This window comes from Spinacia oleracea, chromosome 6 (genome assembly GCF_020520425.1).
Source record: "Spinacia oleracea cultivar Varoflay chromosome 6, BTI_SOV_V1, whole genome shotgun sequence".
Lineage (NCBI taxonomy): Eukaryota > Viridiplantae > Streptophyta > Magnoliopsida > Caryophyllales > Amaranthaceae > Spinacia > Spinacia oleracea.
Window position 1 is genome coordinate 130,150,705 of NC_079492.1, and position 72,089 is coordinate 130,222,793.

Below are 72,089 nucleotides of genomic sequence, written 5' to 3' on the forward strand. Positions count from 1 at the left end.
TGGTGGCGACTCCATCGAAAGTACAAACAAAACCCCAACACTACCCAGCCGACAATGGTTTCGTTTGTAGTACTAACCCTAACTCTCAATTGACGCTTGGATTCAAATTATTGTAGACCGACCATCAAATCTAGAAGATAAGACGGTTATGAAGTTGGATGGATGTTAGTTCTGGGTGGCAGCTAAGCCATAGAAATTTCCCGGGGTTTCTAGTGAGAGAAGTTGAAGAATTCAGTTTGCCTTATGTAATATGTATGACTACTATTACTAGAAAATGGGTAAAGTGAAGTTGGGATAGGGAGGTGGGGGAAAAAAAGGTGCTTGGATATTGGGCTTGTACTGTAATGCCCCAATATTTTATGATTTCGTAAAATATTTTTATAGCAAAAACTGAAGTTATAAGTATTATTAAATGATTTTCCGTTTTTATTTAGTCTCTTTTAATATTTTCGGAAAGTTAAATTGACAGTTTTAAACCTAGTAGGTGTCCTATAGTGAACACCTATAAATAATCCTTCAACCCTAAAAAGAATTTCTCAGATATTATGAAATAACTTTCATTCAGCTATGTCGTTCGCCGTTTTCTATTTTCTATTGGTTTTGTGTGTGATTAACTGGAGCAAATTTCTTTTTGATCATTTGATTACATTTCTTGTTTTACCCATTGTTTCCTAGTAATCAAGTCAACCATTGGTTACTTTCAATTATTTTCATAACATCAAGTTATCGTCTAAAGCGGGATGCATTTTCAAGACTACTTTCTTGATCGAGATTTGATTTCCGGGAAGGTAATCACACACGCTTAATTAGTCCCTCGAGTTGTTTGTATAGTTATTGTAATCACGTGCACTCGTTACTTTGGAGTCGTTTGATTATATTACTTATTATGTATAATCACACACGTTTTCTTTGGAAGTTGTATGCTATTAGGAGACTATTACTCCGTATTTTTATTATATGATTGAGACTAACTGTTTATTTTGTGAATCGTATCTTGTTTTCATTAACGAGAATTCTACAAATATATTAATGGTTGGATTTATGCTATGATTCGTGAATTTTTATAGAGTTGAAGAGTTCCTACAATAATATATATTAGGATTTGATAAACTTTCGTAATATAACTATGCAAGTAGTATACAAGTTTCAAGTTGTTATCCTTTAGTTTAGTGAGATGAAGTTTGGGAGTTAGGTCCATCACCATGTAATTGGGATCGTTAAGAGTAATTATTGGGTACAAGAATTAAGCAAACAAAGAGTAAAGTTGGAGAATTAGATAAACAAACGCTTTCGTAATATTTTGAGAACATGTGCCATCATTGTAATACCTCGTATTTTTATATATTTATAAATATATTTTATTATATTTATAAAGTATTTTACGACTTATTAGCATTTAAATAATATTTAAATGTATTTAATGTATTTAATTAATTAGAATATTTATTATTTTAATTAATTCCGAAACGAATTTAATTCTTGAGTCGGGAAATTAAATGAGTTGCAAATGATTTTTAAAGCTTCGGGTTTTAAATAAAAAGTCCAATTCGTTTTATTAAACGAGCCCAATCAAAAGTATTTAATTCAAGTCCTAAGCTAGCCCAATTCATTTAATTCCTAAGCCCAACCTAAATATCCTAAGCCTAGCCCATCAAGGGATTAGGGAGCCTATAAATAGGACTCCCCATCATTAAATAAACCCCTAAAATTTCATAAAGCCCCTTTTTGATTTCTTGCCCAACACTCCTCTCCTCTTTTTGCTCGGCACACCGCACGCACGCACACAGCCCCGTGCTCGTGCAGCTGTGCTCTCGTGCTGCTCGGCCTCACGCCCAGCTCGCACTCCCTCACTCTCTCGCTCGTGCCCTCGCGCACAGCGCTCGCACTCCCTCGCTCTCCCGCTCGTGCCCGCGCGCACAGCGCCCAGCCACACGCCCACCTTCTCTCGCTCTCTCCTCGCGCACAGCGCGCCCCTGCTGCCCTCGTCCTTGCGCACATCGCGCGCCCCTGCTGCCCTCATCCTCGTGCACAGCGCGCCCCGTGCCTCGTCCCTTCGCTGCTGCGCGCACACACACGATTGCGTGTGTGTGTGTGTTGTTGTGTGTGTGTTCGTATTCGATTTCTTTTTCGCCCAATCACATTATTTCGTGGTTGTTCCGTGCTATAGGCCGGATTGGTATAATTCTCTTCATCCTTACCTATTCTATTTAAATTCCGTATTTTAAATTATTATATTAATATTGTTTTGAGTAATTAAAATGCTGGGAACCGGTTATGAATACCGTGGTTTGAGGATTTGTGTGTTGTGATTCATTAGGTATGTTTTAAGTATTAAAGAATGAATTTTCAGATTTGTTTAGTTAATAAAGCATGGATTTTTATGATATTAAACTAGTGTTATTGGGATTTTCAAGTTAGGGTTTTAACCTAGACCTAATGTGTCAATTGATTAGCATAATTAGGTGATGATTTTAATTATGATAATCAATTATATTTTCAGATTTGAATAAAGGTTTAAAGTGTCGATTTTTATTGATTTTAAAGGCGGAAAAAGTATGTTTTTGTACTAGGGATTGATTTCGCAAAATTGAGACGACTTTATTAATGAAAAACGATTGAATTCTAAAGTCTAAAGGAAGTTTTAATTTTTATAAAGTTGCTGGAAATTTAATGAACATGGAAATAATTTAAGTTTTATTATTTTGATGATAGGAGGTGATTTCTAGTTGAGTGCTCGTTATTGCAAAGTGGCCCCTACGCTTAGGTATTCAAGGTACGTACAAGTCTAGGGCGACCACACCTTTTTGTCAGTGACATTACATGATTGTTGATGATGTGAATTACATTATGTGAAGTCATGTTTATTTTGGTGAACGAGCATGTGTTTTGTGATGTTGGATTTATTGAATTAATTGTTGAACAAGCATGTTGAAATTATTATGAGTATGGATTTCATTGTCAATCATGTTGTTCAATATTTATGCATGTATGGTTCAATTCAAATGCAAGGGATGGATTAATTATTTGTATGCTATTGTACGGGATGTCTAGCATACTTTGAGCCATTTATTCGTACCTCGTTGTACTATTTATTTTACCACATGTGAAGGGTTAGCTCATGTAAGCCACCGCTCATGTAGGGTTCAGTTGGGAATATTATGTATGAAATGAATTAGGATTTGTCGTGCAAGGGCACAACCCTCATGTTAATATGCATGATGTGGAGACTCACTTTGGTGAGGAGGAACATGGTAGTAATATCACAAGTGTCTTGCTTGGTTGATCACAAGTCTTAAAGCATTAAAATAAGATTGTTTTGGTTGTCGTTTATTAATTGTATGTGTACGTGTTGTCGAGTCTTGAGTTCGCCTTTATTAAAATATTAATAAACGTAAAGTGCAACCGGAACAAGCTTCAAAACTCTTGGAACGTATATACCTTGAGTATGAACAATGGGGGGAGTCTTGCTGGAAAGCTCGTACTCCTACTAATGTACAAGACGTTGTTTCATTTATATTATGCGCAGGAATTCCGTCGGTATGGCCCGACACTCGGTATGGCCCGATTTTATTATTATTATATTTGGTGTTTGGTTGGCTCCCATCACCTTTTTCCCTTTGTGGATTATTCTTTTGGCCCGTTCGAAGCTTATTCTAATTAAATTGTGAGTCAAGAGTCGAGTCTTGTATCTCATGATTGTTTGATTTGTTATTATAAGGCTTTTGCATGATGATTAGTATTTAGTGAGTGATGCATGCTTAGTTTCATTACTCTATGCTTGTAAGTACTCAGCTTTTGCTGACTACGTGCTTTGTGTGTTTCCGGTCATGGCCTTTGCCTTAATGACCCTATGATGATCCATCATTTGCACTTGCATTGTTGGGGAGTAGAATAATATAGCAAGTTGGTAGATCAAGTACGATCGAAATCATGTGGCTTGGGATGATTGAGAGAGTTGCATGTTTCCGTCTTTTGAAAATACTTTATTTAACTTTATTTAATTATGTTTGAAATGTTTGGATTACTTATACTTTGGGTTTTGGGCCATTATGGTTCCAAATTGTAGGAGGCCTCGATATTTTATTAATTATGGTTTTTAAAAGTTAGTTGGCATTTAATTCCGCTGCGTAATTCTGGTAATAGCCTTAACCGTTATCACGGTGGCGGTAATACTTTAGTAATTCCTTTATTTTAAGTTGGAAAATGGATTTATAAAAGCAAGGAATTATTAGGGTGTTACAAAGTGGTATTTGCAGAGCTCTAGTTTGAGAGTTGCTTTGCATTAATTAATAGTGCAAAGTGGTAAATCCTTAAACTACGATTGCGGAACTTTAGGATTTTCGGAAATTATTTTCCTAAAGTTAAAACGTATTATTTTGAGTACTCAATGTTTTAAAGGTCAAATATCAATTATTTTGGGTCGTTTGAAATTAGTGGAAAAGTCGGATTATTATTTAATATTAATTAAATTTTTAGAATTTTATTTTTATTTTTATTTTTTCGAATTAATTTCAAATTTATCTTCTTAATTTCGGAAATTATCTTATTTAATTATCCGAATTATTTTAATCATTTATTTATTTATTTATTTTATTCGAATAGTATTTCGAATTTATGTTTAAAATTTTCGGAATTTTTCTTTTAATTATTTATCCGAAATTTATTTATTTATTTATTTAATCAATAATTCTTATTAATTTTCGATTTTAATTTAAATAATTTCAACAAAGTTAGGAGTTATTTCTTAATTAATTTCGAAAATTAATATTATTTTCAAGTGAGAAATGGGTAGACTAAGAAGGGCATATTAGTCTAAGAATGCATATTATGTGACAATGTGATTATTAAGTGCCATGTATATGTTTTAACCATGTTTTATCTTGCTTTATGTGATTAATTGCATCATATTTCATGTTGAGCATATATTTGTGCATTGAAATTGTATGGCTCCACGAACTATTTATTGTATCCTTTTGGGGTTGGAATTTCTATGGAAACGCGTTAGTAAGACTTTTGAGTTGTGAATTTTCAGGAATTAAGGATGCTACCTTCTAAGTTCACCAGTTTAGGATACTTAGAGAAGATGGATAATGAGAATCCTCGCACGTATGTTCAGAAGATCGTGTTTGCTTGTGACTATTTGGCTTCGACCAAGAATATGCCCCACCTTAGGCACAAAGATATGATGGCTAGTATGATTATACATTGTTTACCCAATAAGAACCCCTACATAGACCTCAAGAATAGGTTCAGTGACATGCATTATAGTGATGGTACCCCTAATAGGTACAAATATGGGACTAGTGATGGTAGGTGGAAGTATGATTCTGAGGTTCTTGCTACGATCCTAGAGGTTGCAGAAATTAGCTGTGAGGATGGAAAGTATTCTGCGGGTCTAGGTATGGGCTATGGAGGAATAGAAAGTGATGGTGAGGATGATATGATCCATGATGAGCAAGCTAGTGATGTTGAGGAGGATAGTGATGATGATGTGGTAGAGATTGAGAATCCTAACCCTATAGTTCCTGAACCAACCATTGAGATATCCAGTGGATCTGAAGATGAGCTTGAAGAGAATAATGTGGTTGATAGTGAGCCACAACAAAATAATGAGGCTATGGATGAAGACTCAGATCCGGAAGAAGACTTGGATGATCCTAATGATCAAGACTTTACTCCAGAGCAATACAAGGAAAGAAATGATCGTCGTGATGACGTTAGTCTCTAGAGAAATGTAATCCTTAGTTTTATTTCTTTTGTTTCTTTCTTTTCGTTGAAGTAATAAAGTGGCAAAGCTACTATTTATGGTTTTAGTCTATTATAGTTGGAGAATAAATGTTATGGCATTAGTGGATGTAAGACTTATTCATTGGAGTTTTAATAAAAGAATAGAATTTCCTTTTCGTTATCCTTTAAGTTTAATTCTCAATTCTAAGTCGTGTGGGTATCGCAAAGGGATTATTTTTTATTTCTTCAATGAAATTTTATGTGCACGGTGGTTTAGTAGCAACCATCTAAATTTACTTGCATCGAATAGTGGGGTGAGAAGGCCCGAAAGTGGCGCCAACTCTTCCCCTAGGTGGCGCCTAAGTGTGTGTTCTTCTTGTTGTGAGTAGGTTCGTTGTAGAACCAGTACCTTAGTAATGTCGTGTCCAACCAATATTGAAGTTAGCCTTTTTATTTATTCAGGAGAAGGGATATGGCTAACCAAGAGATTTCTGAAGTGGTTAGACAACTAGCTGAGGTAGTTCGTGACCTAGCTCAAACCAGAGCAAACCCAATGCATGACCCGGCTGGGGAAATTTTTAAGAAAATAGCTCAAAGCAAGCCTCCACTCTATAGCGGAGAGATTGAACCAAGTGTGTTGGAGAACTGGTTGAGAGAGTTTGATAAACTCATTGTAGCTGTGAATTGCCCCGAAAACCTTAGGGTGAATAGTGATGTGTACTACCTGAGAGGTGAAGCTGATCTGTGGTGGCAACGATGTGAAAATACCCTTAGAGCCACACCTAACTTTGGATGGGAAGCATTCAAAACTGCACTAAGGAACAAGTTTTACCCACCCTACCTGAAGAAGCAAAAGGCGCAAGAGTTCATTGAACTCAAAATGGGAGGTCTGTCTGTGACGGAATACTATTCTAAGTTTATAGAGCTGTCTAGGTTTGTACCTGAAGTGGTGGCAACGGAAGAGCTCAGGGCTCAAAGATTTGAGAATGGTTTGACCATGGACTTACAACTGTTGTTGTCTGGAGAGACCTTTACCTCATTAGACACCCTGTACGGAAAAGCTGCTCGCCTGTATGGGCTACAGCAAAGGAAGAATGGTAGTGCTGAAAGGAGAAAGGATGGTGGAAACTCGAATCAAGGAAATAACCATCAGAATCAGGGAAATTTTAAGAAGCACAAAGGAAATGGGAATTTCCAGTTTAGGGCTAACAATGGTGGTAATCGCAACAACCAAGGTGGTGGAAATCATTCTGGAAGGAATGCAGTACGGACCTACGAATGTAGGCGCTGTAACATGAATCACCCTGGAAAGGATTGTGATGGGAACTTGGTGACTTGTAGATTCTGTCAGAAGTTAGGCCATAGGGAGTATGAATGCTATTCAAAGAATGGAAAGCCTAACCAAGGTAACCACCAAGGCAATAACCGGAATAATCAGAACCGGAATGGGGGAAATTGAGGTGGAAATCAAAGGAACTACCAAAATGGTAACAATGGCAATAGTAATGGCAATCACCAGAACCATGGAAAGCCTGGAGGGAACCAACAGCAGAATGGGAATCGAAACAACAATGGGAACACCAATGGAGGTGGCTATAACAAAGGAGTTGCCCAAGGAAAGTTGAATGTGATATCTAGGCAAGAAGCGGAGACTTCCTCTAACGTCATAGCGGGTACTTTTTCTATTAATTCCGTTTCAGTCAAAGTTCTATTTGATTCTGGTGCGACTTATTCTTTCATATCAGTAGATGCTTTGGGGAAATTAGGGTTGAAAGAGCCTGAATCGATTGAAGTACCTATAGTCATACCTACTGGTAGCATAGTGAAGTGTACCAAAATCCATAGAGATGTGCCTATGACCATAGCCAAGACCGTATTCTTATCTAACCTAATCGAATTCGAGTTAGGAGAGCTAGATGTAATTCTAGGAATGGATTGGTTGGCCAAGTTCAAAGCCAAAATAGATTGTGAGAAGCAGAAGGTTCACTTGAGGTCTAGACTAGGCAAAGTAGTGTCATATCGTCGTTTTGGTAAGCCTAAGAACATAGGAATCATCACGGCAATGGAACTCGTGAAGCTAGTCAGTAAAGGGAACCCAGCCTTCTTATGTAATGTGAGGAACCTATAGCATGTGACCAAGGATCAGCCTGAGGATATTGCAGTAGTCAATGAATTCCTTGATGTATTTCCAGAAGAGATCCCGGGGATGCCTCCTAATCGACCTATTGACTTTACCATAGATTTAGTGCCTGGAACCGCCCCTATTTCAAAAGCACCTTATAGAATGGCTCCAGCAGAAATGAATGAGTTAAAAGGCCAACTAGAGGATCTATTGGAGAAAGGTTATATTAGGCCAAGTGCATCGCCTTGGGGAGCACCAGTGTTGTTTGTGAAGAAAAAGGATGGAAGTATGAGGCTCTGTATAGACTACAGGGAGCTCAATAAGGTCACAATCAAGAACAAATATCCATTACCTAGGATAGAAGACCTATTTGACCAACTAAAAGGAGCAGGAATCTTTTCGAAGATCGATTTGCGTTCGGGTTATCATCAATGGAGGATCACTGACCATGACATACCAAAGACCGCATTCAGAACTAGATACGGACATTATGAGTTCACTGTTATGCCTTTTGGGTTAACCAATGCCCCTGCAATATTTATGGACTTAATGAACCGTGTATTCCATTCCTATTTGGACAAGTTCGTAGTGGTTTTCATAGATGACATCCTAGTGTATTCAAAGAGTGAAGAAGATCACGCGGAACACTTGAGATCGGTGTTGAGTACCTTGAGAGATAACCAGTTATATGCCAAATTCTCAAAGTGTGAGTTTTGGTTAGAAAGAGTTGCATTTTTGGTACATTTTGTGTCAAAAGAAGGAGTGGCAGTTGACCCTGCTAAGATCAAAGCTGTTAGTGAATGGCCTACACCCAAGAGTGTGACTGACATTCGTAGTTTTCTGGGATTAGCTGGCTATTATAGACGATTTGTTCAAGACTTCTCTAGGATAGCCAAGCCCATGACTACCTTGATGAAGAAGGAAACCAAGTTTGAATGGAGTGACCAGTGTGAGGAAGCATTCCAAGCCTTAAAGACGCGATTGACAACCGCGCCAGTGTTAACCTTACCAGATGAGAGTAGTGCATACGATGTGTATAGTGATGCCTCTAAGAATGGTTTGGGGTGTGTATTGATGCAAAACGGGAAAGTTATTGCGTATGCGTCAAGGCAATTGAAGCCATATGAATCCAATTACCCTACCCATGATTTAGAGCTAGCGGCTATAGTGTTTGCATTGAAGATATGGAGACACTATCTGTATGGTGTAAAGTGTAGGATATTTAAGGACCACAAGAGTTTGAAGTACATCTTCACACAGAAGGATTTGAATATGCGCCAACGAAGGTGGTTGGAGTTAATTAAGGACTATGATTTGGATATCCAGTACCATGAGGGAAAAGCCAATGTAGTTGCGGATGCCTTGAGTAGGAAATAAAGTCATAGTGTCAATGCGTTAGTAGTTGCTAACGAGCTGTGTAAGGACATGCAACGTTTGAACCTCGAAATAGTAAGTGGTGAAAGCCTTGTGGGAATAATGAATGTCTTAACCATCCAACCGTCAATATTTGATGAGATTAGAGAGAACCAAGCTGGTGATGTAAAGTTGGAGCGAATCAAGGAAAAGATTTCGCAAGGTAAGGAGTTAGAATTCCGAATCCATGATGATGGAAGTTTGAGGTACAAAGGCAGGTGGTGCGTGCCTCAAAAGTGTGGAGAACTGAAAAAGAGATTGATGAAAGAAGGGCATAATACGCCATATTCTGTGCACCCAGGGGGTGACAAGTTGTATAAGGACTTGAAAAAGGTCTATTGGTGGCCAAGGATGAAGAACGAAGTGGCTGAATTTGTGGCTAGATGTTTGACTTGTCAGAAGGTTAAAATTGAGCATAGGAGACCTCAAGGGAAGGTCCAACCTTTAGAGATTCCAAGCTGGAAATGGGACTGTATTTTTATGGACTTTGTCACTTGTTTACCTAAGTCAAAGACTAGGAATGATACAATTTGGGTTGTGGTAGATAGGTTGACCAAGTCAGCAGTGTTTATACCAATGAAGGAAACCTGGAAAATGGAACAACTTGCTAAAGCCTACATTAAGAATGTTGTGAGGTTACATGGAGTTCCTAAGGATATCGTATCAGATAGAGATTCAAGGTTTCTTTCGAATTTCTGGAAAAGTGTGCAGAAGAGCTTTGGTACGACATTGAAAATGAGTACAGCCTTCCACCCAGCCACGGATGGCAAAACTGAAAGGACTATCCAAACCCTGGAGGACATGCTTCGGGCATGCGTTATTGATTTCCAAGGAAGTTGGGAAGATAGCCTAGATCTGATTGAGTTTTCCTATAACAATAGCTATCATGCTAGCATTGGAATGGCACCATTTGAGGCTTTGTATGGACGAAAGTGTAAAAGTCCACTTTGTTGGAACGATATTAGTGAAACCGTAGTATTGGGACCTCAAATGATAGAGGACACCATGAACCAAATCAGAACCATCCAATCAAAGATTCAAGCGGCGCAGGATCGCCAAAAGAGTTATGCAGACTTGAAACGTAGGGATGAAGAGTTCAACATAGGTGATAAAGTGTTGCTCAAAGTGTCACCAATGAAAGGTGTCATGAGATTTGGGAAGAAAGGGAAGTTAAGCCCTAAGTACATAGGCCCATATGAGATCTTAGAAAGAATCGGAAAGGTAGCTTATAGACTAGCCTTGCCTATGGACTTGCATAGAGTGCATAATGTGTTCCACATATCTCAATTAAGGAAATATATCCCGGATAAATCGCATGTGTTGCAATCGGAGACCATAGAATTAGACCAAAGTCTAACCTTTGAGGAAAGACCTGTTAAAATCCTTGATAGCAAAGTGCGTAGTACGCGTACTAAAGATGTGAAAATTGTCAAAGTGTTATGGTCTAATCAAGAATCTGAGGAAGCCACTTGGGAAGCAGAGGACGAAATGAGAAAGAAATATCCCGAGCTTTTTTTTCCCGAGGTTAGTTGAGTTACGGGGTCGTAACTTGTGTCTTTTAAGGGGGGTAGAGTGCGGTAGAATTTCGCGCTTTTTACCTTGTTTTCCCCTATTTTATACTTAATTTAGTGCTTTCTATTGAATTTTCACTTATTATTGTCCTGTTTAATCATGTAAAGAGTACAGCAACTTAAAACTTTTGTAAAGGAACGTATTAAAAAGTCTCAGAAAGTCACAAGTTGAGTTAAATTTTGTATTTTCGAACCCAAGTTTCGGGACGAAACTCCTTTTAAGGAGGGTAGCCTATAATACCTCGTATTTTTATAAAATTTATAAATATATTTTATTATATTTATAAAGCATTTTACGACTTATTAGCATTTAAATGATATTTAAATGTATTAAATGTATTTAATTAATTAGAATATTTATTATTTTAATTAATTCCGAAACGAATTTAATTCTTGAGTCGGGAAATTAAATGAGTTGCAAATGATTTTTAAAGCTTCGGGTTTTAAATAAAAAGTCCAATTCGTTTTATTAAACGAGCCCAATCAAAAGTATTTAATTCAAGTCCTAAGCTAGCCCAATTCATTTAATTCCTTAGCCCAACCTAAATATCCTAAGCCTAGCCCATCAAGGGATTAGGGAGCCTATAAATAGGACTCCCCATCATTAAATAAACCCCTAAAATTTCATAAAGCCCCTTTTTGATTTCTTGCCCAACACTCCTCTCCTCTCTTTGCTCGGCACACCACACGCACGCACACAGCCCTGTGCTCGTGCTGCTGTGCTCTCGTGCTGCTCGGCCTCACGCCCAGCTCGCACTCCCTCACTCTCTCGCTCGTGCCCTCGCGCACAGCGCTCGCACTCCCTCACTCTCTCGCTCGTGCCCTCGCGCACAGCGTTCGCACTCCCTCACTCTCTCGCTCGTGCCCTCGCGCACAGCGCTCTCACTCCCTCGCTCTCCCGCTCGTGCCCGCGCGCACAGCGCCCAACCACACGCCCACCTTCTCTCGCTCTCTCCTCGCGCACAGCGCGCCCCTGCTGCCCTCGTCCTTGCGCACATCGCGCGCCCCTGCTGCCCTCATCCTCGCGCACAGCGCGCCCCGTGCCTCGTCCCTTCGCTGCTGCGCGCACACACACGATTGCGTGTGTGTGTGTGTGTTGTTGTGTGTGTTCGTATTCGATTTCTTTTTCGCCCAATCACATTATTTCGTGGTTGTTCCGTGCTATAGGCCGGATTGGTATAATTCTCTTCTTCCTTACCTATTCTATTTAAATTCCGTATTTTAAAGTATTATATTAATATTGTTTTGAGTAATTAAAATGCTGGGAACCGGTTATGAATACCGTTGTTTGAGGATTTGTGTGTTGTGATTCATTAGATTTGTTTTAAGTATTAAAGAATGAATTTTCAGATTTGTTTATTTAATAAAGCATGGATTTTTATGATATTAAACTAGTGTTATTGGGATTTTCAAGTTAGGGTTTTAACCTAGACCTAATGTGTCAATTGATTAGCATAATTAGGTGATGATTTTAATTATGATAATCAATTATATTTTCAGATTTGAATAAAGGTTTAAAGTGTCGATTTTTATTGATTTTAAAGGCGGAAAAAGTATGTTTTTGTACTAGGGATTGATTTCGCAAAATTGAGACGACTTTATTAATGAAAAACGATTGAATTCTAAAGTCTAAAGGAAGTTTTAATTTTTATAAAGTTGCTGGAAATTTAATGAACATGGAAATAATTTAAGTTTTATTATTTTGATGATAGGAGGTGATTTCTAGTTGAGTGCTCGTTATTGCAAAGTGGCCCCTACGCTTAGGTATTCAAGGTACGTACAAGTCTAGGGCGACCACACCTTTTTGTCAGTGACATTACATGATTGTTGATGATGTGAATTACATTATGTGAAATCATATTTATTTTGGTGAACGAGCATGTGTTTTGTGATGTTGGATTTATTGAATTAATTGTTGAACAAGCATGTTGAAATTATTATGAGTATGGATTTCATTGTCAATCATGTTGTTCAATATTTATGCATGTATGGTTCAATTCACATGCAAGGGATGGATTAATTATTTGTATGCTATTGTACGGGATGTCTAGCATACTTTGAGCCATTTATTCGTACCTCGTTGTACTATTTATTTTACCACATGTGAAGGGTTAGTTCATGTAAGCCACCGCACATGTAGGGTTCAGTTGGGAATATTATGTATGAAATGAATTAGGATTTGTCGTGCAAGGGCACAACCCTCATGTTAATATGCATGATGTGGAGACTCACTTTGGTGAGGAGGAATATGGTAGTAATATCACAAGTGTCTTGCTTGGTTGATCACAAGTCTTAAAGCATTAAAATAAGATTGTTTTGGTTGTCGTTTATTAATTGTATGTGTACGTGTTGTCGAGTCTTGAGTTCGCCTTTATTAAAATATTAATAAACGTAAAGTGCAACCGGAACAAGCTTCAAAACTCTTGGAACGTATATACCTTGAGTATGAACAATGGGGGGAGTCTTGCTGGAAAGCTCGTACTCCTACTAATGATACAAGACGTTGTTTCATTTATATTATGCGCAGGAATTCCGTCGGTATGGCCCGACACTCGGTATGGCCCGATTTTATTATTATTATATTTGGTGTTTGGTTGGCTCCCATCACCTTTTTCCCTTTGTGGATTATTCTTTTGGCCCGTTCGAAGCTTATTCTAATTAAATTGTGAGTCAAGAGTCGAGTCTTGTATCTCATGATTGTTTGATTTGTTATTATAAGGCTTTTGCATGATGATTAGTATTTAGTGAGTGATGCATGCTTAGTTTCATTACTCTATGCTTGTAAGTACTCAGCTTTTGCTGACTACGTGCTTTGTGTGTTTCCGGTCATGGCCTTTGCCTTAATGACCCTATGATGATCCATCATTTGCACTTGCATTGTTGGGGAGTAGAATAATATAGCAGGTTGGTAGATCAAGTACGATCGAAATCATGTGGCTTGGGATGATTGAGAGAGTTGCATGTTTCCGTCTTTTGAAAATACTTTATTTAACTTTATTTTAATTATGTTTGAAATGTTTGGATTACTTATACTTTGGGTTTTGGGCCATTATGGTTCCAAATTGTAGGAGGCCTCGATATTTTATTAATTATGGTTTTTAAAAGTTAGTTGGCATTTAATTCCGCTGCGTAATTCTGGTAATAGCCTTAACCGTTATCACGGTGGCGGTAATACTTTAGTAATTCCTTTATTTTAAGTTGGAAAATGGTTTTATAAAAGCGATGAATTATTAGGGTGTTACAATTATTGAGAAGTATATCATGAGGTTTGATCATAGTATGAGATCACGAGATCAAGGTTTGAGAATGATTATTATATTATTGGTTTAAGGCTCAGCGTTATAAACCTTAGTCCTTGGCATGTTGGTAAGGAGATGATAACCATTAGTAGAGGAGCAAGATACAATCTTGATTTTTCTTAATGTCCCCAAAAGTGGGATTTGGTCCAAAAGTGGCCTTAACTCAGAGAGTCTTTCTAGTAGCTTTTGAGAGTTTCAAGTTTTTATACTTGTTGGTTTATTTATTCAAATTACCCATGTCCAAGGCTAGGTGTAAAACAAAGAGCAAACATGGCACCTGTTGGTTTGAGTACGTTTAGTAAAGGAAAGGATCTTATCAATATATTTGAGGTTCATATGAAGAGAAGATTTATAGTTTCCATAGAGTATGTAGTTAGTTTTATCGTTGGGATCATACTTGAAATGTAGTTTCATACTACATTGTTTACATGAGCATTTATTATTCTATATTTTATGTTTCTGTTTGTCACAGGTGATTACTCAGCTTTTTGCTGACGTGTGTGTTTATTTGCTATGTGTGTTTGCGGCCATGTCTTTTTCTTATGGTGGCCCTGCGACGATCCTTTTGGAATTTGTCCTCTATGGTGAGCAGTCAAGATGACTGGAACAGATTGATCGTGAAGGATTGCAGTTAGAAGTTAAAGGAGCTCAAGTGTTACCGTCTAGTCTTTTATAACAGTTGTATAGTTGTAAATAGATCACCTAGTAATTGAGTTGTAATGTTTTGAGTTTTGTAAGCCTTAGCACTTGACAATGTGGTCAAGTGTGGCGGTGATACCTCCGATTTAGGTGTAAGCTTCCGCAATATTTTTATAAAGTATATAATATTCTTATTTATTTATAGTCAGTATATCGGGGGTGTTACATGTACATTGTGGGCTATGATGATATTTTGATATTTTCTCAAAAATTCGGATAATATTTCGGATATCAGATACCCGAAAATGATAAATTTAATATCCGAAATGGTATCCTATATCCGATTTTTTGGATCGAAATCTGATCTGAAATTATTTTCAGATCGGATACGGATCTGATTTTTGGATTTTCAAATAGTTTTTCTCATCCCTACCCTTATCCCTCCAATCTTGTACCTGATGGGGGAAGGTACAAAGTTGGGGATTTCTCATTAAAATGTAAATTAACAGCTCCACCCTTAGAAAATGGCATCCTCATTCCAAATTTCATTTATACCGATTAAGAAAACTAAAACCACGCCCCTTTTTTCACATGGCTACTTGTACCAGATTTTTCCATTTCCTCTTTGCTTTATACAACACCATCATCCCTATCATATTTCTTCCAATTTCCAATAATCAAACTGTGTGAAATTTGGAAAATCTAGAACTTGTAAGTTCATGTAATTTTTTTTTTAAATATAATTAAATAGTCACTCCATATTTTATTGAAAGATATACTTTCCATAAACGACCATATTTTATAAAAAGATACACTTTCCTCTTCTTGGCATGTCATGGTTCCCACTTCCAATCTATACTACTATTCAATAGCAGGCAAGTTTGCAACAAATATAGAGTGCCACATGTCCATTCTTGAAAGCATCTACTTTATTTTATTTAAATTTCACGTCCCTTCCTTCTCCAATTTCATGTCTCTTCATCACCAAAAATAATTCATGCTCTTTCACCTCCACTAAATTCATGTCCCTTTCTCTTTAATTTTTCTATTAATTTCAAGTAACGTTGTAGTTTATATTTCTATCTTCATTATTTTCTTAGTGAAACACAAATTGAATACATTTACTCTTTTTTGATGATTTGAAAACTTAAACTCACCTTTAAAACATAATAAAAGTCGTGCATGGCACGGGGTCAATACTAGTTATATTAATATTTCTCTCCTTCTTGTGATCCTCACACTTATTCACATCATCTTTTTTTACTACAATAAATTAAATAATTCACCCACTACCCCACTTTCATCTTATTTTAATAAATTCAACCCACTCTCCTAAAACTACGTGTTGGTTAAAATGTATCTTTTAATAAAATATGGAGGGGGTATGAGGGATGGAGAATGTTATAGGACAAAAGAAATTACATGGACATAAAAGCTGAACAGTGAGATTTTGCAGAAAATGTAGGGAGAAATAAAGATCTAAAAATAGATAGTTGAAGATAGAGGAAATTTGAAGAAGAAAAAGAAGGGTATTGTAATCCCAAAAATGGGGAATTGAAAAGGAAAAGCTGATTTTTTTTATAATAAATATTAAAAGGGCAATATAGTAAATTTTTGTTTTATCCCTAATATATATCCACCACCTTGCCAAACAAATTAAGGATAGGGATAAAATTAAGGAATTCCCTATGATAAATTCCCTATTCCCGTCCCAATTTATATCCTTATCCATATCCCCTTCTCATACCAAATGAGCCGTATTAAGATACAATCTCTTTTAATTTTGAAAAAATGAAAATACATAACTTTTTTTCCCGTAATCCTAAATCTACTTATATACTACTACTCTGTATAATTTGTTTTTATTATAGTCGGAGACTTGAAATTATAGAAGTACGGATTTACAAAAATCAAAGGTGATAACTTCTTGGCATTTAAAATTCTCTTTTGTTATATCTATCCCACTGAGTAATTTATTCTTGTGACCTAATTCGCGGTTTTTTAATTATTTTAATATTATGATCATTTAACTTTTTCCTAATAACATTATAAATTTCCATTTCAAATTACTTGTTAAAGCAAGTAAATAATTTTCTATAATTTTCTTTCAAAATTGAAAGAATATCTATGCTTAGAGTTTCGTGCTATTTAGTGTTGAAATTTAATTGTATATATCAATATTAAATATGCACTGAATTTATGTTAATACCAAGTTTTGTATTGTAATATACTAAAATCTGATTATTTTTATGCCCCGTACTAATTTTCCACCAACAAAACTCTTATTGTTCGTAAAATTTTAGCGCGATTATGAGTTGTTCGTAAAATTTTAGCACGACTAATTCATGAGAAACTTTTCTGTAGGACCTCCTTACGGTGCATGTAAGAAAGAACGAGTTAGACAACCACACAAGTTCAAGCTAAATCAAGTTCCTTTTCTCACTTAAGCGGATACTCAAAGTCAAATCAAACCAGCGCTTCTACTCTTCCACTGCACCGCCTCACACGCAGTATACAAAAAGTTTCTCTCTCCTCCCATTTTCTGCAAACGCGGTACCTCATCCTTCTCTCATGTCATCCTTCTCTTTGCAACCCGAACCTCTCCTTTTCCTCAAAATATCCTTCACCATGAAGATCGAATCGCCAAACCATCTAACACCATGACCGTCACCTGACACAGCCGAAACGCCCGTCGATCTCTCTCCTCTCCTCTCAGCGTGCAAATCTTCCTTCCTCGCCGGAGAGGACAACCATCATACTTGTCGCCACCACCGACCTTTCTCCCTCTTCGAACGGTCGAACTCACCGACGATCTCCATCGTCCAAGTGTCTGAATAACTATGCTAGAGTTTTTAATTTGGATTATGATTTTTGATTTTAGGTTTTCGATTTAGGTTATTTTAATTTTGATTGAATGTTTTACAATTGTGCTGAATTAATAATTTGCATTTTGGATAGATCGTGTTCTTGGAACTAATCAATTGTACTGAATTTAGGTTTTTTTATTTTAGATTTTTTATTTGCCTCTGATTCGTTGCGGTGGTTGTGGTTTTTAATTTTAATTTATTGACGAGTTGAATTTGATGTTGCCATTGTTTCTTCAGTCTCGCCACCCATCACCCGTGGATTCGCTTCCACCGTGCTGTCAAATAGACTGTGATGCTGCCACCAGCGAGCATATGGTGGAGAATTTGGTGGTGGCGGCGTGGAAGTCGGAGTGAGGAATGGAGTTACAAGCCTCGATGTAGATGTATTTCAATGGATTGCATGTAATATGAAGTACTCCTGTAGTTTTTTGTATAGATTTTTGTTTTAGTTATAATAATTTTATTTTTAGTTTTGAAATAGAGTGCTTTAGTTACCTTTTCGCATTTTACTTTTGGTTATAAGAAACAAAGTATTAGTGTATTTTGATGTCAGTTTTCTGAATATGTGATATTTGGTTTAATAGATGAAGTTATACACTTATACGTACCCTTGAAGAGGCGAGGAGGTGCTCGCCTCTCAATTAATTAAACAATTGATGTAAAGATCGCACACTTGTCATTCACATATTAGAGTAATTTTAATAATACTCAAAAAATCCTATGTAACTAAGACTTCAAAAATCTTAACTAAAACTTCAAAAATCTTAACTAAAACTCAAAAAAAAAAAAAAAAAACTAAAACGCAAAATAACGAAAGTAAAACCGCTTAGATTTTAACTTAAGCTCAAAAAAATTAACTAATACTAAAAAAAAATTAACTAAAAATATGTAACTAGAACTCAATTTTTTCTGAAATCCTAACTAAAACTTCCAAAACCATAACTAAAACTCGAAAAATCTTAACTTAAAATAAAAAAAATCCAATAATCAAAAAAATTAACTAAAACTCAAAAAATCTTCACTAAATTCAATAAATTATGATGGAAAGAAAAAAAATTCACTTTAACAAAATAGGAACAACATGAGTCAAAACCCTTTTCCAAGTAAAAGATGGGTCAAAGCTTACAAAATATTGAACAAAGTTGATGCCTAAAAGAAAATCAATTTCTTTTGGCTTACTAATTCTTAACTAAACCTAAGAAAATCATAACTAAAACTTACAAAATTTAACTAAACTTAAAAACTCGTATCTAAGACTTCTGAAATCATAACTAGAACTTCTGTAATCATAACTAAAACTAAGAAAATCTTAACTAAAACTTCTGAAATCATAACAAAACTCATAAGTTCTTAACTAATTGATTATAGTGCTTAACTAATTGGTTCGATTGCTTAAATGGTTGGTTTCAGTTCTTAGCTAATTGGTTCCATTGCTCAAGTAATAGAATTTTAGGATTAACTAATTGAATTTCAGACTTAACTAATTAGTTATAGTGTTTAACTAATTGGTTCTAGTACGTGCTTAACTAATTGGTTCCATTGTTCAACTAATTGATTCCATTGCTTAACTAATTAGTTTCAATGTTTAACTAATTGGTTACATTGCTTAACTAATTGAATTTCGGACTTAACAATGAAATAGGGAAAGTCCATCAATCGTGCTCATTACACTAGTCTCCCATTTTCGGGTGTAAGGCCTAATATTTTCACATTGGAACTCGAATTCCTCGACAATTTCATCCTCGTATTCCAACATGTGTGAAAAATCTCTAGGACCATTGCTTAACTAATTAGTTATAATGCTAAACTAATTGAATTTCAAGCGTAACTAATTGGTTTCATTTCCTTAACTAATTGGTTTCATAGCCTAGCTAATTGGTTTATATTGCTTTTTTGTTTGCAAGCTGAGCGATTAGATTGACACAAAAAGAAGTCAGGGAGGTTTGTCCTCCATAATTACAGACATAGCAAAGTTGGGGACTTGCTCAAGCACAAGTCTATTAAAATTTTGGTTATATTGCTTAACTAATTGAAATTCATACTTAACTAATTGAATGTCAGACTTAACTAAGGTTCCATTGCCTTAACTTTTCGTTCAGTTGCTTTTGAAATCTTAACTAAAACTCAAAATATGAAACTAAAACTTCTAAAATCTTAACTAAAACTGATTATTTTTTTAACTAAAGCTCAAAAACCCTTAAATTTCCCAAATCATTACTAAACTCACAAAATATTAACTTGCAACCCAAATTTTTTTATCTAAAACTAAAAAACATGTAACTAAATTTCTAAAATAATAACTAAAGCTCGGAAAATCATAACTAAAACTTCTAAAATCATAACTGAAACCCAGAAAATCTTAACTAAAACTTTCGAAATCATAACTAAACCTCGAAAAACCTTAAATAAAACTTCTGAAATCATAACTAAAAATTATAAAATCTTAACTAAAACATAATAAAATCTTAACTAAAACATGGAAACACTTAATCAAAGTTTATGAAACCTTAACTATATCTCAAAACATATATCTAAAGTTTCCCAATTCATAACAAAAACTTCTGAAAATCATAACTAAAACTTCTAGAATCACAACAAAAACTTCTAAAATCTTAACTAAAACAAAATATACTGAAACTTGTAAACACGTAACTAAAAGTAGGAAGTTCTTAACTAAAAACTAAACCTTAACTAAAACTTAAAAAAATCATTACTACACCTTAGAATTTTAATCTTAACTAAAATAAATTTAATCGTAACTAAAACTTCTAAAATTATAATTAAAACTCAAAAAATCATAATTAAACCTCAAAAATATATTCTTAACTAAAACAAAACTATTCTTAAAAAAAACAAATGTAATATTAACTAAAACAAGAAGGGACTTTAATGCAAAAAAATGTAACTAAATCACTTTATTTCATAACTAAATATGCCAAAAGTATAACTAAAATGGTATAATTATTTACTAACCAATTTATTCATTACTAAAATAATTAAAACAAAATTGAATAATATTTACTATACATATCGAAAATCATATTAGAAGCGAGTAAAAAATGAATTGGAGTTGCCATCATCGACTGCCGGCCGCAACTGTTCTCCCTTCGATTGCAGCCACCGCCACCAGCGCAACCATAGGCCACCACAATTCCTTCTTGTGCAATAACCGATGGCGAATTTGTTGCCTTTGTTCCTTAGTGGAGCATGATCTACATCTCTTCTTGTGCAAACATATGACAACGACAACCACGAACACCCGAATCGCATAGCCACCAGCAAAGCCATCAACTGATTGTGACGCATCGTTGGCCATCTCTTCTATCTATAGAAACAACAATAGAGAATCGCCGATCTTCTCCTCATCGCCTCTATTCATTCACGTCCCTTCCACGACCTCACCGGAAAATTAACAAAATAAATAAATAAAAACTAAATGAATTTCTTCCAAATCAATAAACATTTAATCAAAAGAAAAAACTACAACATTATAATTGCATAAAAATTGCCGCTACTCAACAACAAATTCACATAGAAATAAGCAAAATCAATCAAAATTAATAAAAAAACTCAATAATAAAAACCTAAAAGTAATAAAAACCTAAAGTAGAAGGAATAGGAGTGAGTGATGCCAAAACCATACATGAGAAGCGATAACGGATCGAGGAGAACGACAAAAATGGTTCGAGTACGCCTCCATGGAGTATGAGATCAAGGAAGACCAATCCTAGCAGGCGCCGGCAAAAAACGTTGATCTCTGACTCTCTTTCCTCTGCCTCAACCCGCGCAATGCCACCACAATCTCGCCACCACAGCAAGGTTTCGGTCGCTGGTATATATGTCGCGCGCCCATATTGAGTACTCATGGAGCGAGCCACAGACTAGGAAAGAGAATGGACGAGGAGTTTTTAGGAGAGAGAATTGTGGACTGGTTTTGAGGAGAGAGAAATGAATTAGGTTTTGGGGTGGAGTAAAGTTTTTATATGATCCGAGAATAAAAATTCGTGACCCATATCCATGGTTATAGACCCGCGGACATAACCCAATATAAGGTGGTCTTACAGGAAAGACCGCCTTATACAAAAGTTTGTATTAATTCATCTAGCTTCATACTTCTTCAATGACTTTAATAAGGTAAAATTAAGAATTACCATTTTAATTTTTTATGTACATAGTTTAGGTAGATAACTAATACGCATTAGTTAGTATTTTTGAGAAGCCAAATTTGATTATTTAAGTAAGCACTAAAAAATATTATTAGCAAAGTAATTAATATCGTAATGAATTAAAAAATCACTACCTCACCAACAATAACATTAGGATCAAGAGTCCTGATCATAACCCGCTTATTTAACTTAACAAAGATGATATAAGGCTAGTGGTCGGGTTACTACGAATTACAATTATCCCTAAATCATAATACACCTAGAATTGTTGATGATAGCTCGTATGGAAGAACATATCGAAGTTTGTTTAGCTTCCGTGCATTACTATTTTCTTATCTTGGAACTTGGAAGTAATAATTATAAGAATAAACAAAAAAAAATATATTCTTGATTTGCGTCGGACAAACTAAAAGTTAAATTTTAAAAATAAGCAATGCAATTCAAATAAAAGTTACAAATCCACAACCACATGCAAGCAAGTAGAATTATCTTATTGGTCAATTAACCTATAACACGTACATCATAATTCATAAATGAATTTTTCTACCTTGGTCTGAACATGAGTAGTGTGAGTTGTAAAACAATTTCTGATTTTCTTACTCAAGAGCGTTATGTATCTTCTTTTTTGGGTGAGAATCTGATTTTATCTTCACGGGTCATATAATTAAACCTAAGAAATTCAGGTCTGTTTATAATATTTTATAATTGAAGGTTTAACTTATGTTAAACTATAATTTTCAGTTAAAATTAATTCTATTTTATTGTTATCAATAGTTATCTTTTCTTGTCACATGAGATTTCAATGTTATTGGAGTCTTCATCTAATAATTTTATAATAATCTTTGATGTTATTCGTTGGTTTTACTTATGTGGTACGCACAATTTTTAATTCTAAAATAAATTAGAAATGTTATTTCTCATTGGTCGGAATATAATAGTTTTCCACATGGCGTTTTTAATAACTGGGCAAATATGCGCGATTTAATTAAATATAATATTATATTAGACTTGTTAAATTAGTTTTTTTTTATTGCTAATTAAAATAAGGGTGATGATAAAGGTCGTAAGTTGCGTCAATATTAAGTTGTCACAATCCTACGTGTCTGATTCTAAATGATACATATAGGCGCCACGTAGGTCATGTGTAATCAAAATATTTTTTTTACTATCAATGCAATATTTTTACTATCAATGTAATATTTTTACTAAGAAAATATGTAAATAACGTAGACGATACAAAGAAGGAAACAAAGATTTATAATATTATATTTATAATAAATTAGAATATTAAAATTTTCTTACCTTTTTTTGTAAAATGTATAATAGGTTATATAAGTTAAATGGTTTAGTTTCCAATTACGTTCCTGGCACATAAAAATTTTATATCATCATTGTGACACGGCTTAGAGGTCACAAGTTGCGATCTTTATCATTTTCGCTAAAATAATTAAAACAAGCATTGCATGGCGACGTTTGTTAATACATGAAGCTAATTATCTTAACATTACTGCTAATCATAATCATAACGAATTGATAAAATCTGGTAATTACAACTAATTTATACGTTTATAGATTATTGGCATCTATATCTGGTAGTTACAGCTAATTAAGTCAATTGTCTAAGCATTATTGGATTAATGCATTGTTGCTAAACATAACGAATTCATCTATGCGTTTTTTTAGCTGATTATTGTTCTTATAAATTAATTTGATTATATAAGTGTTGAAATAAAATTCTCTAAAAAGCACATAATTTATTATTAATTGGAATAATTAATGGCGACATCGGTGAAATATATGAAGCCAATTATCTTCGCGTTACTGCTAATGATAATGACATCTAGTAATTACCGCTTATTAATCTCGTCATCTAATCAAATAGTAGTATTTTTATCCATAGAAATTTGATTAAATTTATTGTTGTAATTTTGCAGGTTTGGCATTAGGTGAGGAGGGGTGCATTCCGAAAGGGAAAAAATGCGGATGGGGACATTCAAGTACATGTTGCACAGACTTATCATGTGTAAATCCCAACTTCGATGATGTTAGTTATTGTTGTACCCTTAAAATTTTGGGTTTATTCATTTTGTGTAACCCTTAGAATTTTGGATTTATTCATTTTGTGTAACAATTGAAACGAATAAGGAATGACCTTATTAATTGGGTCAAACTAAGTTACGGGCTTGGTTGTGGTTGTATTTGTATTCGTTTATATATATTCCGTACTATAAGAGGCCATCCACGCAAAAAGTTCAAATTGTTGTTAAATCTTTTTCATATAACTGAAACTTTGATGAGTTTGATGTGCATCTACAATGAAAATTAAAACTCTTTATTTATTATGTATCCTTTTAGTATAGTTTACTTTTTATTTTATTTAAATGAAACAAGCATCACATGCATTAAGATCTGGTTACTGTTATAACCCAGTACATCGTGCCACCAATTCTAAAGATCAAAATACGCATTTGGCTTAAAGCACTTCGTAGGTCTGTCTGAAAATACCCATTCCAGAATGCATATTCAAAACTGCGCCAAAGGTATTTCCACGGAATTAAGGTATCCTTAAGTCAAAATTAAATGGAAAATCCGCATTAGCTTTTACCAATCTAACCTAAAGCCAGTACGCGCAAATTACTTACCACTTGCGTCGAAATGTTGAACGTTTGAGCGCACTAACGCTCTAACGAAGGGTCCAGTTTGGTAAAATTCAAGCTACGGAGTAAAACTGACTGAAAGGAAAAATCTGTACCAATGCCTGCAAGCGCTGGAATTTTCCAGCGCTCCACAGGCAAGCGCTAGAAAATTTGAGCGCTGCTAATTTGAGCGCTGAAATATTCTAGCACAGCTGGTTTCATCTTTGACAATTTTCGCGTATTCTGGCCTAACTTTTAAAAAAAAGATTCGTAAAGTAATCATTGGCTTACCAACGATACTTGTGAGTGGCATAACACCATTCAAGCTAATAAATAAATAATCTGACGTTCACCTAAGTTAAGTTCTTGTAAAAAACTACCCTTGCCCAAGAAATTGAGCCATTCCGAGTCAGTATTAAGTTTGTATCCTATAGTAAACCAATCCGTCATCCTAAATAGCTGTCTTGTAACATAGGGCTGGTTCCGCTACTTGGTGTCGAACTAAAGATCAGAGATTAGCACGTCTTGAGTCTGTCACCCCAACTTCCAGTCCGATTGCAGAAATAGTAACTCCTGTCTCCACCCGTCGCTCCCCTTTTCCAGGATCTCCAGTCTTCCAACCCCAGTTCTCCTTTGCATCAACTAGCAACATGTCGCTCGAAGCTTTGGACGCACAGGTCCAGCTCATGACCACTGCTATGGAACAACTGCGCATGGAAAATAAAAAACTAACGGCTACTCAGGCCCAAAATGAGCAGGATAACGCTAGGAAAATCGAGAAAATGGTCCTTCAACAGACCATGGGAAGCAAATTCTTCTCGGTCGATCCTAAAACTCTTGCTAGAAAATTACCAGACAAGTTCAATTCATCCGACTTGCCCAAGTTCAAGGTGACAGATAATCCCAGGAATCACCTTTTGATCTTTGTGGGCGCGATGAACCTGAAAGGTGTGCATAGGTCCATGTATCTGTCGGCCTTCCCCTTGTCCTTGGAATCGACTGCACTCCAGTGGTTCTATGAACTGGACCCTAAGACTTTCCCCACTTGGGAGGACTTTCCTAACATCTTTGTCAAACAATACTCGTCGAACATGACCTTCCAGGTAACCATGCGCGAGGTAGAAGTCCTCTCGCAGAAAAAGAACGAAGGATTCACGACTTACTTCAGTCGATGAAGAGCGCAAGCCACTCAGATAATACAGAGGCCTCCCAAACCAGAGCTACTCCAAAAGTTCATCGACAACTTGGACCCAGCTTACAAACAACATGTTCGGTACCTCGGTCTGGATTCCTTCAAGAGAATCTATGACGTGAGCATTAAAATTGAAGATGACCTCTTCAACAGCACCCAGAATGCTGCGGAAAAAACCGCAATACACGCCCCAGAATAACACTTACAAGAAAGGCAAGCAGTCTTAGGCCCAAGAGGTCCACGCCGACGAAAACAGTCCGCCAAGGACCAAACGCTGGTTCAAGGGCCGAAAGTTCGCCCCACAAGGGTCAACTTTGGGAGCGGCATTCGAACGACTGCGCGCTCAAGGAAAATTGGTCCCCTTATAACCAACATCAAAGCCTACAGTCAAAAACAAGTACTGGGTTGACTCTGCCTACTGCAAATACCACAGGGTCAGAGGCCACGATATCGAAGATTGATGGTTCCTTAAGAACACGATACAGGATATGATAGAAGACAACATCATTCCCCTGCCCAACATGAACAAACCAAGCAACAACACTAGCCCTTTGGGAGCGTGTTGCATAACACTCGATCACCCAGAGTGCACAACTATTGTCCCCTCGAGTTATATAACACCTCAAGGGGAACCACTGGCCCGATTACCAGCGCACTATGGGTATAATGACGTCTGCGGCATTTGGGACGATAATACCGAAGATGTATACTTGTTCTAAGCCGAAGCCACGGGCCAGAACTACTTCACCGAAGACTGGCACACAATATCCTTCACCTACCCTCCTCCTGAAACCGAGGTCAACAACTTAACCAGGTCCGGAAGAGTATACCAACCGGATATTAGCCCGCCACCTTCGAGCGATATCCCGGTCCGGGAAAACACCGAACAAACCCGGCCCAACACCATAGCCGGGGTTATCGAAGATCACTTCTGAGACAATTAAAAAAGAACAAAGAAAAAATCACCATCTGGGATCTCATGTGCACCTCAAAAGTGCACCGTGACAAAGTTATTAGGTCCCTTAACCTTGTTTCAGTCCCCACAAATATCACTCCGGACTTGCTAGTGAACCAAGTCACTGGGGACTTAGAATATCGGGAAATAGTCTCCACTGAAAAAGACTTACCCAAAGAAGGGAGTGCGCATAACAAAGCACTCTACTTAGTGGTTGGATGCAAAGGCAAAAACATCCCACTCGAACTAGTAGACAACGACTCAGCTATAAACGTTTGTCCGCTCCGCACGGCTCGTTTCCTGGGCCTAAAAGATACTGATCTCCAGCCATCTAGTCAAGGAATAAGAGCCTACGATAACTCCAAGGGAGAAGTGTATGGCAAGATTAAGCTCACCATACAAACTGGACCTGTAGCAAGAACTACGGAGTTCCAAGTGGTGGACATCAAGCCCACATTCAACCTTCTCCCGGGTCGTCAATGGCTACACGACCTGGGAGGAGTAGCTTCCACTCTACACCAAATGGTCAAACTGAACCATAACGGAGTGACTATAGCCATCCAAGCCCCGCCTCTCGACGTTAGCTGTTCCATGACCGAGACAACAAGCGAACGGGAAAACATGTACGGCTTTCAAATAGATGAGACCGTCTCAGACGTCGAATTATACGATCCAACATTCTTGGATCCGCGAGCATCACATATTATACCAAAAATGATGCTATCCTATGGATACTTTCCAGGGATGCCACTAGGCATCAGGGGAAGAGACATGACTTATCTCCCCTTACCCATCTTCTCCCTATTGTTTGGTTTGGGCTACAAACCACGGCAGGGAGAGGCTGACTTACGCAGAAGCCAAATACGCATATGAAGGATACGATCCGAAAATCGGGGCAGCCAGGAAAAGCCCACCCTGCATTCATACCAGCTAACCTTAAATGGCATGTTCGTGCAAGAAGGAGAAGACTACCCATTTTACGGCTTTCCGGAACCATTCATCAGTAACGGCATCCAGAAGCCCGACTTAGAGATTTTCCATGACTGCAAACTCTCGGACGAGGCACTATACCTCGCCCTAGATAGGCCTGAATATGAGCAATCCATAGAAGAGCAAGCCCTGCAATCACTGTTTAACGAGCTAAAGCTGTTCGCAGAAGAACCCGACCTGGTCAACCTGGCCCTACAAGATGGAAACTTCGATCCAATTCTGCTAATCGCTCTAACACCCCGCGCTGCTACATGAAAGGAGGGAAGTTGGTACCGGACTATCAAATGGACTAGCTCCAAAGGAATCAACTTTGAGATGACGATCAGACAAGAACCAGAACCCTTCGCCGATGAACCTGCAGCCGGTCTAGAACCCCAGGGTCCAATCTGAGTCTCAAGAAACCCAAAATAGCTATCACCTAGGCCAATTTAAGTTATTTTCAATAAATCGCGGATGATGCTTCCCGAGAAAACTAGTTAAACATACTATTTATGCCCTTTCTTTTTATCAAGTGTGTTTCAGATTTCCTTTCAATAAAATTAAAGAACATTGTTAAATGCTCTACACTATCGGTCTAATTAAATCATCAAAAAAAACTTTGCGAACAATGTAGGGGCCCACTTTAGGCCCAACAAACGCAAAATCACTCAGTCAACCCCGTAAACAACTTAAGACGATCAATTATAAACCAAACATGTTTGGTACAAATGGGCAATCGGCGAAAAATAATAATAATAGAAAAACGATTATCTTGAAGAAATAGGGTTCACGCAATCGCCTAAGCATCGACACATAATGTGTCCAGATCTCGCCCATGTGAGCACTACTCGCAAAATCGTCTTAAGTCCCAAATGCAGAGTAAAATAATGAGCCATTAAGTATTTCACGTACCAGACCCAAAAAATTTGCAAAGCATACTTAAAAATGGTTTAAAGAATCCTTAGCGCACGACCATACTTTGTAAAATAAGTACACAGAAAACAACACGATTCTCCGCACAAATGACCTCAAAGCGCTGGAATTTTCCAGTGCTGAAAAAGCAGCGCCAGAAAATTCTAGCGCTAAACATTTGTGCGCTGGAAATTTAGTCCGGAATTCCGCGCACTTTTACAAAAACATTACGAACATTTGGGGGGTACATAATCGCATAATCTGTGCAGATTTTTTCGTGCAAACTTAAAAAAAATCTAAGGAGTTCACAAACCCAAATATTTTCTCATTCAGATTTATTTCGCTTGATCCTTAGCTAGAACTACGCGCGACCTGATTCTAAACTAAGTCAATTAAAGCTTAGGGCGGATACGTAGGCAATCCAAAAGAGGAGTCGGTCCAAATAATTTGCAAAAAAATATACAATGTTGCTAAAAATAATACTCTTTATTGAAACGAAAAAACAAACACTCGCATCCCGAGTTCAAACAAAAAAATAAACACACTAGCAAAAAAGGAAAGCAAACTAAAGACACAACGCAAATTAAAAGGGGCACAAACCACCCCAAACTACTCTAGAGCATCTACTCTAAATCCTCAGGATCACCAAACAACGCCTTGTGGAAGTCAGACGCCTCAGTACAATCTTTTATTGCTCCCACGCCGACCTCCATAGATGTTAAAGCCTCGCTCACCTTATCTACGCTTGCATCAACTACAGCCTCAACAGGAATGGCTACAGAAACAGGCGCAGTAGCACCGGGGGTTTCAATAGTTAAGCTTGCAGAAGCAGAAGTCTTCTTGGTCCACGTCGGCTTCTTGCCGTTCTCACGACGACGACCCTTACTTGGAACCAATTCAACAGTTTTGGCGGGCGCAGTAACATCACTCCCAGTTAACCAGTGTCTTGGCCGATGATCAACATAGGGATGTTCAGCCCTACGTTTCCTTTTTGTCTGCCTCATCTGGGTTCTAGCACTAGCATCTCGAGACCTCAACACAACTTCCCGATCATACTTGGGCCTATTCCGTGATTGTAGTATTTCAGCAGGTTTAGCACTACGAGCTTCTCAGCACTACGAGCTTGGGCTCTCTCTGCAGCATCATCCAAACTCATCCAAAGCTTGTAATTTTCAAACAAGGCGATATTCCCCTCAGTACTCTTTGATAACCTTAAGTTTTTGTACATCATTAAACAATGACATTAATTATGGTTTGACCAATTTTATTAACCGTGGTTAACATCCGGATGTACAAAAGTACCCTTTTTAATGGGATAGTACACCATTCACCTATACTCACTGGCTTTTCATCGATTGAAGCGTTTCAAACAAAAACCGTTGCAAATCAATGGAAGTGTTATCCGAATGAAAACGTGGGAAACTAAAGATGATTATTTAAAAACATTGCAAATTTAACATTTCTGATGATGTAAGCAACTACTTGGTTGCACAATAATGAGTTGGGTGTTAAGGTTTATCGGTTTGGGTTTATATAAGAGGAAATGATTTGTATGGAAATACTCTTTTCATCTGGGAGGGAAAACTATGTTTTAAGGGTATTTAGGTAACTTCATCATTAATTAATTATAGTTAAATACAGTTAGTCTAATAATGTAGTCTTTAACCAAAAATAAGATAAAACCATCATTTAATTATGTATACAAACTTAAGGCTACCAGAGAGAAAATTTTTGCTTTCATTTTACCAGATAGAAAATTAAGAAACTTAAGGTTACCAAAGAGAATTTCCCAAAAAAGAAAATAGAAAAAAACCCGGCATCTATATGCCACATCATCCCCATAGGCCGCTAAAAAAAACAGTGATTTGTTTAAAATTGATGGGGTATAAAAGTTGATTTATTCATCTACGGAGTATAATCAAAAGTCAATTTTTTTTTTACAAAAGGTGTAAAAATTGACTTATTTCCATCAAATGTTATTTTTATTGAAACTGCAAACGGTAAAATACCCATACCTTACACGAGATACAAAACTAGTACCCGTACGATTATATGATGGCGTAATTTTTTTTTTTTTAATAGGTAAGAAGAAGGGACCCTAACTGAACCGGCACCTAGCACAGGTTAACCCGTCCAGCTCCGCAGGTCATCGCTTGAGCCACTCCCAAACATTTCACAGTTAATGGGGTTCGAACGTGTGACCTCCAAGTCACCAACTCCACCAACTTAGGTTGGTTGATGGCATAAATGTCATATCAAATTCAAAAAGAAAAAAAAAAATCGCAAGTGTCACATATACAAGTCACGTGGAAATGTCATTGAGTGGTTATTGTGTTTACAATAGAGAATTGCAAATGTAATTTCTCAATAGAAAGACTTGCTGAGAGAAAAATAAAGATCACTGGAGCTGGAAAAATACGCTGTTAGCCGGAGACCAAAGAGAGAAGAAGAGAGAGAAAACCAAAAAAAGTGAGCGGATTTCATCAGTCATACACTTTCTTTATTGAAATCATCGATCCAATCCCTAATTCTATTGAACAAATGATTGATCATATTCATAAAAGTAGAAATTTCATCTAATTTCTTTTGAACTTTTACCATTTTTGGTGTGTTGGTGCTGGATTTTTGGAGGAATTTGGAAACCCTAGATTCCTGAAGAATTACTTCAATTGAAGATGGCAAATGGGGAATTGCCTGAGAAATTTGGTGGATTGAGTATTGATAATGCTAAAGATAATAGTCTATTTCAAGTTATGAAAGCTGTTGAAGCTGCCGAAACTACCATTCGTCATCAGGTTTATGTCCTCTTTCTCTTTCTTCCTGTTGTTGTTTGTAGCTAGTTGTATGGTACCGAATATATTTATTAAACTTGTCGATTTTAGAAATTTGAATGGTTAGTTAGCTCAATTTGTTATCATGGGTTTTGTTTTTGGTTTAAAGTTTTTGTGGGTAGTGAGAAATTAATGTGAGACTGGTTAGTTTAACGTGATTATGTTGTTATAATTATATGTTCTGTATATTGAGGAGTAATGCAAGGTTAACCAGTTTGGGGAAGCTTTTTAGTGATGTTTGTTAAGTAAATGTTTTCGTTGACAATGGGTGTGATTTAAGCACTAAGGAATGGGGTAAGGGACTCACAGATGGCCGCTGTTTTGATTGTTTTGGAATTTGTCATTAATCTAATGGAATTATTAAGATGACTTGTAATACTGGTTGGTGTTTTAGCCTAGACTCAGAATTTTGTATCTTCCGGGTCTGTTACTCATGGTCGTATGAGGAACTTTATTTCAAATAGTTAATCTTGTAGTTGTTGATCAAGGTTTATGATCTCCTGTTCTTAAGCTTTTAAGCCATCATTTTATCTGAATCTTTACACACTTCATTAAGTAACTCTTGATATCGTCTAGTGAAATCCCATAGTTATATCACTATGTAAATGTAGATGAGTCTTACTGGTGAGTCAAATCGGGACCAGTCTCTAAAGTGTTATTTGTTCGAGAATTATCATTATGGATTTAGGTGTTGTTGATTCCGTATAAGTGACATGTCTCCGTAATAACGCTTCCTAATCATTAATTTCGAATGAAAACTGTGTAAACCTAGAACTCTAGAAGCCTCGCTGATGTTAAGAAATGTGCTTTTCTTTTGAAATTTTGGGACGAAGACAATGTTGCAAAGTAGTGTATGAGAGATTTCTGTTTCTCATTAGTCAATTAGATTGGCTTTCAAGGGAAAGTTACAACCTTGAGGGAGCACTTGTTGCTAATCCAAATAAAAAATGCTGTTCACAATTTCTCATGGATTGTTTCCTTTATTTGAGATGTCGACATGATGTTATATGTGGGGATTCGATTGCAACTGTCAAATTCGGATCTCATCATCCTGCTCTTTGAGTCTTTGATTCCAAACTTTGTCAATGGTGCATATACCTCACTTGGAAGCGTGGGAGCTGTCTGTTCCAGTTCTTTGAGCAAGCTTATATCCACTGTGTCCTGTTTCTTTCAAGGCGTCTATGTTACAAAGTGACAAATTAATCCAACTTTGGTTATTCAAAGATAAACTTTAGATGCATGTTTCAGGTTTTCTGGCTTGTTTCCTGTCTTCCGTAACGTGTATGTTCCGGAAGCTATTTCTCAGACACATTTTATGGAAGGGTTGAACGTATGTATTATATATTCTCAACTTTTTTTGTAATGTTGTTAACCCTCTTGCTATTGTTCATCGACAAGATGAAACCTTAACTCCGGCTACATTTACAAATAGTGCTGATTATTTACTCCCTGAATTGCTTAGTACCTGTTAGTTTTTTATGCCTGTTTTCTTGAGTCATGTATGTTTAACATGAGTTTTCTAATAGGTTGAAGAGAACAATAATTTAAGGGCAGAGCTTTTGAAGAAAGAGCAGGAACTTGATAATCTTGTGAGTGTTCCCAGCTACTTAATCTTGCTTGTTGTAGTTAATCGTGAATTTTGCCCCCTTTATTTTCTTTGTAGATTGCCTATATAGAACAATTTTTAAGCAGGAATTTTCTCTTAAGACTCGTGAACACTCCATTTTGATGTTATTAGCATTTATTATTTCACTCCCTTTTTTTGTATTATGCTTGTATGCTTCCTTTATTATTAATTACCCTTCATGCTCCCCAAGCTTTAAATGGATCTGCCTGTAAGCATGCAAGGTGATCTGTCATGCTTCTGAAATGGTCTGACTTCATTGTATTTGTCCCCTATTTGGGCAGAAACTTGATAAGCCAACAGCTCAGAGGTATTACTCAGTTGGTCCATCTGATGGACACATACAGGGCACAAACAGGGTCGATCAAACAACTCAAGTATTTGCTACATCAGGTATTGTCTCTCCCTTCAGACTTAATGCAAAACACAGAGGATGTGGACTGTGGAGTAATGGAGCTTAATCACACTTCCAGGTGGTCAGGCTGCAGAAAATGCGAACTTTGCCCATTCTGCATCACCCACATTACACTCTCCGGGCAGGTATCTCATGTATGCTTACAGGCTGAACTTGTGATTTTGGGTTTTAATTTCATTTCTTTTGCGAATGTGATACCCAGTGAAGCATATTCAATTTTATGTGCTGTAAAATTTTCTCTCATTTATTCAGGTTCTCAAAGAATGGCGAATATGATTCCAAGTTGTCCAACACTGTTCAAGTAGATAGATTGATGACAGTTACTGAATCAAATAATCATAGCAACCTTTGGAAGGAGGTTTTTCCCCTAAAAGCTTTCCTCTTTTCCCTGCCATGTTTATGGGATTGAGTTGCACTGACCACATTTTTGTTGTTGTTGTTGTTGTTGTTGTTGTTGTTGTTGTTGTTGTTGTTGTTGTTGTCCCAAAGATCAGGGAGCGCGAAGAAGAGATCATTCAGCTTCGGAAGCATGTAAGTGACTATTCCATAAAGGTATGCAAATGACTTGCCTCGACCTTGAATCTAATCATACAAAAAGAAGTGTTTTTTTATTCATTTATTTTCCGTTCTTGCAGGAAGCCCAAATACGAAATGAAAAACATATTCTAGAGAAGCGCATTGCTCATATGCGAATGGTACAAACTTGATCTAGTTTTTTTTCTTTTTTTTTTCTGTTATGATTTTGTCATTGGATACTGAAAGTCATAAGCTTCATTGACTGTTGAATATAGGCATTCGATCAACAACAACAAGATCTAATCGATGCAGCCTCCAAAGCTCTTTCTTATCGGCAAGATATAATAGAAGAAAATGTACGCCTATCTTATGCTTTACAGGTAAAATCTTTTGTTGAAATAGATATTTCTTATTTTCTAGTTATGCTTTACGTAAATTCTCGACCAGTTGTTTTGGGATTTATTGATTTTGTATTGTTGTTGTATTTGATCCTTTATGTAGTGGTCAAGCCATGTAGATGACCCTCTCTTGTATCTAGGTTCTGTTTGGCTCTTTTGTTAAACATGTTGTGTGTGTCATGCAGTTTCTCTCTATTTCAGCTTTTAATCCTCACTTTGTGGAAAAAGTCTTTTTTTTTTCTTGGTACTTACTCGCTCAGTCAAAAACCTTCTAAATCATTATCTTGTCAGTCCTGGAAGATGTAATTCTTATGTCATGTTCAGGGACGAAGCCAGGAATCTATCTTAACGGGGGCCGTATTTATTAAAATAATAGTTTCATTCATAAAATTTACCGACGTTAATTATTTATACAAAAGCTCATGTTATCTCTATAAAAAAAATTTGAAATGGAAAATTGAAAAGAAAATAAACAAATAAGAAATGTTTGTGCACAGCAGCAAACTGAAGGAGAAAAGAAAGGAAGGATGAAGGAAAAAGGGAAAACACTAACATTTTGGGTGACAAGGGATTCGAACGCAGGTTGTGTCGTTTGTAAGACCTATTCCCAACCACTACAACACACCTCAATTCATTGACATTAAATCCTCATATTAATTACATATAGGCTTCCAGAATGTTGACAGGGGCGGGGCCCCCTTGGGCCCCAACGTAGCTTCGTCCCTGGTCATGTTGTACCTGTTTTATTTTATTATTAATCCATTTTCGTACATTTATGGGTTACACCATTGGTTGAATTGTTGAAGTATTAAGATGGAATAGCAGCAGTAATTGTGTATAAGATTTGATTGTTTGTTGAATCATTTCTATTCAGATGTAAGGGGTTTGACACCATTGCCTTTTCAGGATGTGCAGCAAGAGAGGACAACTTTTGTGTCATCTTTGTTGCCTCTTCTTGCAGAATATTCTTTTCAGCCGCAGGTTTCAGATGCCCAGTCTATTGTAAGTAGCGTCAAGGTATGTGTGTGTCCTGATCATTTCCTGAAAATGTTAGCTTTTTTCTCTTTGATCAAATTCTAAGCTTTGCCGACTGTTAGATTCTTGTTGACTATATGTGCACTGGCTTCTATGGAAATTTTAGTTGTACTTGACAACAATGTGGTTTTCCCTAAAACTGTTATCTTAACAATTATGCTATTTTCATCTTTTTGTCTTCTTAGCTCCCACTTCAGTAGATCTATTTTGTTAATATCATGACTGTGCTTAAAACATAGAGATTTTTGTGTGAGTCTGCCTGTCTAATAAAGATGACATTTGACAATTTTAGGCAGGTTCTTACCAGTTACCATCATAATTGAAAATCCTTATGGCTTTGATTGCCCTTCTCAGTTTCCTTTGTTTAAACATATCACCATTACCTGGGGCATAATACGAGACACTATCCGGACAGAGGATTCCTACAGGGTATATAGGGGTCTTTGCCTTTTTGGTAACAATTGTAAGATGCGGAAGAGGAATTGTGAATATTGTGATGCCAAAATCAGCCATGCAGTAAACTTCGTGCAATGTTGTCTGATTTCTGCCTTTTATCTGGACTTCTGTGGCTCACGTAAGGATGTTTTGGGTACTTGCTTTGTAATTTTCAAGGGGCCGGTAGAATAACTTATGCGTAGTATATGTTTAGGGGGCTACAGGATGTTAGCAAAATCCAAGGTAATTTAGTATCTCTTGTTTTTTTTATCGTTTTGCTGTATGGTCAAATATACTCATCCAGTTTTTATACTTACTTAGGGTTGCCTCTTTGTAAGATGATGTTATCAATGGCTCAAATGGAGATTGTGACTGCAATATGCCTTTATAGGTGAAGGAAAAGTGTAGTAGGATCATTGTTCACAACATCGTGGTCCAAAGATGGATGTGCAGAGATGCATGTGTTGAGGTGGATGTGAGATAACACGAGAAGATATAGAATCCACCTTGAAAAGTCTTGCAGGAGCATTGGTAGTTAATTATCAGGGATAGGAGACAGTGAATCAAGCTTGGTGTTTCGAACATGTCTAACGCGAGAAAAGAGAGTCCGAACAATGGAGGTAATAAAAGGACAGGAAAACGAAATTTGATCTCAATTGAAGTGGTGAAGGGACATGAAATAATTAGGTCTTGAGGAGGATAAGGACTATATTACGTTGGATAGAAATGAGGAGATTAGTGGAGAAGGATTGTTGTGACTTGTGAGTGACTCATGAGGATGACATCTTGGTCAGTGTAGCCAACCCCTTTCCTTTGGAATTAAGGTTATGATATTGTTGTTCTCTTTAAGGGGCTATATTGCTAGAACTGGAATTTTTTCGAAAAGAGAATCAAAATGATCAAAGAGAACAATCAGATGTTAACTTATGGTTACTGTTTATTTGACTAGTATGATTTTATTTTTCGACGGAGGGTGTGGGTTGCGGAGGGAATACTCACATAGGTTGGATTTTGGAGAGTGAATACATTTATTACATGAATAACAGACCTGTCGGTGTGCTGAGCATGGTGACTCATACAATTTTTTGCAGCACCATATTGGCTGCAACAAAGCTGTGTTTGTGTGTGTGTGTGTGTGTGTGTGTGTGTGTGTGTGTATGTGTGTCCTTTTGTCCCCTCTTATACCTGGAAGGAGTTAAAGGGATAGCAGGCCCAACTTAACACGTCTGCCCTTTTTCTTGGTACTGAAAGCGCGTTCCATCATTGGCTGTTTGCAGGTCCTCTTTAAACATCTGCAGGAGAAGTTAATCATCACTGAGGTAACCTACACCTGTTTTCCTTCAGGATAGATAATTTAAGAATATCCCTATCTTTCTTTAACACGATATATAGCATTTTTCAGTGTCATATTTTATAAATGCACCAAATAAGAGGTTTTTTCCGTTGGTTTTCATGTGCTGACAGGCAAAATTAAAAGAGTCTCAATATCAACTGACACCATGGCGCTCCGGTGGGACTAGTCCTAACTTCGTTGCCCAATCCCCTGAACATTCCAGTGGTGCCGCACTTACTTCAGTATGATCACACATCTACTTGTCATTTATTCCATGATGTCAATTTTTGTTTCTTAACATCATGCATTTTCTATCAGAGCAAAAATGGGCTAGAACTTGTGCCTCGTCCGTCATATTCTCCTGCGAACTTGGCAAACTCTGATGGTCAGATTGCTGCAGATTGGAATTCTAGAGGGCAGCATGCTGTTCAAGCTGGTACCAGTGCTGCTATTGTACAAAATGCAGAGTTAAACAATATGGGGAGGTATTCACCTCTTGTAAGCAGGTGAGCCTGCTCAAATGAAGATTGCCACTGAACTGTGAACAATTACAACCATCTCTTTAGTTGGTGGGTCCTGTTTTCATTTGAAAATTCTGTTGGTTGATTTCAGGGCATCTCTGAAGTAAAATTGTTATAGCTATCAAATTATAGCCATCAATAAAAGATGTTTTTTTTATGTTGTGTTTGTTGTTGAAAGGCAAGGATTTTACTTGGCTGTTAGGTATATGCAGATTGTTGTCATATATAAAGTGAATTTTTCTGGTGTTTATTTTGCTTCTCTGTGCTATAGTGTCTATGTTTGACAAATATAGACTTTTTGTGTCAAGTAATGTTCACCTCTAGTGGCTTTCGTTCTTTCTTTGTTCTTTTCAATCCTTATTGTGCTTTTCAATCCTAAGTTTGGATAGATAATTATGCTAACATATCATTACTACTTGTTTATTTGGGTTCTTCCTGCAAGTCTGCAACAGCTTCTTATTTTCTTTTTCGCACAAGCAGAGCACTTACACCAGCTTTTTTGTTTGTTCCCTAATGGGTGCTCAGTATAATAGTTTATACTTCCCAAGAATTTCTTTTTTCTTCCCATTCGTACTCTTTGCTATTTCTCCCTTATTTAAATAATTACACCATTCCGCGAGATGGAACTCTTATATCGTTAAACTTTTACCTAGCGACATTGGCATTGGTTAGGGATGAGGTTTGGACGTGCCCATACCTCTAGCAGAAGGATCCACGCCAAGTTGTTATTGTTGTTAATATTTATGCTCTGTAGTACTCCAAAACTTATCCATAAATATATATTAAATAAAAGTACAGTTATTTTAATTCATTTTTATTGAATGTATTACAAAATTAAGTTTCTCTTTGAAAATGAAGAACCTTTTTTTTCTTTTTTGTTTTGTAATGGCAGATGTGTATGTGGATCCTTTATTCATAAAATACAGTTGTAGTCTTGATTACTTATCATGTTATCAATACAAAAGTAGTGCAGTTTATAGTATGGACTTATTAATCAGCTTGACACATTAAATTCTATGTTCTAAATTTAGGTTGTGCTAAAGTGAATATGTTCTCATAACTGTTTAGGAGTTTATGTCTTCTGAGAACAGAAAGCTTAGTCTATATTGTTATCTTATGTAGGCTGACTACTTCTTTTACAAGGAAAAATATTTCATTAGAACTTAGAAAGAGGACAAGGTGTCCTCACAAAGAAACTTTATCAAAATTACAGATTTGCCGAATTCCTCTGCATTGCCCCCTACAAATAATCTGGGAAAGCTCCAGCCTCCTTGTCTAAAAAGCTAACAAAGTCACTTCACCCCAAAGCAAATCACGCATGATAGTAACACTTTTAAAAGTCGGCCGTTTCTTTCTAGTCAAATACACCACAAGATTGCCGTTAGTGCATTTCGCCTAAGCAACTTCTTCTCCTTGGCCCTACCAAAACCCACCAATTGAATCTGTAAACATGTGAGCAAGCAAAGGACATATGCCCCGTCTTTCGATATCTAGCAGCCATAGCAGCCTGTGATCTTATACTTGTATTCATGTATCATACTATTTTGGTGCAATACGAGTATATGAGGCTATGTTTTGTAAATATCTATTTATGGTTTCATCTCTCTTATTTACTTGCATAGTTCGCTTAATTGTTTGGCTCCTATTTGACCTTAGGGATTCAGATGCGTATGATGCGCCAACACAAGTTGCTTTCAGCCGTGAGGAATTGCATGCTACACATAATAGGCAGGTCAAATTTAAGGATCCTGTCAGTAGTTCTGAGGTATATGGAGCTGCTGCAGAGGGACAATATCAGGACAATGAAGATGCTGGGACTTGGGGTTCAGGGACCCCTCCTTATTCCAACACACTTGAGGATCCTAGTCCTTCCTATCCCTATCTTCAACCAGTTCCTGAAGAACCTTCATCTTCTTTCTCCGAGGGTAATCTTTTAATGGTTTCCTTCTGAGATTCACGTTCAGTGTGTGTGGTGGCTTATGTATATATTTCTCGCATTTGGATATGCAGGTGCGGATGATGACCCATTACCAGGAATAGAGGACCTTCAAATATCAGGTGAACCTTATCCTGGGCGAGAAATCCAGGCGTGTGGCTTTTCTACAAACGGAACAACCAGCTGCAACTTTGAGGTCCTTTTGTTGAGAACCTAATTTTTGAGATACAAAGTATAATATTTTGAAACTTGCTTTGAGTTTATTTGTAAAAAGTTACTTGTTTGATGCTAATCAGTGGGTGCGCCATTTGGAAGATGGATCTGTGAAATACATAGATGGTATTGTTGCCTTATCTGCATTATTTTCCATTGTTCATTTTGTACCCAATTTTTCTCTATTGAATTGGGAACTCATGAACTTTTGAATGTCAGGGGCAAAACAACCGGTCTACCTCGTCACAGCTGATGATGTGGAGACGTATCTGGCTATTGAAGTCCAGCCTTTGGATGACAGAAAGAGGAAGGTAACGTTCTGATTCGTTGTTTCACTGCAGATGCTTTGGTACCTCGTTTAGGCTGATGCTCTTAAGATTTTCAATTCTTCATTATTTCTTTCTTTTTTTTGTTTTCCCCCTTATTTTGTTTTAATCCTTTGTGTAAATTGCAGGGGGAGCTTGTAAAGGTTTTTGCTAATGAGCACAGAAAAATCACTTGCGGTGAGAATGTTATTGTTGTTACTTTAACTGTGTTAAACATACTGGTCCTATGCGGTCTCTTATTTTCTATTCTATAAATGCAGTTTTCCAGGCCCAATACCAAAAATGACGTTGATAGGATGTTTCCTTATTCTTCGGAATAGTTATTAATTTGGTCCTTAACCATTTTTTTTATTATTGAAGGGGGAGGGGGTGTACACCACTACACCTACTAAAAGTCTATTATAAAAGGATAAAATAGGGCAATAAGCCCGTACTTCAGCTGATGTTAATGGTTCTTGAAGTACCACCAAAGTTTTCAATTGTATTTGCTAAATTGAACAAGACAACGGGAATATTCTTTTTTTGAACTTGTTTATTTTGATGTTTTGTTACATTGTTAACTAAATTGTCACTTTTTTGTAGTTTTTCATAATTTTTCTTTTTACAAATCTCTATTGTTTTTCCAACTACAGTGTATTAATGTGTGTGTGTGTGTTGGGGGGGGGGGGGGATACAGGATTATGCCAACGAAAATTATAGCTTTCTCTCTTCATACTGGAGAAATATTTAGTAAATCATAAGACTTCGACATTATTTTTACAAAAGCCACAAAGGGACTATCAATTTGTTAATTTGGAGTAGCTGCATTAACTATAAATATTTTGTATAGGTAGCTAAAGAGTTATTTTTCTGACACAGATCCTGCTATGCAAAGTCACATTGAACAGAACTGGCGGAATGGTCATGCCTCATATAAAGTATCGGTGTCGGTATGGCTGCCTCTATTCTTTACCTCTTGAAGTATTTGTTGAATTGTTGTGCAACCTGAATTGTAAGATTGCCGGTTTAACTGTTGCAGACAGGTTATCTTGACATATGGGAGCCAGCTACTTTGATTATTAAGCGTGAGAGTTATAGTATCAAGGGAAGTGGATCTAGCAGTCTTGCTGTCAATGAGAAGTTTTTACCAGGAACCACTGTATGTCTATTTTCTTGTTATCTATGATGCATGTGTTCAAGGTTTAGATAACATTCTCAGATAACGCAAAGCTTGAACTCTTGAAGACGTGTTTCATTAAAAACTGTTGATTGGCAAGCCATTTGTCTTGCCCTATCAGCTATGCCATTCGAGTTATCTATATACCTAGCTATCCTGCAATATTTTGTAATGTACAGTTCCAAATGTCAAGTTAACCACTAACCATTCATATGATCTTGTGATTGTTATGTTATGTTATGTTATGAAGAATCAGTGAATTGTCCTGAGAAGTTGAATTCAAGGAATAGCAAATTAGTAAACGATGAAAGAACTTGGGAACTACCTTTTATATATCTTTTTACATATTTTGAATTGGGAGTTTGGGGACAACCGGTTTTTGGTAAATGTTAATTTTGGGTTTGGAGTTAGGATAGAGGGAGTATATAAGAGGAGCTTCCACTTATATTTCTTGTTATTGATATTCGAAATATATCCTATCAGCAAGCTATCTCAGTGTGATATCTGAAATCTAGAAAATAGATGATGTCATTGTAAAGGACTTATACTTTGGGCAGAAAAATAATGGCATGAATATGTTTAATTTGATTGAAAGATGAAGAACACTAAACTGAGATACAAAAGTAGTGACTTGAGGCCACCAATCTCCAAGGGTGAGTGACTTGAGGTCACCACTCTCCAAAGCCTAAACTTTACTAATTTTTCCACATATCCCTCATAACCTAATGTGTCACTATTTATAACCATTCTACTACACTTACCTAATTTGTCTTCTACCTAATATTACTTCCTACCTATTATTATGACGTCTACTATTTAGTTCATTACAATACCGACCCCCTAAACTTCCACCTTGTCCTCAAGGTGGATAGAAATTTGCACTGACTTCTCGGCACAGACAACAATGATCCTTATCCCCCTTCTTGCGGCCCAAATTGAGAGCGAGTTGCTGAATGAATTGCAGCTTCCCATTGGTGAGAGTTGATATATACTCAAGGTGCTTAAGCATGGAATGCAATTGCAGCTTGTCATCTTCAAAATTCTGCTGCCACTTGTTTTGTAGCACTTGATTGGTAATTGTCAGGATGATGGCCATTAGCTTGGATGTGAAATAGAAATTCAGTACTTGGTCATGAAATAGTATGGAATTTTGGTTTAAATGGGTGGTGTAATTGAGATGGTAAGTGTAAAGCGAGTACGGGTCGGAGGGAATGGTGTTCGGGTTTGGGTTGTGCCAAAATGAGCTGGAAATGTAAATTGGGTTGGGTTCGATCTTGAAGTTATGGGTGGAACTGGTGTGAAATGGGTCTTAAGCTCATAAGCCCAGCTGTAAACTTGTCCTTATTAAAGGTAAATTTGGGCTCAAAATGAACAGGCCCATTTTCTTGAACTTTGTTAGCTGTATCAGTTGCATGTGGCCTAAGAACATTAAATTCAATTTTACTGCCATCAATTAGGCCTTTTACCATACTAACCTTACTAGCATCTTCCACATTAGGGTTGTTCATCAAACCAACGAGCAACTCAGCAAGGTTTCTCCCACACACCACTCTTTCTGAAATACTATGGAACTCTCCATTAATGCGCCGCCCTCCACCACCGGTCACATCTCCGGCGAGTTCAAGTCTAAAACAACCACCCTTCACAATTAACCCTCCTCCACCTGAATTTGTTGCTGATATTTTCTTCCCTTCGCCGTTATTGTTTTGGCCACCACCAACACTACAATTTCCGGTCATACCACCACTACCGGTGACTTCTCTTCGACCTTCACTGTCAAGAAATCCTCCGTGTGAGCTACAACTTCCAAACTTATCTGGTAAGAGACAACGAGATCTACCACTCAAATTTCCTCCGGCGAAGAACCCTGGGCCACCACCAGATCCAGCACCCCCAGCCCCACCACGGTCAAACCCTTCTCCTGGTGGCTTCTTTTGCAGCACCCATACACCTTCAGATCTTCCACTGTTCGAACCCCTCCCTTCAAACTGGTCTGATAAAAAACCTTCACCCCCATTTTTCTCCACCCCCCTTTTCTCTTGTACAGCCTTCACCTCCGGATCTACATAATGTTCACCCTCTCTCATTTCCTTAATTTCCTCTTTAGTTTCAGTAAACTTCTCTTTGATTTCCTTCAATTCTTGCCGAAACGAAGAAAAAATCGGAGATAGACCTTCCATAATGTTTTTCACGAATTCTTCCTTGCATTTTTGGAATATCTCATCCCACTCCTCCTTGAATTTCTGATCAGATTTGCTTGACTCCATTTTTTCTCCATTTTTTTTTTATTTTTTTTTTATTTTTTTTTTATTTTTTTTGAAACTCGGATAATCAGATCAATAACCCTCCCAGAACTGTACCGCTCTGATACCAAGTGTAAAGGACTTATACTTTGGGCAGAAAAATAATGGCATGAATATGTTTAATTTGATTGAAAGATGGAGACACTAAACTGAGATACAAAAGTAGTGACTTGAGGCCACCAATCTCCAAGGGTGAGTGACTTGAGGTCACCACTCTCCAAAGTCTAAACTTTACTAATTTTTCCACATATCCCTCGTAACCTAATGTGTCACTATTTATAACCATTCTACTACACTTACCTAATTTGTCTTCTACCTAATATTACTTACTACCTATTATTATGACCTCTACTATTTAGTTCATTACAGTCATTCTTTTAGAGGGATTTTATATCATATAACCCTGTGTTTTAGACATTATCATTTTATTATTTCTAAAATAGTCCCCACGTTTGGACCTCCATAAATTTCACGGAAAAACCAACACTGTTATACTCCATACTTATTTAATATTTTATCCCTTTACATAGGGGATGGCTCTTGTGAGAACACTTCCTTATGTGTGAACATACCCTACGTTCTACATTAGGTGATGTTCTAAATTTTATTTCTTGTCAAAAGGACTCCATTAAAGCTCCATACTAATATTCAACCAAGTTTTTCACAAATTTAACTGAACTCTTCATTCAGTTTTCTGAAATTCGAGTTGTATATGTTGAATTCGTCAAGTACAAATTTAATTTTGTTTCTCTCTCCTCTATTATACATTTATACTCATTTTCTCTTCTCAAAATATCCGTTTTCCTTCCTCAAGTAGACTCCATTAAAGCTCCAAGGTCAAGTTCAACGAAGTTCTTCACAAGTTCAACAAAATTATTCATCAAAGTTTCTGAAATTCGACTTAAGGATGAATTCGATAGATATAAGTTCAGTTTCGTTTCTATTTCCACGAGAAGATCTACTTTCTCTAGCTAGAAGCCAAGAATGAGTATTCTCTTCAAATCAGCTCTATTGAAACTTCAAGCTCAAATTCAACAAAATTCTTTAAATATAATTCAACAAAGTTCTTTGAGTTCAACGTGATTCTTAACAAGTTTAACGAAATTCTTCATTAATTTTTTTGAAATTCAACTTATTTAGGTTGAACTTCATGTTCTAAAATTTCGTATTTCATGTTCTAGATTGTGATATCTCATGTTCTAAAATCTCGTACTTCATGTTCTAAATCGTGACAGTTCATATTCTAAAATTTCGTACTTAATGTTCTAAACTGTGACAATTCATGTTCTAAAATTTATTGATTATTTGTTCATCAAGTTATAATTTAGATTCTTCTTTATTTTTCATCCTCAATTATGTGAAATTTGAAGCTCCATTTTTTCTAGTCAAGAATATTCATTCTCTTTCCTCAAATAGAATCCACAAAATTCTTTAAATTGAACTGATCTTAACAACACATCATAAACATGATTGAATCAACTACTCTAATGATGGTGAAAGAAGGAGATAAAAACATGAATGATTGAATGAAGGTCTTTTTCTTTGAATTAAAATGAAAATTTGCTCATTCTCGTTCAAATGTAGAAGATTATATGCAAGTATTATAACAAACTTTTGAATAATTTAAAGATTGAAGACGAATTTAATTTGAAGAAATGTGTGAAATTTGAGAGAGAAAATGGAGGTACTGCTGTTGAAGTTTAAGTATGGTTTATTTCATGTTCTGAAAAAACATACAGGTGCTCTTAAAAACATACAACATGCTCTAACAAAACATACAGCATGTTCTAAACAAACATACGGCATGTTCTAAACAAACGTACAGCATGTTCTAAACATATATACATCATGTTCTAAACAAACACACATGTTCTAACTTGGAGAAAAATCTGTTTATTTACAACTTTGTCGTTAATGAACGCGGCTAATCACGTGGTTACATCCCTCCTAATCCAATGGCCTAGATTCATTCTTATAAAAGTAGTGTACTCACACAGAAAGGTGTGTTCACAGGATCATATATCTGGCAACGTTGGAGGCTAAACTGAAAGTATTTTGATAGATCTCTCTCAGATTACCCTAGACAAGGATACAACACCACTAAGACCTAATGTGGCACTCCGAAAATGATACACAAGCACTCAACTATAGAAGATTTTAAAATACAATAATTAGATTTATGGACATCTGTGCAATATGGGTTCACTTAACTGCTTATTGTTACTGGTTTTGGCTTTGTACTGGAACAAAAACTAGGCGAACAAAGCATTGTAACAAACAGTTGGCGTCTTTGCTAGGTGACAACCATGTATGATCCAAAAATGTTGTCAGCTGTTTAATGCCACCATTTCCTAGAAGTTTGAGAAGTTATAGATAAATAGATTCTAATGTCTCCTAATGCATTTAACAAATTCCTATGCATATTTAACAAAATGCTATTACTGTAAAAAGAGAATTAAAAAACATGCCTGCTGCCACAGAACAATATAAATGTAGTGCTCCATTTTGCTTGTTTATTGATTAACGAAGTGACAGTCTCATTAAGATGAAACTTCAAACCTAATCATGGCTTTCTGACTTGTGTATTCTATGATTAAGATCGATTTTAATTCCGTCAACCCCCATTCTGTGCATTCATATGTGTTGATTTGTACTTTATGCAGGTAACCATTACTCACGGGCACCTTCTCGAGTTTTCTATATTTAGTCCCAGTGAGGTTGTGCATCTCATGCGAGCTGAGAATACCATACAAGACATTGCGAGGTATTGCTGCATAGTTCTCGTCTTCTCATAATAACTGCAAAAAGGGCTCTATTTTTTAATTACTTTTGATACAAAGGCAGGATCATTATATAATTAATAACATAAGTAGTTTAGTACAGACTAAGGAGATTTATCCTCCATAAATACAGCCGAGATATACCCAGGTGGGCTATCTTGAAGATGTCTTCTTTATACTATCATTTTTTGAAATTGGGTGCTTCTGCGGTGAATAATTGCTATTATATCGTACTATGCTGACTTTTAGTCTAGTTGTTGACTAGGTAATATGGTTATTTGACTTTATTTTTATTATGTATCTGGATTTCAGAGAGGGTTTATGGATCCATCAGGTTTGAGTGTATGCACCGGTGGAACTAGTATATATATATATATATATATATATATATATATATATATATATATATATATATATATATATATAGTGGGGGGCGACCGGGGGAGTAACTGGAAATGTTTTATATGTCCCTTTGTATATTCTTGTAGAAATTGGGTCAGTTAGCAAAATTGTTATAAAAGTTGGCACCGTAATGCCACATTGGTATAAAAATCATCAATGGTGACATATTGGTATAAAAGATAACAACCAGCGACATATAGGTCTTTTTTTTTTCTTCTGCATGTGATGTTCTATTTATTTTTTTAGCTAGTCATCAAGGGCATTGTTTTCGTCATAGATAATGTTGCACTACTACTCTTGCTCTTTTAGTTTAAAAAAATTGCACTATTAATCACTATAAAGAAGGAATTGAGTATATAGATGCAGAAATCGGAATGGAAAAGTTCATTTTAGTTACCTCGTTCCCGGTTGTAATGCCCAAAAAGATGATTGAAAATGTCCGTAATTAACCCCTTTTCTCTTCTCCAAAACTAGTATACTATTTCACGATTCTCATGACTCATGGTGTCCTGTTCTCAACAAATTACTTGTCTTGTTGAGACGAGAGACATAAAACTATTCACGAAACCATGTAACATTCTTTGAGTTCCTTCCATCCCTTTGTTTCCTTTGAAGATCTTTTTTTTCTTTTGGAGTTTGTAAAAGGGCCTTGGAGCTTAAGCGCAAAGCGAAAGCGCAGGCTTTTTGTAGGCGAAGCGCACTCAGAAAGAAATAATAAAATTTCAAAAGTTCAGAAAAGATGGAGAAAATATGGAAAGAAAAGATGAAAAAAAAAAGAGAAATGGAAAAGATGAAAGAAAAATTCAGAATCCGATTGGAGAAATCCGGCTGCGAGAGAAAATTGCACTAGAGTTTTCAAAAACCTCCCAAATATTCGCTTTTAAAAAAAAAGAAATCACTTGATACTTTAAAAAAGAAGATTAGAGTTTTATTTTTTATAAAAAAGAAGGGCCTGTTGTACCCGGTCCAGACTACAGGAAGTGCAAAAGCGCTAAGGAAGCGCTAGTATGTCGCTAGGCTTCGGCTGGCAGAAGCGTTCTTCTGTGAGCTTCCGAACTTCCAACGCTTTAAGCGCGCGCACTTTTTAAAACTAAGCAGACGACATGCTTAGGTTAGTGAAAGTAGAGAGGACAAGACCCACCTAGATCTCCCTAAGGAAGCCCCATTCAACTGTGTCATATGCTTTCTGAACATCTACTTGAACATGCATCATCTAGTTCTTTCTCTTTTCATGTACGTCTTGACCAAATCTGGGCATATGAGAACATTATGTAGGATACTCTGCCAGACACGATAGCCCCATGACTCTTAGAGAGTACATATGGCAGCACCAACCTAAGCTTCTCACACAGAAGCTTTGTAAATCACAACATAACAAGAGATGAGGCTGAAGTCCCCCACAGTGCTAGGGATATCCACTTTAGGAATCAAGGTCACACATGTGACATTAAGCTCCTTAAGGATTTCCTCTGTCTTGAAGAAGTCTAAGTCAACAGTGCAAACATCAGCTCCTATTATGTCCCACGCTGTCGTAAAAAAAAAGACTATTATACTCATCAAGCCTTGTCATCAGGTATAGAGAAAATACCCCTTTTTTACTTCCTCAGGAGCGAAGTTATAATCCACCAGTGCTATTTTATCTTCCAACAGTTTAGGACCTTCGTTCAATATTTTACCCGTCATCCCACATCTACTGCCATACAGCTATCCTATAAATTCCGGCAAAAGTCCAGGAAATTTGTCGTACCTCTGCTAGCACCATTTTGAATTGCATGCATCCTATTCTTGCATCCCCTACTCTTAATGCTTTGGTGGAAGGTCTTGGTAGTTTCGTCAACCTCAACCAGTCGAAGAACCTCAGCTTTTATCTCAAGAGAAGTCATGAGGTTTTCATGAGCTTGGTTATACTGTACAGCTGCACGTTTCTTTATGCATGCCAGTTCATGATTACCAGGGTTCTTATGGATATTCTCTTTACATGCTTCTGATAAGCCGGAGTCACAATAGCACAGACATCACTAACCCTTTCTAAGCTCATGCTTCAAAGATTTAAACTTATTCAGAACTCTATAGTCTATACATAGAACATCCATCGCCATTCACCTTCTACCCTGTCTTAACCCACAGAAGCCGTAGGGTATATGCGAAGTATTTCATGGCAGTGATCAAAGTCACCCTCTGTTAATTAATAGACCTCAGCAGTAGAGAGTAGATCACACCACTCTGAATTTCCCATTACCCTATCGCTCATATAGAAGACCCTAGCCTTTCCTTCCTGTTTGTTTGTCCCGCGAAGAATCTCGGAGAAAATTTCTCAAACCAAAATGGCCAATAAACTCTCTAATGTGCTGCACGAAATATAATCTAACAGAGCACACACCCTCCTGACCCAGAAGTTGGATAAACCAGTAGTACCCTGCAATCCATTTCATAACTCCGTTTTTCCATTTTTATCATTAACATAATAAACAAATGTGCAGAGGAATCACCAGTAGCAGGAGTAGCTAAACAAAGTACATACTCAGGAAACTCAGCAGTACATGCTAGTATAGACACATTGAAAGCAGCTGGTCGCCATGCCACCACAATCCGGTGGGGAAGCTGCAGTTTGTAAAACCCTCCTGGATTTGAGTTAAAAGCAAAAGGAAAAAAATAAGGGGGGAGAGAGAGACTCCCTCCAAATAAACTAAAGTTCTTTAATTGTTGCTGAGTTATATAAATTTACCTTTTTGTTGATGTGGTTATTTTAAAGGATTTATGTCGGTTAATGCCTTAAAAAAAACAGTTTTTGTAATTTAACACCTTACTTAATTTTTATTATATTTTAACACCTTAAAAAACAAAACAAAAAATTGAAATCGACACCACTTAACGATTTCCGTTAGGAAAAACGTTTGTTATTAACTATGCTATAGTTCTCAAGGCATGATTTGATGCTAGACAACTCCTTCATATTGTTTGGAACTATAACATAGACTTAAAAACCAACACTTTTTCTAACGAAAATCGTTAAGTGGTGTCGATTTCTAAATTTTTTTTGTTTTTTAAATAAAAATTAAGTAAGGTGTTAAATTACGAAAACTGGTTTTTTTAAGGTGTTAGATGACAAAAAGTCCTATTTTAAATACTTATGTGGAAAAGTGAGGTCTTTGAACTAACTATTTATAAAACACATACCCATTTAAATTAGAAATTGGTTATTTATTCGGTATTACGTGTATATTAAGCTATAATTTCTTGGGTTTTGCAGTTTAAGAGATACAATAGTCCTCACCCTGAGATTGTTCATCATGAAGGTGTGCTTTCCCTTATAACTTGGCTACGACTTTATCCAGTTTATCTGTGCGTTATCTTTTATGGGTATTTTTTTATATATATAATGTGTTACACAAGGAAATTGTTTTTAGACACTTCACCTTTACTATTACCATGTTCAAGCTTTTATAGAAAATATAACTTTTTCTGGAACCATATGGTGGCTATAGTAAGCCACTGCTAGGTGATTGGGATTTAGCATGTTTCCTGTGCCTAGCTTTGCTGACCTACTCTGATAGAGCTATCGCCCTCCATAGTAAGCTGTAGAAGTGATAATATAAGTTTCAATCCTTATTCTGGCTTAGAGTGTTATTTCCTGCTTTTGTTGAAAACTGGCTGCATCTATATGTCTGTCTGTTCTGATTTCTATTTGATCTAGTAGTACAAGTAGGGCTATGTATGTAGCTGTATACAGTTTCTGAGCATCCTGATTTTCAATTTTCATCCGCATTTGTATGTGATCCTTGATTTTTGATAGACTCTCTTCAAATTATGAAGACAATATTTGCTATTTCTTACCTTTTTAGTAGTGGAAAATGGGAAATGATAGGCTAGTGCAAAACTGTACACTGATCATAAGCTCCATTGTCAAGCATTGTTGGATGTGATATCACATAATATTTACGTACTGATATACTAACAAATCTAGTTTAAATATGATGACAAGTCTATCTCAACATGCATGAATAAAATAAATTACTAGTTTATAGTAAATATAAGGCTTAGCAAAACTGCTTTCAGACAGTTTAGCTTCTTGAATTTTGCAGTCAAATTTGACCTCAGAAGATGCATATTCAATCAATTATCCAACAAAAACAGCGCCTCTGCAATTTCAAGCGTAAGGCTGAATATATTTGACACTCGGACCCTGCCATAGGTGGGAACCTTGTTCATTGGGTGGATGATTTTTATTTGAATTTCCCGACATACCATTACTGTGCATCTGTTTTGTATATCATCAATGAGTTTCTGCTTACGGCCTTCGTAACTTTATCAATAAGTTTTATATATATACAATTGAGGCCTTCTGTGCAATAATCAAGTAATGTGAATGTTGACAATGGTTAAGCTTCTTCAACAGGCTATGCAGAAAGGGAAAGGAAAGAGGAGGAGGACGTTCTTTAGCAAGTGATTGATTTTTTGTATTTGAGGTTCTCTCTCCTTTTTGGTGTAAAACAAAGAAAATGGGTAAAAAAAATAGAGTACTCTCTATTCAATTCAGGGTAGCAGGCTATTGTGTATGTGAGACAGTAGAGAACATAGAAAGGTTGAGTAATGTAAGTTATAGGTTATTTAGAAATGTATTCAATCCATTCTTCAATTTTTGGTGCATATTTGCATTGTGTTGTTGGTGATCTATCTCGAGGGGCTACTCAAATCTAGTTGTATTTAGGGGAAGCAAGTGTCATGTATGCTTTGCTTGCTCTCTCAAAAACAAAGATAATGCATGTATATATACATTGGTTTTGTAGGGTGTTTTGTCATGTATTTGTTGCAGAGGACGTGAAGAAACAACTGCAGGCATGAAGGATATATGTAACTATTACGGAGTAGCTTTTTTCAGAAGCATTTATCGTATTTTGGAAGAATGACTTGATTTTTGAATTGTTCCTTACTTCCTTATCCTTATGATGGTTAAACTTGATCGGTCTGTTTAATACGAAGTATTTGGGTAATCGGCTCAAGTTAAGAATGACAAGAGTTGAGCGTTCATATTTTCGTAGGAAACAAATAGTCACATAAACAAAATTCTAATACTTCTATGTAATAAGAATCCGGAAAGCTAATGGAAATGTGAGCACCTTTTGCCATTTTTTGCTATTTGATTGTGATTTCCTTTCACATCATTGCCTACGCCGTTCCTACATCAATACCAACCTACATTAACACTTGTATGAAAATAACACCATCGCGAAACTATATACTTACATAGCACAAATCACGTTTCTATACGTGTTCTTAACTTAGATCACTATACTTACACGTGTAAGTAACTTTTAGATTAATCCCATCTAATCTAGTTCGAAGAAAGGGCAATAAACCTTTAATTACTTTGAAAGACGTACATTTAAAATATTCGACCTTCTGATTTGAACAAAGCAGGTATCACGTACGTGTCTCCTGTGAGACTAGTTACATCATCAACTTGATGGTGTGACGAGCGCGAAATCAATAGCGTATCTCTCCTAAAACTATATAAAAAAAAGTTACAGATCTAAAATATAAAAGTAACATACCTAAACTAAAAAAGTATCTCCTCTAAAATTATAAAAAAAAAGTAACATGTCTAAACTATAGAAGTAACATACCTAAACTAAAAATGTACCTCCCCTAAAACTATTCCTTATAAAAAAAAGTAATATGTCTAAACTATAGAAGTAACATACCTAAACTAAAAAAGTACCTCATCTAAAAAAAAAAAAAAAAAAGTAACATGTCTAAACTATAGAAGTAATACATAAACTAAAAAGGTACCTCCCCTAAAACTAATCCGTATAATAAAAGTAACATGTCTAAACTATAGAAGTAACATACCTAAACTAAAAAGGTACCTCCACTAAAACTACTCCGTATAAAAAAAAGTAACATGTCTAAACTATAGAAGTAAATACCTAAACTAAAAAAAGTACCTCCTCTAAAATTATAAAAAAAAGTAACATGTCTAAACTATAGAAGTAACATACCTAAATTCAGAAGTGTGAACTGGTCTCACCATTAGTTGATGGTGAGGACAGTCTCATATAAGAATTTGGGCGATGATACAAAGTATAAACCTCCTAGAGTTTAAATTTGCAGTTCCATAATCCGTGTACCATTTGTGTGACTACTTTTCTTATTTGTTGATGTTAATGTTATTTTATATATGAAAAATAAAAGTCGTCGACTAATTACAAATAGGAAAAGTAACATAGATATGACAACCAGATTGCAGGATAGAGAATTTTGACTCAACTTCCTTCACACAATTTTCTCCATTTTATTATTTCACATAATTCACAGCCGTCGGATCATTGTAGTTTCTCTCTCTTGATATCAAGCTTGATCCTTGATGCTAGTAATTAATGGTGAACATGCATGTTGAGGGGGAACATGCATCTTTTCACGTGAAATAGACAACATTCAAATAATGAACATGCATTTTTTTACCCTATTGTTAATTTGTTATTCAGCTATCAATATATTTTCACGTGAAATAGACGTCTTCTTTCACCTTGTTAAGCCTCCTTTCTTTTTACTTTCCATTTCTTCTTTTCCTCTATTGTTTATCATGTCATACTTGTAATTTATAGGAAAAATAAACAATAAAAATAAATTGCGTAGGTAATACTCTACTATTTTAACGGCACAACTCACTAGACATGTATACTACAATTACATTATCGTTGTAGATTAAAATCATCCTCCTCCATTTGTTATGTGTAATCATGTCGTTGTAGCTTATTTGCACACAAGAAGAAAACATTTGCATTAGTGCACATTAAATTATATCTTATGCAATACAAGTTACAAATGGTGATGGGAATTCGAACTTGCGATCTGTGTACACAGACTCTTAGTTTTAACTAATAAGGCAAAACATCAATGTTAGCTATTTTTGTTGCTATATTAAAATCAATTCATGTAAAAGTCATAATCCCTCCGTTTTTTAATGTTAGTCCTCTTTTTATATTAAGTTATTTCTTTTGTTTGTCCTTTTGAAATCTTTTCTTATTTGCCCAATATTTATTCTCATTATATATACCCTTATAAATACAAATGGTCCACTTGTTTCCTTCCAAGTAACTTGTTTAATAAAATCCCTTAATTATTTCTCCCTCATACCCAAATGAGTTAGTTCTGTTGAGATTCACATGACAAGTGTACTTATATTTCATTGGCTTAGATTCCAAAAGGGACTACGTAGTAACATTCAAGAAAGAAGGGAGTATGGCGTAAGAACTGTTAAATAAAATTCAAACTCATTGATAAAAAAATCATATATGACATAAATACATAACAAATTGAATCATAAGTATACGTTTCACCAAAACAAAGACTCTGCTAAAAAGATTTTGCATTGTCAAAGTTTTTCCTTGCATATATCGCTGGAATATACAACACTTAGCTTTTGAGATATAGTCTAACGATTGTTGTACCCATGAGAATAATTTTCATTTAATCGTATTAGAGAAATTGATAATATGATACCAATTAATTTGATTTTTTATCAAAGAACTAATTTCATGATAATCCACCAATATCATGAAGTATTAAATAAACCCCTCTCTACAAATTCTCTCCCTTCTCCCTACGAAAACAAAAAACCCCAAACCCTAGCCGCCTTGTTTGTCGGCGGCCTGAGTACGCCGTTCATCTCAGGTCGCCGGCAAGCATTATTTCTTGTTTTCTTGCCTAATTAAGTGTTGTTATGTCTAGAGGAAATTTTTATCCAGATCTCAAAACCCTAGTTTTGAATTTGGAGCCTCTAGTTAGTAGTTGTTGGATTTCCGGTAGAGAAGAGGAAGAAGGAGACAAGTGTTTTGACGGAAGCTCAGGCCACCTCCTCTTAGTGCGCCTCCCTTCTCATCGGAACTCACCGGATCTAGGTGTTTGTTGCTTTAGCCCGTTCAACCAATCAAGGGTGTTTTGGTTCGTTCATTTTTGAAGGTTATTGGTTTCAGATTTCAACTTCATCCATTCCGAGTACTTCCTAATCATCGCCGCCGCTATTAATTGTCGGTAAAGGCAAAGCGCCGCCGCTTTTAATTCCCAGGTAAAAGGTTAAGTTTTTAGGGGGTAGGGTTTACTTCCTAATTGCCGCCGCTTTTTAATTGTTGGTAAAGGCAAAGCGCCGCCGCTTTTAATTCGCAGGTAAAGGTTAAGTTCTTAGGGGGTAGGTTTTTCGGGATAGGATTTCTGAGTTTGGGTTGTGATCTGTGTGTTTGAAAGTTAAGCTACTGTTTTCTAAAGGGTTTCTAACCGCCGCCGTCTTGTAGTGTCGGGAAAATCCCGATCTTGCCGGTAAAGGTAAAGGTTAGGTTTGGGATTCAGTTTGTGCTAATTACTTTCCTACATTTTCTGTAACCTTCTTGATTATGATTATGTTAGCTTGTTTGGTTGTTCTACTGTGGTTATTCGGGGTGCATAGGTCGTTGGGGATAGCTGTGTTGGTTCTTTTCGTTTTTGATGGTAAAGGTTCTTGTCTGATTGTTGATTGTAGTGGTAATCAATTGTGGTTTCTATCTCCTTTATCTGTTTCGATAGGTGATAGTTTGTGGGTATGGTTGTTTAATAGGTTTGAAGTAGCAATTAGTTTGGTTAATAGTGATGGGGAGGTTGGTGATGTTTTCCTCTCCTCTGCAGTAGGGTGTTCCTTTGTTAGAGGAGTTAGGTGTGTAATCTCCCCGGAAGGGATTGGAGGTGGGCATTCAATTAGCTCAACAAGGGAAGGAGTTGTGGGTTCTAGGAAGGGTCGGGGTATAAGAGATTTGGTTGTTGTGTGGTCTTTGAGGTCAACTTTTGTTAGTCCTCCTTTTAGGTTAGCGTCAAGAGTTGTTTTTGACGCTTTCAAAAACTAGTATTTGAGCGCTGCTCCCCATTTTTTGGGGATTCATAGTATGCTACCCAAGTCACTGAAAGTGACTGTAAACGCTTGTGTAACTTTCACGAGTTTGAACCAAATTACCCTCATCTTTGTTACTCTTTTGCTTCTTTCGTTGTTTCTCGTGTTCTACAGGATGTTTAGGGAACCTAGGGAACCTCCATGTGGTAAACAGTTAAGCTACTGCTCTATCTCTCACAATGAAATCACAGCCACCGGTAATCTTGGCATAACAAAGTGGTGTAAACAAGATTTCAACAATGAAGGACCGCCACGAAAAGAGCCGGCTACCCTTGCAAATTTTAAGCTTATGCATTCAGTTGGTTTCATAGTATGTGTAATAGTCCTTAAGGACCTTAATGCTTTATTTAGTTTGTAATACTTTTTAATTTATGTAAAATTAAGCCTATGTCAAAAAAAAAAAAAAAAAAAAAAAAAAAATCATGAAGTATTAAACTCGAAAAACTCAATTAGAACTAGCTTAACCCTAGCGAAAGTCACTACGTTGTTAATTCTAAGTTAATTATTCCAAGAAAAAGTCATATGTTTAGTTGTTATTGTCTATAACTTAAACCTTAATTAAGACTTAAGGGAAACCTCTTTCTTTCCGATGTCCATCCCTCCACTGTCTTTCACACTGGAAAAAAGGTTGGGATTCCTATGAAGTACGGAGTTATACATACTTAACTGACATTAGAGATATAGGAAGATATATTACTATATTAGTGTGATAGTAAAGTGACTAGACCATTCTAAGAAGAAAAAAAAAAAAAAAAAAGAAGTAAGAGAATGTTAGTGAAAAATTGTAGGGGTAAGAAAGATAAGGTAATAAATTTTCATATCCAAAAATCGAATAAAATAAAGTGTAATGTTTAACATTATAAAAAACGAAAAGTGTAAATATCATTTTTGAAATGGAGGTAGTATGTCTCAATATTTGTGCAAATAATTATTGCAAAAAACATTATGAAACGGAAGTAGTATACTTCCTCCGTTCTTTTTTAAATGACACAATTATTTAGGCACGTTTGCCAATGCACGATTTCAAACATTAATATCTCTAATTGTGGATTGGAAAAAATTATAAAAAGTTGATATTTAAATAATATTTACTGATACGAATCTAATAAGACCTCACACGACTATGTTTTTTCTTATGTATAAATCACAAAAGGAAGTCAAAGATATTTGTGTGAATAATGTCTATAACCCCATTATATCATATAAATAAGAACAGAGAAAGTATATATGATACTTGATCAGTTACTTTGAAGGTCAAGATTGATCAGACCTTGTGGATCGCACGAGCGAGGTGAGGGCAAAGTGTAAAGTTAGCGCGCTTACACGAGGCATGAATAAATAATAGTAATATTGATCTCATGCATATAGGATTATAGGGCACGGCAATAAACGTGAGACTATTGAACGTACTTTCAAGAGTCATTGGCGGCACGGTAACTTATATTCTACGTAGGTGGCACTGAAGATCGAAAGACAAATGATCGAGTATACCTCCATCATGATAATGCAACTTCCACCATTTAATTCCTACTATTACAGACAATACACTACATATCACCTAGCTTAGCTAGTTAGCTAGATAGGCAGATCAATTAACAACGATTAAAAATTACCGAGTAAATATGATACGACATCGAATCGACGACTGTATTATTTACTGAATAATTAATAAGATTTCCTGTAAACACGTACGGCTTCAAGGTTGTCAGTGAACTACTAGGAAATTCATACTATTATAATTACATACTCATCGATTTACTGCGTCGTGTCGGATGGACTCGGTTGGCCGGTATCAATAAGAAGCAAATCCTTGTTCGGGTACAATTCGCGATTGGAGTTTGTAATTACGTACGTTTTGTCGTTATGATCAATGATGTTCAGAAAAAGTTGTCGCTAATATTAGTTGTCCAAGTGAACAAGGAAGTTTACGTTTTGTGTTTAATGGTTTTCATATGCTTAACCATAGTCACATTCGGGACAATATGATGCTTGATTTTAGAGTCGCTAGTCGATCTATTTGAAGTTTGTAGTTTCCATCTCTCCTACTAATTTAATATCGAATCAAAATATTTAGGATAACATACTTGTCCTATATGATGTAGTTAAATTATGGGAAATAATATTTATACAACTTATTATATTACTCTCTGATAATTTTGATACGACGATTAGGGACGGAGGGAGTATATTAAATTAAGGGAAAATAATATTTGATGTCCGATATTATTCATTGGCATGCAAAATATGAGGAGGAAAAAAAATGATTAATATAACCACATATGCCCTAGTTTAGAGGGGCATATCCAATATACATGTTAAACTCAGAGATAATTTTCATTAAGAGTATATAGCGCCTCGTGTTCAATAATCACAATGTATTTAAATTATAACTGTTAAGATAAATTATGATTGTAATGTCCTAATACTAGTAGTATACTAGGGGATGTAGAATTGTAGTCCCTAGGCAATATTCAAAGTAGAATTGGAGTAGGAGTTCATACAATGTATTATATATTGCTGCTAAATCTAATGAGAAGAGGGGATTTGAGAAGATTAAACACAATATTTTTCATGGTATCAGAGCTAAGATTTGATTTTTTTTTTTGGCAAATTAAACCAAAAAACACCAGAAAATTTTGGCAGAAACAATGTCACCAAGGACGGGGCATCTAACGTCCATATTCGAGTAAACAAAATTGCTAGTTCTAGCTCGCAAACTACAGTAGGAAGTAATTCTTTCAAGGAAATTGCAGAAGGGCTGGCTGGTGTGTCTGACTCACAAGTACAACAAATTATGGAGATATTAAGTAGCAAATCCAAACCAAGGTTATAGGGTAAGGATAACAATGGTATTTTGATCGTTGATTCAGGAGCCTCTAATCATTATACATATGAATTGTCTATATTGACGAATGTGAAGACCATTCAAAACTACCCTGTTGGCCTCCCCGATGGAAAAACGGCAAATGCAAATCAAGCCGGTTCCGTAGTATTGGATGAAGGATTGGTGTTACATAATGTTTTAATTGTGCCTCAATTGAATTGCAATTTAATTTCTGTAATGCAATTAAGTGACGAGTTAAAATGTTCGTTACAATTTACTAACAAAATATGTGTTATACAGGACCGTACGAGAAAGATGATTGGCCTGGGGGAACGTGAAGATGGACTTTATTTTTTACGTGGTGTTATGTTGGTCAAGGTGTGTGCAGTTGGTAATGATTGTATGATAGCATTGTGGCATCAACGAATGGGGCATCCATCGGAGAAAATTCTGAAGCTCATTCCTCCCGTGAGTAGCTCTGTCAGGAAAAATAATAAAGTATGTGATGTCTGTCCCCGTGCAAAACATACTAGGAGTAGTTTTCCAATTAGTGAGAATAATGCAAGTAGATTGTTTGAATTAGTTCATATGGATTTGTGGGGGCCTTACAAGACACACTCATCTTGTGGAGCTCGTTATTTTTTAACTATTGTTGATAATTTTTCTAGAGGAGTATGGATTTATTTAATTCAAAATTAAACTGAAGTTGAGACTAATTTTCTTAATTTTGTTGCCAGGATCAAACATCAATTCAGTCATGAAATTAAGGTGATAAGAAGTGATAATGGGACAGAATTTAATAGTCTGCAAGGTTATTTCTTTAAGCATGGAATTTGGTTTGAATCGTGATGTGTTGGCACCCTGCAACAAAATGGTAGGGTAGAAAGAAAACATCATTATTTGTTAAATGTGGCTCGAGCCTTACGTTTCCAAGCAAAATTTCCCAAGAAATTTTGGGGGGAGTACGTGTTTGTTATCGGCTTGTTATTTAATTGGCGTCCGCTTTTTAACAATAAAACACCGTATGAGTTATTATTTGGAAAATTACCATCGTATGAGCTTATTCGTGTGTGTTGGTGTTTATGCTATGTTCGTAATCTGTTTAAAAGTGACAAATTTGATTCTCGTAGTAGACGGTGTATTTTTGTTGGCTATCCGTTTGGAAAGAAAGGGTGAAAATTGTTTGATTTGGAGAGTCGGGAATTCTTTGTATCTCGTGATGTAATATTCCATGAGAAAATTTTCCCATATATTGACAATGTGGAGCAGCACAGTAGTACGAATGAGGAGATTGATGTGCATTATTATAGTGATGATGAAGACAAGTTCCTTGGTGACAAATTGCAGCAGGGGCAGCAAGCTACAAAAGAGCAGAACGCAGGTGCATCAACAACCCTGCAGCAGGAGCAGTGCTCGCTGAAAGAGGTGATGCACAAGGCAGGGGAGGCGCTGCAGCGAGCCTTAGGTGAGGCGTAGCAGCCAGGCTCACAGGCGCTGCACAAGGCACCAGTTGAGGCGCTGCACAAGGCTTCTACTGAGGCATTGCAGTCTGAGTTTGGTTATGAGCCGTAATCTTGGGAAAACTAATACACAGGCAGGAGAGACTCATCCATAGGAGGCATAAGGGAGTGTAGGGGATCTTGGGAGAGGAAAACGGGGAAAATTTCCTTCAACTAGATTAAAAGGCCACGTAACACACATCATATGGAAAAATAAAAGTTCATTTCTCAGTTCAACCACGACTTCACATCCTCGGGTAATCCCTATCCTATAACATATTTTGTTAATTATGAACGATTTTCTGCAAAACACATGAATTTTATTGCAGCAATCACACAAGGTAGAGAGCCTAAATCATTCAAAGAAGCAATGAAACATGAGGCATGGAGAGAGGCAATGGCTGCAGAAATAAGTGCACTCGAGGGGCAAGGAACGTGGACGCTAGAAACCTTTGCCTCCGGGAAAGAAAGAACTTGGGAGCAAATGGATCTTTACTGAGAAAAGAGATGAACATGGTAACTTAATCCGAAATAAGGCACGATTAGTCTACCTTGGAAATCATCAGGTGGAAGGTATGGATTATATTGAAACATTTGCTCCAATTGTTAAAATGTCAACTATTCGTACTTTCTTGGCAATAGTGGCAGCGAAAAATTGGGAAGTGCACCAAATGAATGTACATAATGCATTCCTACATGGAGATTTGGAGGAGGAAATTTACATGAAAATTCCTCCTGGTTTTCATAAAGAAAATGCCGATAAAGTCTGCAGAATGAAGAAATCATTATATGGTTTAAAACAGGCTCCTCGGTGTTGGTTTGAAATTTTTTCTACTGCTTTAACGAAGTATGGTTTTAAACAATCACACTCAGACTATTCCTTATTTACACTTTCCAAGGGAGGTTTACAATTAAGTGTGCTAGTATATGTGGATGATATGATAATGGCAGGAAATAATGTCTTTGCGTTGAACAGTTTTAAAGCATACTTAAGCCAATGTTTTAAAATGAAAGATCTGGGGCATGTGAAATATTTTCTAGGGCCGGAGGTTGCTCGAAGCACGAGTGGATTTTATATATGTCAGAGAAAATATGCGTTGGATACTATTTCAGAAACGGGTTTATTGGGTGCAAAACCTGCGGACTTTCCAATGGAACAAAACCATAAACTGGCACTTGCAGAGGTAAATGAGCTCGGAAATGTTGAAAGATATCGGCGTCTAGTAGGCAGACTAATATTTGGCTGTCACAAGGCCAGATCTGGCATATTCAGTACATATTTTGTCCCAGTTTATGCAGACACCAAAGGAGGAGCATTGGGAGGCAGCATTGAGGGTAGTCTGGTACTTGAAAAAGTGTCCAGGTCAAGGTATTCTTTTACGTTCTCATAGTACATTACGTCTGGGAGGTTGGTGTGACTCAGATTGGGCGAGTTGCCGATTGACTCATCGCTCACTTTCTTGATGGTTTGTTATACTTGGTTTATCTCCTGTGTCCCGGAAGACTAAGAAACAACATACGATATCTCGTTCTTCAGCAGAAGAAGAGTATCGTTCGATAGCAGCATGAACGTGTGAGCTGAAATGGTTAAAACAACTACTCGGAGCTCTGGGAGTGGAGCACAAGCAAGGGATGAGTGTGTTTTGTGATAGCCAGTCAGCGCTTCATATAGCACAAAATTCGGTGTCCTATGAAAGGACAAAACATATTGTGGCAGACTGTCACTTTTACGAGATGCAATAAAGGAAGGTGTTATTTGTCCGTCATATGTATCGACGAAGGTGCAATTGACAGATATCTTTACAAAGGCGCTCGAAAAAGCACAGTTAGAATTTTTCTTGGAAAGATGGGCATTCGAGATTTACATGCTCCACCTTGAGGGGGATGTTAAGATAAATTAGGATTGTAATGTCTTAATACTAGTAGTATACCACTACAAAAAATTGTACCATTAACGACGGAAAATCCCGTCGCTAAAGGCCAATAATTGTTGATTAATGACGGGATTTCCTATCGCGAACCCGTCATATATATATAAGCCTTAATACCCTCCTTAAGTTGGAGCATGGAGATCACAAATGTCCAACTTGTGAAGTAAGTACAAGAATTTGCGCTTGCCTAATGCCTTCGTGAAAATGTCAGCTAGCTGATCGTCGGTGGATACGTGACTAGTGGTAATAATGCCCTCTTGACTAGCATCCCGTACATAGTGACAGTCAATCTCAATATGCTTTTTTCGTTCATGAAAGACAGGATTTTGAGCAATGTGAAAAGCGGACTTACTATCGCAAAATAAGGCCATGGCTCGAGGATGAACGACACTAAGACTGTGAAGTAAGGCTTTTAGCCACTTCAACTCCGAAGTGATGGTTGCCATGGCACGGTACTCGGCATCCGCAGACGAGCGAAAAACGGTATGTTGTTTCTTGGTTTTTCAAGACACGGGTGAACCACCAAGAAATAATAACCAACCGGTGAGAGATCGCCGAGTCAAGGGGCAACTAGCCCAGTCAGAGTCACACCAACCAGACAGAGTAAGATCACAGTCAGTCCGGAGAAGAATCCCTTGTCCTGGACACCCTTTCAAGTAACAGACGGCCCGAATGGCGGCATCCCAATGATCTTGACGCGGTGCTTGCATAAACTGCGCCAATATGTGAACTGTATAAGCCAAATCAGGGCGAGTAAATGACAAATAAATAAGGCGGCCCACAAGGCGCCTATAGGGTTCCGGATCATCGAGAAGAGCACCACTTGCAAGAGCGAGATTGTGATTTTGTTCTATGGGAAATCCTGCAGGTTTCGAATCCATATATGAAACATCACGTGTGACAGTCACACATTGACAAAAGAGAAGAGAGTTAATCACTTAATAAGGCCAAGGGGTTACTCCCCTTATTGCCATATGGTTTTAAGGTGGAACCTCCTTTGGACTTGTTACTCGTCCTTTAACAAGATCTCATATTCATAAGATTGAGATCAACCACCAGGCATACCCGTAAAACAGTCTAAAGCCTTGTTTGCATTATTTCATCAACAGCACTTGGGAACTCTAGCATAGTTAATTAGAATTTATAAGCTAACTTAATTAATTAGTGTAGTTGGTACGTACGTAAGGCAAGTTGTAGTCTTGAAGTCACGAGTTTGGAACCTAACCTATATAATTTTAGGGCCGAAAACCTAATGGGTTATATATTTTTTATATATGTAGACAAATTAAATAATATATAGAAAAATCACAAATAATAAGGAGGTCCAATAAAATCTGGTAGGTAGGAGTATAAGTAGTTATCCCTTTGAAACACGTCTCTTTCAATACATGACCTCACTTCCTAATTAAGTACTCCGTAGAATCATATATATCCTTATAAATATGGAAATGGCGGTTGTGCAAATCAACCAACGTTGTCTTCGTCATCACCATTACCATCATCATCGTCGTCGTCTATCAAAAGCTCAGACGGCCATGTCACATATCACAGTTGAGAGGAACAGGAGAAGGCAGATGAATGACCATCTCAAGATTTTACGTTCCTTGACACCATGTTTCTACATCAAGAAGGTATATCTATCTATACTATGCTTCATTTTCATTCATATATTAATCTACAAGGTATATATAATATATGACTACATATATATCCCCGTCCTGGTCTAATTGTCACACACGTACAAATGTACAATACTTATCGAAGTTACCAGCAACATGATAACACTAGATTCTGGATGGAGGATTATTGATAGATGATATACACATCAATACATCATTGATCCCTATGCTTGAAATTAATAGTTCCTTAATTAGGGCATGATACCACAATTTCTTACAATGGACATGCTTAGTTCATGTTTGAACGCTCCAATTACTCATGGCTTTACCTTCTTATTTTAGCTTCTAGACCTTTTTTGGGGAGTTGAGGGTGATGAGCAGTCTATAGAAGATGGGATTGGGAGGGTTTTTTTTTAAAGGTGCTACTAGTCTATTCTGGCTACTCCATCACTTCTTTACTTAACCATTGTTTTTTTTTTTTTTGGTTACAAATTTACTTAACCATAGTTGAATAGTCTAACTATGTTTGTAGATGGAGTTTTTTTTTCTCATTTTATTACCTGTATTTACTTCTTTTTACAATTTTTGATTAAATAAATTTTTAATTAAAATTTTATTTTCTTTCTAATTTTTTTTTATTTTTTGGCAATAGGAAGTTAGGAACTAGTAACTATTTTTTCCATTTCATAATGATGTTTTCAGTTTCTACTTTTCACTTTTTCAATGCTTATTTTATATCATTTTTATCTCTGTTGACAAATTATTAAATTTATAAAACTTTGATAATAATTAAAATCCTCAATGAGATGAATCGAAAAAGACCCACCACAAATATACTTTTTCTTTATATTAGAAAGAATTTAAAAGATTACACTACAAGAATTTGTATCTTTAACGACAACCTAATTACGACGGGTCAAAAATTCCGTCGCAAAAGCCTTTTGCGACGGGGCTAACAACCAAACAATGACGGGAATAACCGTCACAAATGTCTTTTACGACGGGTTTATGACGGATTTACGACGGGATTTCTATTAACGACGGCCCCCTTTTATGACAGGTTCACGACAGGAAATCCCGTCGTTAATCAACGATTATTGGCCTTTCACGACGGGATTTTCCGTCATTAATAGTACAATTTCTTGTAGTGTTATATTCAATTGTGAATAATATCAAAATTCAAAACTGGAATATTATTATGGAACAAAGGATAACTATGTGTATATTGTTTTTTTTTTTAAGTGTTATTTACGGAGTACTACGCAAAACTATTTTTTTCAATATCGTAATACTTGTTAATCACATTTGTCAATGCATAACTTTAATCATTAATATCTTTAATTATCGATATATAGAAACTAATAAATAAAAAAATTACATTGTGATTACATCTATTGAAATGAATCTAACAATTAAGATCTCACATGACTATATTTTTCAATTATGTATTATAAATCACAAAAAGAAGTCAAAGAAGAGTATGATGCAAAAGCCAAACCGGATACGATCAAGTAAAAACAAGGTAGAAACTAGAAAGTACCTTCTTTCACATTTATGTTTCTGTGTAACATAGGTCGCGAACAAAAAAAGAATGAAAAAATGTTAGTTGGTTGAAGAAATGAAATGAGTAGGGCAGGGTTAGGTTTAGGGTTAGAGGACTTAGAGCTGCATGGGAAGTGTACGTATTGTTATTGTGGGAAGAACTCTTAATGATTCAAGATTATTCAGTTTAATCTAGAAGTATTTTGCTTTTAGTAAGATCTAAGGACAATCGAGTTAATTTTTTGTATCATTATCGTCCATGAATAATAGTCTATCATATGACTTCATTGATCCCTTTAGAGTTAAGCATTTAACGTGATTATTTCACCCAAAAGATATTTTTAATTAAGTAGTAGTATTTTTTTAGTCTATTTTCGCATGATTCATACGTAACATACACTACAAGAAATTGTACTATTAACGACGGGAAATCCCGTCGCAAAAAGCCAATAATTGTTGATTAACGACGGAATTTTCCGTCACGAACCCGCGCGTCAAAAAAGGGGACGTCGTTAATGGATAATCCCGTCGTTAACCCGTCGTAAAAGATATTTGAGACGGTGGTTCTCGTCGTTGTTGGTTGTTATCCCCGTCGCAAAAGCCTTTTTACGACGAGATTTTTACCCGTCATTATTAGGTTGTCATAAAAGATACAAAATTTTGTAGTGATAGTACGAATTGAATTATACATTTTCATGTAATCCATACCTTGCTTATACCGAGTACTTGGTATGTACATAACACTCTATCTGTTTCTAAATAAATACATCAATTGGACTGTCAAATATGTCAATGTACAACTTTGACTACTAATATCTTCAATTGATTATTATTAAAAGTTATATTATTATTAAAAGTAGATATTATGAAATGTGACTAATCCAACAATATATTATATGATAACACATGTATTAGACCAAGAAATATTATGCATGCATGTTTGTATTTCGTAGTAGCTTGGTTACTTAAAATTATGCTTTGAACATATATGGAAGTCTTATATTATATGGTTTAATCATGAATTAGGGGGATCAAGCATCAATCATAGGTGGAGTAGTAGAATTCATAAAAGAGCTGCACCAAGTTCTTCAATCCTTAGAGTCACAAAAGAGAAGGAAAAGCTTAAGCCCGAGTCCCGGTCCAAGCCCGAAGCAACTACAACAACCTAGCCCGAGCCCGCGTCAACTAGCAAACGCTAACATTATCGGTAACCACTCCTTTCAATTCGACGGTGGGAAAGAGCTTGTGGCATCATGCAATTCTCCAGTAGCTGACGTGGAAGCAAAGATATCGGGATGTAACGTTGTGTTGAGGGTAATATCAAAGAGAAGTCATGGACAACTACTTAGGATTATTACTACACTTGAGAAGCTTTCATTTGAGGTCCTTCACTTGAATATTAGCAGCATGGATGACACTGTTCTTTACTATTTCGTCGTCAAGGTATGTTTTTAGTTATTCCTATATACGTAGTACTACATAATTTAGGGGCGAAGCCAGACTTGGTTCTCGAGGAGGGATAATCGTATCAATCTAACCACTAGTTAAGGGGCGAGTGTAAACATGTCTTTCTTTTATTTAAGTACATAACCATTCTTAGTTTAGTCTACTACATACGTAGTACTAACAAGTAAACAAAATATATAATATGTGGTCACATTTGTTTAAGAGCTTTTTATTCAATAAAAGGGTCACATGCCACACAGTCCACACTAGCAAAATAAAATTTGACTATCTTAATCTTTTATCTCAATGTTCAATTGGCTTTTTAGGGGAGACATCCATGACCTACCTAGACCCCTTCTATGTTTCGCCCCTGACATAATTGATCTCTGAGTACATATGGGTCTTTATTATTGGGCCTACTATAAAGTTAACAGTGAAAAAAATAAAAAATAAAAAACACTTAATTAAATACACCTAAGTCTAAGTATATCCGGAAATAAGATAAAGGATATCATTTCCTTATGCATTGCATGCTAAGGGTGTGACGATCATAGAGATACTACATATCCTTCAGATGCATTAAAATATGATGACCTAACTAAACATGGTATGTGCATGAAAGTATGGTGACCTAGCTATTTAAAGATATTACACGTCTAGATATCGATCCCTTTGATAAGTAATAGTACTATATATTGTCCTAATTAATTAATTAATTAATTTGTATGATATGATTATGTGGTGCAGATAGGGCTAGAGTGTGAGCTGAGCATGGAGGAACTAGCAGCTGAAGTTCAGCGAAGCTTTTGCACCAATCACACCATTACCAATAATAATATTACTGAGATTTAGGGCATAATCGCAGATTTATTTATGCAGCCTAGAATAATACAGAATATGATCAAGAGCTTCTTTTTAGGTTATACTTGTACTAGTAATACTGTAGTAGATTGTGGACTGTACAATTGGTTGTATCTTGCACAAGATACACCCAGTTGTATAAGGATCACTAAAATACTCCGTTGTTTTTTCACACAGAAACAGTCAAATTCAATCGCTTCATTATAATACATAATAATTTTTGTTCAATTGTTTTGTCCAGTATGATCCACATTGTTTCCCTACTTAGTACTTACCAGGCAAACTTGATCAAATGTTCATAAATTCATGATCTAAATAACGAGTTTCATGACGACAATACTGCATACCATTGAACTTTAATTGCTAATTTAACAATATGAAGGCCGTATTTACTTAAATGGAGTATATGAAAGAATACATTATTGCATTAATCCGCAGTCCTTAAGAATACGTTGTCCATTTCACAGTAATTGGAAAATCAAATGTATGTTATTAGTTGAAACGTTGGAGATTAACACTCAGACTTGAGATGGAAGATGCATGTGAGTTGATAAATATTACTCTCCGCTGTTTTTCAACTCTCGTTTGAGTACCAACGCCGTCTAATTACAACACTATCATATACTCCCTCCGTCCCGGAATACTCGACCCGGTTTGACCGGCACAGAGTTTAAGGGACTTGAATTGACTTATTTAATTTAATAGGTAGTAGTTGATAGTGGGGTATTATTTTAATGTAGTTAGTCGGAGGTGGGTTAAGAAGTGGGGTTGGGGGAGAGTAGGGGTTGAATTTTTAATTATTTTTTGTATGGAGTAGGGGTAGGTGGGTTAATAGGGGTGGAGTGAGAAATAATATAATATTGTTGGAATATTTCCATTTTTAGAAACAGGTCAAGTATTAAGGGACGACCCGATAAGGAAAACAGGTCAAGTATTCCGGGACGGAGGGAGTATAGCCTCTTTCACCTGCTTGAAAGATCACTTGTTTCAGCCAAAGTCTTGAATATGTTATTTATTTTAATTCAAAAAATACAAGGCTGAATAATCCCAGAATAATCTTGAATAACAAGATCAAATTTATTGAAATATCAAATAATCAACTTCAGCAGACTATTTCAAAGCCTTCATCCAACCGCGAAATCAAAAACATCTGCAAAGATAACTTTAACTATAACTTATAATCATCATGAAGCGTTCAGGATTATTCTACATGATACATTAACATCACTTGCTACCCTCTGCAAAATTTATTTATCTTCATCAAGTTTTCAGAAATACACTAACTGAGAGTTACATTAACATCAACCGTTGAATCAGTTAATATGATGTCCCTTGAGTTCTCAGGTTTAGGGGGATTGATAATCTCAAGTCTCAACTTTATGCGCAACGGTTTCACAAACACTAGCTCCCCCAAATCTCTGTTTAAACTCAACAATGAATGAACAATTTCATCTCTCACACTCTTCTCTGTTCTGTCAGGTTTCAGAATCTCTGCTATTATAGCTGCCTTTTCTTCAGTGTCCTTGCAAGTCTTGTAACTACTTTGCAGTTTTAGATAGAGAGGAGCCAAAATGAAAACCTGTCAAATATTGCAAATACAAGATAATCAACTCCTTGCAAATATTTTCTAGTCTTCAAAGTTCTGAAAGGGAATCAAGGTGAAGAAAAGATCAGCATACATTACAAACTGATGTACCGACAAAATGTGCATTCTTGCCAAACTGGCTTACCAAATGCTCATCAGACAGCAATAGGAGTGGCAAAATGAAAATTGTGAAGTATTATCCAACATCTTTATTTTTTATGCCACCTAAGATAATTCAATCTCCAGTGTTTAAGTGGTCAAGTGGACATATAGAACTCCCCTTTCTACACCTATTCAGGAGAGTGTTTGGAGAAAAAGGCATACCTCACTTGTTCCAGGACTTGTATTGACAGCACAGTTAATGTGAATTTTGCCATCTTCCAAGTCTGTGTGTGGAGTTGTATTTTCCTCCGAGGAAAGCTCTGGTTCTTCTTCGAAAACAAGATTATCCAAGTCATCATACCACTTTTGAGCAGACCACCTTTTAGCAGCACTGACCTGTAAGCAAGCAAACAAATATACATCAGGTACACCTTAGATAACTTAACTAAAAAGTATCCTCTCATGAGAAGCTATCCAAGAGATGTAAGAGCACAGGGTTTTTTAGATTAAAGAAAACAAACAAGAAGCCTGATAATTGGGGAAAAGGGGAAGTGATTGACAAATACCTTCTCTTTGGTTGCAGCAGTGTTATTCAATCCCGAGACTTCCACAGCAGCCCCTCTTACTTGACGCCATACACAAGATTCTTCCAAAGGTTCCACCAGTTCTGTTTTCCCAGGGATACCTATTGTACACCGCACATCGATTTTACCTGTTTTCGGCATGGGAAATGGAAGTCAGAACATTCTGGTGACATGGTTTGCCAAAATTACGAGTATGTTTTCATAACTATGTCCATGTTCCTGCTTTTTCCTTGCCAATTCTCATTAATTGACCATTGCAAACTTCACAAAATAAAAATGGCCATACTTTAAAAAGGAACTTTGGAGGAAAATATTCACAATGGACTACCTGGTAACAGCGTGAAAGACTGAAGATGATCGACATGAGCTTCCCAAACACTGCCCCTATAATGTCAAAGTAATAGAATTAGACATCTCTTAAGCTTCTTAATGGTAGCAGAATTGCAGGTACTTACGTGGTAAAAGCTCTTTCCAGAGGAAAAGATAACCAATATGGCAAGGCAAGAACTCTGAGATTTGAGAATTCAATACTTGAAGAAGAATCAGCTTGTCTATTCATCATCATAACCCTCTGAGAAACTTCAGACACCAATGCAGACTAAAACGTAAATATGAATTGAAGGTTGTAGACATAGAGAAAGTAAGTGAAATAAAATACTCTCTTGCCTGTATCACATATAAGCAAACGGTCTCCCAAGGCAACAAGTGAAGAGACAAGGCCAGAATATGAGATGCCACCTAACGAATAACTAGAATGTACTAACTGCTGAAGAAAATCATGAGAAATATCTTTCAAGTGTGAAACTTTTTCCATGATCTGCTTGCCACAGAGCTCCATTATATCGCCATGCCCTTCGATGATTGAAAACAAAAAAGACAATTCAGATATAACATGACTTTCTGCTGAAGATGTTAGATAAAACATGGAAAAAATTTGAAAGCCATAAAATTACCTTTGACTACATTGCGGATCATGCCACTGCCCATATCCATGATCCACACACTGTTAAAACTGCACACAAACACATTTACAAACAAAGATGTCAACTTGATATCCACGTGAGAGATCAGATCAACAATAGGAAAAACTACTCTTTTAATTTGCAATCGAATTATAAGGTTAATATAAGATCGTGGTATTGCACTATACATGAAGCGTCACTCAATAAAGTAAAAGTGTACAACCCTACATTCAACCAAAGTGTTTCTTTGGCTTAATGACCTCATGCAACGATCCTGAACTGATTCCCCAAGAACTCATGATATTTGAGAAAGCTGACTTAAAGCTTGTGTCTTTCTCAAGCATGGTAAATTCAATATCTTCAGCTGTAACTACTTCCCTTCAGGTGGCATTATCTGACAGTGTAGGATAGTATACGTATTGGGGTATTTTCCACTTGTAAATAAGTCCATATAACCTTGGGAAATGGATTGCGAAATCAATTGTGGAAAGCAGTTAAGCAGATTAGATAATAATGAAAAAGAAACTTACATGGCTTTGGATACAAAATTAGAAAGGAAGGGGAGGGAAATCGAAGAATGCACTTGAATCTAACAAAGCACAAAGAATGCAGAGAAATTGGGCGGAAATTGAGGCAAGACCTCGTAAAGTACAAAGCATGTTCTAACCCTAGTTTCAAATTGGGGTTAAATCAATTTCAAAAAAGAATACAGGGACCTAAAAAAATTGCAACTTGAAGCTGTTAAAGGTGTGACAATCCGGAACAAGTTCCATATTTTTTATCAACAGGAAAGAAAGGCAGAGGGGAGGAGGAGAGAGAAGCAGAAAGGAGGAGAAGAGAGAAAGTCACAAGAGAAGAGAGAGTTACTATCATCATGAAATTGCCGGCCGAAGGAAGGAGAAGAGAGAAAGTAACAAGTATCTGACTGGGAAAAGAAGCCTTAGTAAGGGAAAAATTATTCAGTTTGTAAGTTTCTATTTTCTTTCTGAGCCTTTTCAACTTTGGAGAAATATATTACTTCAGCAATGACGGAGAGAAGTTCATTCCACTCCCCTCCCCTCCCTCTGTTTCCCTCACCCTCTTACATAGCTAACATTGGAAAATCCAACCCTCGCTTTCCCTTCTCTTATTTTCTCTCCAAATCTCTCCATCCAAACATGCTTTCAAAGTTAGCAGAAAGCTCGTTTCAGGAGACACGAGGAAAATGATTTGAATCATGACTAGAAAAAGAGTCTGCCACTCTGCCATTAATATACCTCAACCACCTTCCCCTGGGACAGAAAATATGGGATTAAAAGTCATTTTTATTCCACATTCACATACCATATGTGATATTAGTAATGCTAAAATGGAACAGTTCCCAAATGTTTTTTTCTTATAACAACATTGCCAACCAAGACTTGGATCTGAACCAATAACCACGACTCCTAATTTTTTTTTTTTTTTGGGGGGGAGGGGGATACAGGTGATACTAAAACCCGTACAAGTTCAGGGGGAAGTCATCTTGCTGAAGATGTCATTAGAG

The 72,089-nt window shown here is 36.4% G+C and overlaps 3 protein-coding genes and 1 long non-coding RNA gene across 13 annotated transcripts in view; 3 read left to right on the top strand and 1 right to left on the bottom strand.

Annotated features, from left to right (window-relative positions):
- The first annotated feature begins 23,513 nt into the window (after positions 1-23,513).
- Positions 23,514-24,101, top strand: LOC130464402 (uncharacterized). The gene is made up of 2 exons (XR_008924802.1): positions 23,514-23,647; positions 23,739-24,101. It is a non-coding gene; the product is annotated as an uncharacterized lncRNA (long non-coding RNA).
- A 6,700-nt stretch (positions 24,102-30,801) lies between these two features.
- LOC110796942 (uncharacterized) lies at positions 30,802-51,491 on the top strand. 6 transcript variants are annotated; one of them, XM_022002036.2, is made up of 23 exons: positions 30,817-31,263; positions 32,826-32,888; positions 33,208-33,316; positions 33,397-33,472; positions 33,591-33,696; positions 33,828-33,890; positions 33,974-34,033; positions 34,130-34,234; positions 35,159-35,269; positions 37,000-37,041; positions 37,187-37,297; positions 37,374-37,561; positions 39,233-39,501; positions 39,587-39,708; positions 39,809-39,851; positions 39,945-40,036; positions 40,180-40,228; positions 40,910-40,980; positions 41,070-41,189; positions 46,174-46,274; positions 49,943-49,988; positions 50,775-50,884; positions 51,089-51,491. In XM_022002036.2, exons 1-22 carry the CDS (start codon positions 31,144-31,146, stop codon positions 50,847-50,849), a joined length of 2,142 nt encoding a protein of 713 aa, XP_021857728.1. In that variant the 5' UTR covers positions 30,817-31,143; the 3' UTR covers positions 50,850-50,884; positions 51,089-51,491. The 6 variants fall into 6 exon arrangements, with proteins under 6 accessions (XP_021857731.1, XP_021857728.1, XP_021857730.1 ...); XM_022002038.2 differs by having other exon boundaries at positions 33,828-33,869; XM_022002037.2 differs by having other exon boundaries at positions 30,818-31,263; positions 33,397-33,463.
- An 11,788-nt stretch (positions 51,492-63,279) lies between these two features.
- On the top strand, positions 63,280-67,559 carry LOC110796954 (transcription factor MUTE). The gene is made up of 3 exons (XM_022002056.2): positions 63,280-63,494; positions 66,051-66,467; positions 67,218-67,559. The coding sequence occupies exons 1-3, from the start codon at positions 63,306-63,308 to the stop codon at positions 67,320-67,322; spliced, it is 711 nt and encodes a 236-aa protein (XP_021857748.2). The 5' UTR covers positions 63,280-63,305; the 3' UTR covers positions 67,323-67,559.
- An 814-nt stretch (positions 67,560-68,373) lies between these two features.
- Positions 68,374-72,089, bottom strand: part of LOC110796941 (uncharacterized) — a 17,835-nt gene continuing 14,119 nt past the window's right edge. For all 5 annotated transcript variants that reach the window (XM_022002034.2, XM_022002033.2, XM_056831727.1 and 2 more), the window contains 7 exons: positions 70,556-70,614; positions 70,269-70,454; positions 70,058-70,181; positions 69,931-69,986; positions 69,585-69,730; positions 69,241-69,414; positions 68,374-68,910 (listed from right to left, as the gene is read on the bottom strand). In XM_022002034.2, coding sequence (XP_021857726.2) covers positions 68,611-68,910; positions 69,241-69,414; positions 69,585-69,730; positions 69,931-69,986; positions 70,058-70,181; positions 70,269-70,454; positions 70,556-70,614 — 1,045 coding nt within the window. In that variant the 3' untranslated portion in view covers positions 68,374-68,610. The remainder of the gene's footprint in view (positions 68,911-69,240; positions 69,415-69,584; positions 69,731-69,930; positions 69,987-70,057; positions 70,182-70,268; positions 70,455-70,555; positions 70,615-72,089) is intronic.

What these genes read in the sequence shown, in the direction of transcription:
- LOC110796942 (XM_022002036.2), top strand. Translation starts at nt 31,144, where the DNA reads ATGGCAAATGGGGAATTGCCTGAGAAATTTGGTGGATTGAGTATTGAT. An exon ending in AGCAGGAACTTGATAATCTT is followed by an intron (nt 32,889 to 33,207) that starts GTGAGTGTTCCC and finishes CTATTTGGGCAG; the next exon opens with AAACTTGATAAGCCAACAGC. An exon ending in GCACAGAAAAATCACTTGCG is followed by an intron (nt 40,229 to 40,909) that starts GTGAGAATGTTA and finishes TTTCTGACACAG; the next exon opens with ATCCTGCTATGCAAAGTCAC.
- LOC110796954 (XM_022002056.2), top strand. Translation starts at nt 63,306, where the DNA reads ATGGAAATGGCGGTTGTGCAAATCAACCAACGTTGTCTTCGTCATCAC. An exon ending in CATGTTTCTACATCAAGAAG is followed by an intron (nt 63,495 to 66,050) that starts GTATATCTATCT and finishes ATCATGAATTAG; the next exon opens with GGGGATCAAGCATCAATCAT. An exon ending in TTTACTATTTCGTCGTCAAG is followed by an intron (nt 66,468 to 67,217) that starts GTATGTTTTTAG and finishes TATGTGGTGCAG; the next exon opens with ATAGGGCTAGAGTGTGAGCT.